The sequence below is a fragment of the Phyllobates terribilis genome, unplaced genomic scaffold (assembly GCF_046119375.1).
Source record: "Phyllobates terribilis strain yellow unplaced genomic scaffold, ASM4611937v1 Scaffold_13__5_contigs__length_258822181, whole genome shotgun sequence".
NCBI lineage: Eukaryota > Metazoa > Chordata > Amphibia > Anura > Dendrobatidae > Phyllobates > Phyllobates terribilis.
In genome coordinates this window covers 70,480,321-70,552,409 of record NW_027362773.1, presented here as the reverse complement: position 1 = coordinate 70,552,409, position 72,089 = coordinate 70,480,321, and positions in this window count along the sequence as shown.

Sequence of the window (72,089 nt, the reverse complement as noted above, 5' to 3'; positions counted from 1 at the left end):
TTCATGCATGAACCGGCATATGGACATGAAGCATAAGTTGCAGTGGGAAACTCAGTGTGCTAAAATGCGACCTAGCCGGCCGGGCCAACCACCGTCTGCCATATCTTGTGCATCCGCGGCCTCTTCATCCTCTGTGACTGGTGGGACAGCAGTCACACCTGTTTTGGGGCGCAGACCTGCCACCTCTTTACCCGCAACAGCCAGCGTGATTGGCAGGTCATCATTTTCTTTGGAGGTGGGAACACCAGCTGGTGTTGAGCGCCGTCCGACATCGATAGCACCACCTTTGGATCAAGGCAACCTAACATGTCCGCCTGCATCTTCCTCACAGACCGGCAGTTTGCCGGGGACACCCTTATCAACCCCGTCTAAGCACAATAGCCAGCCCTCGGTCCCTCAGATGTGGACAAGTAAAAGACCATTTCCTCCTAGCCATGAGAAAGCTAAGAGGTTGAATTTCACCATCTGCAAGCTCTTGGCTACAGAAATGCTGCCTTTCCGCCTGGTGGACACAGAGGATTTTCGAGACCTTATGTCCGTCGCAGTGCCCCAGTACCAGATGCCCAGTCGGCACTACTTCTCAAAGAAAGGTGTGCCTGCGCTCCACCAGCATGTCGCACACAACATCACCGCTTCTTTGAGAAACTCTGTATGTGACAGGGTGCATTTCACCACAGACACTTGGACGAGTAGGCATGGACAGGGGCGTTACATGTAGCTGACTGGGCACTGGGTAACTATGGTGACAGCAGGACAAGGGGCTGCTGTCCAAGTCTTGCCGTCCCCACGAGTTGTGCGTCAATCCTCTTTATGTCAAAGTTCCTCCACTGCTTCTGCCTCCTCAACCTCCTCTCGGTCTTCCACCTGCACCCAAAGCCTGTCTGGTCATGCCACAAGCTTTCTAACTGCGCAGAAGGGATCCTGCACACCTCCTTACTATGCTGGCAGTAGGGCTCAACGTCATCAGGCGGTTTTTACATTGAAATGTCTGGGAAATGTGAGTCACACAGCTGAGGAGTTGTGGTCAGCTCTGGAGAACCAATTTCATGAATGGTTGTCTCCACTGGACCTGAAACCAGGGAAGGCCGTGTGCGACAATGCTGCAAACCTGGGTGCGGCCCTTCGCCGGGGCAATGTCACACACGTGCCTTGTATGGCTCACGTGTTGAACCTGGTTGTCCAGCAATTTTTAGCCCACTATCCCAGACTAGATGGCCTTCTGCAGAGGGCACGGTCGCTGTGTGCTCACTTCCGCCGTTCGCATCCCGCAGCTCAGCGACTTACATCTCTACAGAAGTCGTTGGGCCTGCCACTTCACCGGCTAAAATGCGATGTGCCTACCCGGTGGAATTCAACTCTGCACATGTTGCAGCGACTGTGGCAGCACCGACAAGCCCTGGTGCAATACGTTCTGACGTATAGCCTGGGCCAACGAGGTTCAGAGGTGGGGCAAATCACGCTGGAGGAGTGGTCTCAGATCAGGGACCTATGCACCCTTCTGCACAGTTTTGAAATGGCGACGAAGATGTTTAGTGCTGACGATGCCATTATCAGCATGACTATTCCGGTGATTTACATGCTGGAGCACATGTTAAACAGAATTCGGAGTCAGGTGGTGGCACAAGAGGAGGTGGAGGAAGTAGAGGAGGAGGAGTTGTATGCGGAAGGGCTAACATCTGCAAGGTCCAGACGGTCGGCAGCACCAAGGCGGCAGGCATGTGAGGGTGGGGGAGATGGTTTTACCAGGGCGCATGGTAGCAGCCAAACTAGTGAGGAAGGTGCAGGAGCCCAGGAAGAAGTGGAGGACGAACTGATGGAAGACTCATCAGATGAGGGAGACCTTGATCACATTTCTGTTGTGCGAGGTTGGGGGGAGAGGACAGAGGATGGAAGCATGATTGTTACCTCGCCACCAACACAACAGGGACTTGGTGCTCCTGGATGCGCAACACACATGAGTGCCTTCTTGCTGCACTACCTGCAACATGACCCTCGAATTGTGAGAATTAGAAATAATCCTGACTACTGGGTTGCCACACTGTTAGATCCCCGGTACAAAAGTAAATTTGCAGAAATTATTCCTGCCATAGAAAGGGATGCACGCATGCAGGAGTATCAGCAGAGACTGTTGCAGAATCTTACATGTGCTTTTCCACAAAATACCAGTGGTGCACGTAGTGAATCTCACAGTTCCAACTTGCCAACCGTGGGACCGTCAAGTGTTCAGCACTCAAACCGTAACAGAACCACAGTATCTGCTGGTAACATCAATTTTGCGGAATCATTTCACCACTTTTTTAGCCCATCCCTTGCAAGGCCACAGGAGACAAGAAGTCTGACACATAGTCAACGCCTAGAGACGATGGTACAGGAGTATCTCCAAGTAAACATTGAAGCCACGACTGTGTCACTGGACCCTTGCTCTTTTTGGGCTTCCAATCTGGATAAATGGTCGGAGCTAGCCACTTACGCCTTGGAGATCTTGTCATGCCCCGCAGCCAGCGTTCTGTCTGAACGTGTGTTCAGCGCTGCTGGTGGTGTGCTGACAGATAAGCGCACGCGGCTCTCCACTGATAATGTAGACAGACTCACGTTCATAAAGATGAACAAATCATGGATCCGAAACGACTTTTCTACCCCTGTGTCATCCTGGGGAGAGTAAAAGCTTGATGATTGGTTAAAATCACCCTACCAACCGTTTTAAGCTTTCAAATTACTAATCATGTTTATCTGTATCTTGACTGGAAAATAATTTGGGCTTTGTAGCAGTGTGCAGCACTGATCCTATTAGGCCATCTATACTAAAGCTTCACCAGATTTAAAATTAAAAATAATTTTTAGCTGCATCTAGCCCGGAAAATAATTTTGGGGCTCCGAGATGCGCAAGACACATAAGTGCCTTCTTGCTGCACTACCTGCAGCATGACCCTCATATTGTCAGAATTCGAAGTAATCATGACTACTGGGTTGCCACACTCTTAGATCCCCCAAACTTTTCGATCAACCTTTTCATTTTAATAAAGACCAAAAAAATGGTCATTTTTGAAATTATAAGCATTAGCAGGTTGTTAGAAACTGAAATCAAACAGTTTTCAACTCAAAACTTTATTCTAGGTGATGTTACATTTTCACATAGGACCCCTTGTTCGAAAGGAGCTTCTGAACTCTCTCGTCCATTGAATTTGTCAGGTTTTGGATGGTTTCTGCTTCAATTGTTTTGCATGAGGACAGAATACCCTCCCAGAGCTGTTGCTTAGATGTGAACTGCCTCCCGCCATCATAGACACTCCTTTTAATGATGCTCCAAAGGTTCTGAATGGGGTAGAGGTCAGGGGAGCATGGGGGTCACACCATAAGTTTGTCCCCTTTTATGCCCATATCAGCCAGAGATGCAGATGTTTTATGTGCAGCATGAGATGGTGCATTATCATGCAGAAAAATGATCTTGCTGTGAAATACACGGTTCTTCTTCTTGAACCATGGCAGGAAGTGCTGTTTGAGAAAATCCACATACATTATGGAGTTCATCTTTAGCGCCTTCAGGGATCCTAAAGGGGCCGACAATCTCTCTCCCCATGATTCCAGCCCAAAACATTACTCCACCTCCTCCTTGTTGGCGCTGTAGCCGTGTTTGCATGGGGTGTCCATCAACCAGCCATCCTCCACTCCATCCATCTGGACCATCGAGCGCTGCACGGCACTCATCCGTGAACAAAACTGTTTTGAAATCAGTCTTCATGTAATGTTTGGCCCACTGGAGCCGTTTCTGCTTGTGTGAAGTGGATAGAGGAGGTCGACAGGATGGCGTATGCACAGCTGCAAACCTCTGAAGGACCCTGCATCTTGTTGTTCGGGGGACGTTGGAGGCACAAGCAGCTTCAAAAACTTGTCTGCTGCTATGACAAGGCTTTTTTGCCGCTGCTCTTTCAACCTGACGTAATTGCCTGTAGGAAAGAGTCCTCAATTTGCCCTTATCAGCACGCACACGTGTGTACTGTGAATCAGCTACATACTTCTTGATTGCCAAGACACTTCATCCTGATCATCGCACAATGTTGATTGTAGTCATGCCTTGACCTAAACACTCCACAATTTGTTGCTTCTCAGCAGCCGACACATCCTTTTTCTTTCCCATTTTGGCAGAAAATGTAGGCTGCTTAATAATGTGAGAGAGCCTTCTTAAGTAGTCTTGCCTTTCATTGGACACACCTGCCAAACTAATTAGCACAGGTGTCTGCAATTGCTTACAGTGATATAAAGAGCCCTGACACACATCACCATCAATGAGTTTAACTGACAAACAAACAAATTCTTCCCTTATCACTCCTAAACACTTTTTGCATAATAATTTGGAACGCAGTGTACATGTGCTTTTCCACAAAACACCAGCGGTTCACGTAGTGAATCTTACAGTTCTAACTTGCCAACCGTGGTCTGTATGGAGTTGCTCAATAAAGGGCCCAAAATTAAGATAACATAGATGGGAGAGGTCTCTATGAATAGGAATTCCTAAGTATTTGATACCCTGTGAGGGACAGGCAAAGGGAAAGTTGGACTGGATGGAATCCTATATGGATTTGGGGAGGGAGACATCGAGGGCCTCAGACTTCGCTGCGTTGATTTTAAAATTTGACCATGTAACAAAGTGATCTATTTCAGCCATAACAACAGGGATGGATATATGTGATTGAGTGATATATACTAGGACATCATCAGCAAATAGAGAGCACTTGTACTCGGTGCCTCCCACCTCAATCCACCTAATATTGGGGTTATGGCGAATTGATGAGAGCAGGTGCTCCGTCACTAGGATGTATAAGAGAGGGGACAGAGGACATCCCTGCCTTGTCCCATTGGTGATTGTGAAAGGTGATGAAAATGCTCTGACGCACCCCCTGGGCCTTGGGACACCCGGAGCCGGACCCTTTTTGGTGGATGCTGGTGGTTGTAGTCTTCGTGGCGGCGGTCAAACCAGTGGCGGAACTATTTATGTGGTTTTGATGTTTAAATGTCCGACTACGCCACCCGTGGATTCCGGTCAGAGTGAACCGCTGCTACAGGGCAGACCGCTGAGGCTGGTGTTGTGGGTGTTGTGGGTGCAGCAGAGCGTAGCATAACTCCCCACGGGAGGAGTATAGCCTCAGGGCAGTGTATGCGGAGGATGGGGGTGACGGTGCAGGGCAGCAGCAGTAACGACACGGAGTCAGTGATGCAGTCCAGGGCCTTTACTCACAGTTCTTATTATCCAGACCACGTCTGCAGGTAACGGCTGCCCACGTCGTACTGTGCTCACCAGGTGAGGGGCTCAGACAACTACCAGATAACTTTGGAGCACTTCACAGGACCCCCTTTGTGTGTCCTTTGTCTGGCCTTTCTTACCAACACTTCTGTCCGGCTGCCTCGGGCCTCCTCTTGGTAAACTTGGCGCCAGTTTCCCTGACCCTATGTGGTGCCTTCCTAGCGGGTGTAGCGAGGGGCTGCGCCACATAAAATGTCAGAGCCTCCGGTTTCTAGCTGAGGGTCGTTTCCTGCCTCCACTAGTTCGGGGACCGGTCTCCCCCTTTGGCCTGACCCCTCCACGCAGGTGGTTTCGGGCGTGCGGTGGCGACTCGCCCGTCCGCACCCCTGGGATCCCTTCATTCCTCGTTCCTGGAGCCTTCTCCGCTCCTCTTCCTTCCTTCTCCCTCTTCCAGGCCTGGGCCTCTGTTACTAGGCCCGCCTCCGGAGCAGAGCTCATGCAGAGCCCCTGCTCCCTGCCACTTCTGCTCAGACTTCTCTGCACTGAACTAAGATGGTGCCAACCTTTTATACTCCCTTCTCAATGCACCCAGGAACTGCTTCCTCCCTGCTCCTGCACTACAGGGTTCCCCTTCCTCAGTGTTCCCTCCCCCCACTCCAGCCAGGGACAGGGACTATCGTGCCCATCTCAGGGGCATATTGGTCGCCCTGCCCCACGGCAATGTGGTGTAATGCATGCAGGTGTCGGGTCCTGATCCACACTCCATCCTTACCTGAGAGTGAGATATCACACCTCTGGGTGAGGTGCAATACGTCTGTAGCAACCGAGCCCTCAGGGTGCTGCAGTTCCATTTATCTTCAGCCTAGGTGACGTATTGCGATACAGGGCCGTGATTTTGGCTATAAAAGGGTCCCCTAGACCCCTACCCCAAGCTTTTTAAGAGAATCATATATGGCGTGCCAGGAGACTCTATGGAATGCTTTCTCAGCATCCAACGAGAGTATCTAATTACAAATTTTTAACTGCATCTAGCCCAGGAAATACTTTGTGCCTAGTAGCAGTGTCTGCTAGTCAGCGGATTATCCCGGCTGTTAAGCAAGCTACACCACCTGTAGTTTAGACACTTAATTTTTTCAAAGGAAATGATTCGGAACCATGGGATACTTAGTGAAGAGCATCAGGAGGCACCCCAAGGCATAGGGGCTGGGACTGGCATTAGGATGCCTTGCGGTGGACAGCCGAGCTCGATCCTTATAAAAGCTTTTTAACTGCAGCAGCTTTAGTGGACGCTACTGGAGCTGGAATTACGCGGCTGCTGGCATGAGACTTGCCCTCCAATAGATCCTTGTAAATGGATTTAAAGTGTATTCATTCAAATTAGAGAGACAATTTAAATTAAAAAGCTTAGAGCTGCCTCCACCACAGGGGGGCTCGCTCGACCCACCAGCGGACAGGCACCAGTATTGGGAGAGGGGGGCTGGCCGTCAGGGTTCACCGCGGCTCTGGCACAAACCCGGCGACACGGAGGTGGCACGGGCAGGAGCGGACTGGCCGTGTCGGCTTCTCACTTTTTGGATTTTAGAAGGGCATGACATGCCTATATCTGTGTCTCCCCCTCCTTTTACTCCTCCACCTCTTTTATTTTCGCATGACTATATGTACTTGTCACTTTTCCATGTGTTAGTTATGTCTTCTGAGCAGTTTGTCAGCTTTTGGACACCTTTGAAGGTGTTTTCTATGTGTTTCTATGTGTTTTTGTTTGCCTGCCATTGTTTTTAACGGTGTTCGAAGGTGTTCGACGAACAGTTCGGCGAACACACGAGTGTTCGACGAACCGAACCGAACTCGAACACTACGGGGGTGGCTCAACTCTACTCAGCAGTTCACAATTCAACAACTCACAGCAATTCACACAGGTATTTTCTGCAGGATTCCCAAATACCTCTTCACTGAAAAACAAGTCACACACTTACTTCTGTTTGCACTTACGCTCCGGTCACACTCACCTCGTTCACACTCGCTAAGGAAAAAGATTTAAAGAGGGGTTTTTTTGCCTTTTTTTTTCTTTTTTTTTTCCCTTTTAGCAGCAATCCAACCTACAACTCAATGCACTTCCAAAGGTAGGTGATCAAATACTATTTCATGCAATAAAATGCAAGTTATGTAGCACCGGTGTCCCTGTGCGCTTCCCCCCTCCCCCGGCAGGGACACCAACTTACCGCAGCAGCTCCCGTCCCACACTCCCTCCTCCTTTCTCATTGGCTGCTGCCCGTGTTACGAGCACAGATCCAAGGACATTGTGCTTAGATCGCATTTTGTTCTTAAAGGGGTCACGCCTGCGTCATTCTAAAATGTCCTCAGCCAATGGCTGGGAAAAACACTTACTATTTAAGGCACCTCCACTTGCATGGAGATGCCTGTGCAACGTTGTTAGTCTGTTTCTTAACACGCTTGCTAGTTCTCAGGTTTCCACTGCTTGTATCTCAGTATACCTGTCCTGTATAGCCATGCCTGCTGTGCCTGCCTGTGTTACAGTTATATCTTCCAGATCATCTGCCTGTCTGTATAACAGCCGTTCCCACCAGCACTTTGCCTGCCTGTATACCAGCCGTGCCCACCAACACCTGCCTGCCTATATACCAGCCATTCCCGCCAGCACCTACCTGCCTGTATACTAGTTGTAACCGCCAGCACTCGCCTGCCTGTGTGTCAGTCATGTCAGTCACTATACCTGCCGTGTCTGCCTGTACTTGCCAAATCTACCCATTCCTGGCCGTTCCAGCCTACTGTCCCTTGGGGGTCAGCTGCTATGCATCCAAAGTCAGCCCTGGTGTAGCACCTGGTTCCGCCCCCCTCGGCTCACCTCGGATCACGGTATCATCAGCTGCCATGAATCCGAGGTCAGACTTGGTGTGGCACCTAGTTATGCCCCTCCAGGCTCTCCTCAGGTCATGGCATAGTGGTTCCACTGTCCAGTCTATTACAATTTAATTATTTAAAAAATCAAACAATGTGATTTTCTGGTTTATATTTTTAGATTCTGTCTCTCACAGTTGAAGTGTACCTACAATAAAAATTACTTCGTAGGTGGGAAAACTAGCAAAATTGGCAGTGTATCAAATACTTTTTTCCCCCACTGTATATCATGTGTAGGAATTAGAGGTGTACAGTTAGGTCCATATATATTAGGACAGAGACAACAGAGACAACATTTTTCTAATTTTGGTTCTAGACATTACCACAATGAATTTTAAACAAAACCATTCAGATGCAGTTGAAGTTCAGACTTTCAGCTTTCATTTGAGGGTATCCACATTAAAATTGGATGAAGGGTTTAGGAGTTTCAGCTCCTTAACATGTGCCACCCTGTTTTTAAAGGGACCAAAAGTAATTGGACAGATTAAATAATTGTAAATAAAATGTTCATTTCTAGTACTTGGTTGAAAACCCTTTGTTGGCAATGACTGCCTGAAGTCTTGAACTCATGGACATCACCAGACGCTGTGTTTCCTCCTTTTTGATGCTCTGCCAGGCCTTCACTGCAGTGGTTTTCAGTTGCTGTTTGTTTGTGGGCCTTTCTGTCTGAAGTTTAGTGACGCGCCCCTGGGCCTACTTGGTGTAGCGTTGCACACGCGGGGACTACCCGGAGCCGGGCCTGTTGGGGGTAGTAGTCTCGTGGCGGTGACCCGGTCCGTGCCCAGGGAGTCAAACTGTGTGGCTGAGTATTAGCAGTAGATGTTGGACGACTACGCCACCCGTTGAATGCAGCTATGGAGCTGCCGCTGCAGGGCAGACCGCTGAGGCCGGTGGAAGGATTGTGCAGCGTGGATGGTATAACCCCCAACGGGAGGGGTATGGCCTCAGGGCAGCCGACGTGGATGATGGGGGTAGCAGGAACCACTCAGAGACGATGCGGTGTAGTTCAGGGTCTTTACTGGTGATAAAGATAGACCCTCCCGGAGTACTGGCTAGCGATCGGGGCCTGGTCAGTCTTTGAGCAGATGGGATTTCCCCTGGCCAGGCGGAGTTGTAGGCCTCCCCAACTAATTGTACTCTTCTGGCTACCTTGCTAGAGGCGGGTAAAAGTAGCCCACGTCCCTGAGTGTACCGTGTGGTGCTCACCCGTATGGCCGGTGACTCGGGGCCTTCTAGTGGCTTCCGCTCCACGACGGCGGTGCTGGTCCCACGCGTGTGACCGTGCCTTCGGGTTTCTTGGCCAGAGGACCTGAAATCCCCTGCCGGTCGGTTTCTGCTGCTGGGTAAGGATTAGTCCCCACAGCCTCGGACTCCGGGTCCGGTGGTAACTCTTCAATCAGGGCAAGCTCTACAGCTGCCAGCCCCTGATTCTTTTTAGCACGACTTCCCCAGAGCTCCTGATCTCTCTTTCCTATAGCTGCTTCTCCTCTTCTTAACTAACTAACCCTGCCTCAGCCCCAGTTTTATATAGGGGAAGTTCTTCCCCTCCCAGGACTGGGCAGGAGGTGTGGCATGCATAGGATTCCTGACCAGGAGACCTCCCACCTGCTCACAGACGTAATATTGCTATTACTGTGGAAACCAGACCCCTGGGGTGCCACATTCCCCCCTAGTGAAATTTAGTACTCCGGGACTAAACATACTTTTGTAACATAACAAATTACAAACAGAAACAACGCAATAAAGAAAAACATTAGGATGGTCACGGCGTGTCCGCAACCGGGTGTAACTTTTGAGGAAAACAAAGGTGTCCATTTCACCAAACAGGGAGACGTAACCAGGTAGGGGTCTGTCCTGCCCCGAGTCCTTATCAGTCTTTTAGTCCGTCCTGGGTTACGCTCCAACTATATGCACAAAGGATTCCCGGTAAATCCACCAAAGACTCCTACAAATAACTAGAAACACATAATTATACACAAGCAACAATAAACAGGTAAACATTAATAAAATAGCTTGAACATTTAGATCCTCCACCGTATGGGCAACTGGCCTCTAGTGACCCTAGTGGACCTACGGAGCTGGCTGACTGGTCCTGAGCTACAGGGTATAGGAGCTGTCAAGGGTAAACTGGGCAGCCGTCTACGGACTCTTTGGCTCACTAGGGGTATGGCAGGCTCACTATAAGCAGAGGGTTGATTCTCCTGGTCTGCTTGTGTGGGGTCTTCTGCCTCCTGGACCGGCTGTTCTTCCAGCTCTACCTGTGTCTCCGTAGGCACTTGGGATGCTGGTTGGAGGAACGTGAGGACGGGTACCACAACAGCACCATTGACTTGAGTCCAAGACCGAGGGAAGTCTCCGAGCACAGTACTAACCATATCTTCCCTTTCCTCTACGGGTCGAGGGTCTTCTTGTTCCTCTTCAGGGTTCCGTAGCTGTTCGGGACACTTCTTCAGGTGATCCCAGGATACAATGGCTGTGGTTTCCCCTCCGTCTTTACTGATTGTACAGATCTTTGGGTTGTCGTGGCTGGAGGGCAGTACGGTGTACGGGTCCTTCTCCCACTGGTCGTCCAACTTGTGGAGCCGTCTTTTCCTCTTCAAGACCTGCTCTCCGGGCACCAGGGGAACAGCGGGAGCATACTGGTTGTAAGTTTTCTCTTGTCTTTCCCTAGCTTGACAGAGACTTCGCTCCACGCTCTCCTGTACTTTCCGGTACTGCTGCTGCCTCTCTGTGTCCCAGTCTGCTTCTGGTGAAGTGTCCTCGGGTGTCAGGACTCCCATCTCCAGATCAACAGGAAGCTTACCAGGTCTTGCCCTCATTAGGTAAGCCGGGGTACAGTTGGTGGAACCTACAGGGATGTGGTTGTATAGGTCCACCAGGTCGGGCAGCTTTTCAGGCCACAGACTACGTTCTTTCAGGGGCAATGTTTTCAGAAGATCTATCACCACCTGGTTCATTTTCTCACAAAGTCCATTAGTTTGCGGGTGATAGGGTGTTGTTCTTATCTTCCGGCAGCCATACAGGGTGCAGAACTCCTGGAAGACTTCCGCTTCAAAGGCAGGCCCCTGGTCCGTCAGCACCTGCTCCGGGTATCCGTGCGGACGGCAGAAGTGCTGCTGGAAGGCTCTAGCTGCTGTTTGAGCCATTAAGTCCTTGACGGGGACGACAACCAAGAACCGGGAGTAGTGATCCACGATGGTTAACGCGTAGACGTAGCCACTTCTGCTTGGGGTCAGTTTTACATGATCCAAGGCTACCAGTTCCAACGGCTGTCTGGTGATGATGGACTGCAGGGGAGTCTTCTGGCTGGCACGGTCCCTCCTTCTTAGGTTGCATGGGCCACAGTCTCTGCACCACCTCTCGATGGTTCCTCTCATGCCTACCCAATGGAACCGCCCGCGCAGCAGGAACTCCAGCTTCTTCCATCCGAAGTGCCCAGCTCCGTCGTGGTATGCCTCCATCACCATAGCTGCGTCTCTTCTTGGCACCACTACTTGCCAGATTAGTTCATGCGTCCGGGAGTTAACCATTCTGCGGCACAACTTCCCCTTGTAAAGGAACAGTCGACTCTTCTCAGCCCACAGTTGCTTGGCTTCCTCCGGAGCGTCTGGGTCAAGGCGTGCATCTGGCCGAGTCAGCATCTCTTTTACCAGTCGGACGGCAGGGTCACTGTCTTGCGTCTCCGCCCAGTTGTAATGAGGCAATGGGTTGAACGTAGCGGATTGCTTACTCCTTACACGGTGGGAATACTGGATAGTCCCATGACGGTGGAACGCGGGGAGTTCAACTTCTTCCAGTTCCTCTGAATCTTCCCCTACGTCCGGTAGGTTCGGCATCCTGGACAGGGCGTCCGCGTTGGTATTGGAGCGTCCTGCCCGGTATTTGATTGTAAACTCATAGTTGGACAAGCGGGCCATCCATCTCTGCTCTAGGGCACCGAGTCTTGCAGTGTCCAGGTGTGTCAACGGGTTGTTATCCGTGTACACGGTGAACCGGGAAGCAGCGAGGTAGTGCTTAAAGCGTTCGGTGACTGCCCACACCACTGCCAGGAACTCTAGCTTAAATGAGCTGTAATTCTCAGGGTTTCTTTCGGTGGGTCGCAGTTTTCGGCTGGCGTAAGCAATTACCCGTTCCTTCCCCTGCTGGATCTGGGACAGTACGGCTCCTAGCCCGATGTTACTGGCGTCGGTGTAGAGGATAAAGGGCTGGCTATAATCAGGGTACGCCAGGATTTCATCCCCCGTGAGGGCCATCTTCAGCTGGCGGAAGGACTCTTCTTCCAGCTTCTCCCATCTGAAGGGTGGCTTCTGGTTCTTGGCCTTCCTGGACTGGCCTATCAGGAGGTCCTGCATAGGAGCTGCCTTTTTGGTGAAACCGGGAATGAACCTTCGGTAGTAGCCTACCAACCCGAGGAACTGCCTCACTTCCTTTACGCTGGAGGGGCTTGGCCATTCCTTAATTGCGGTGATCTTATCAGGGTCGGGAGCCACTCCGTCAGCACTCACCACGTGTCCCAGGTACTGCACCTTTAGCTTCAGGAGGTGACACTTGGAGGGTTTCACCTTTAGGCCGTAACTTGCCAGAGCTTCGAACACTTCCGCCAGGTGTTTCAGGTGGTCCTCGTAGGTCTTGGAATAGACGATGACATCGTCCAGGTATAACAGGACCGTCTCAAAGTTTCGGTGTCCCAGACAGCATTCCATCAATCGCTGGAAGGTTCCTGGTGCGTTGCAGAGTCCGAACGGCATGCAGGTAAACTCGCTAAGTCCCATCGGGGTGGTGAATGCGGTCTTCTCCCGGTCCGCCTCTGCTACAGGAACCTGCCAGTACCCGCTAGTGAGATCCAAGGTGGAGAAGAAGTTAGCAGATTTTAAAGCAGCCAAAGACTCCTCTATTCTTGGTAAGGGGTACGCATCTTTGTGTGTGATACGGTTAATTTTCCGGTAATCTACACACATTCTCATGGTGTTGTCTTTCTTTTTGACCAAGACTAGTGGAGCTGCCCAGGGGCTACAGCTATCCCTGATTACCCCAGCCTCCTTCATGTCTCTAAGCATCCCCTTGGCGTGTTGGTAGTGTGCAGGGGGTACGGGTCGATACCTCTCTTTTATGGGAGGATGGTCTCCCGTGGGGATGTGGTGTTCTACCCCCTTGACTCGCCCGAAGTCTAACGGGTGTTTACTAAACACTCTCTCGTACTCTCGAACCACCCGGTAGACTCCCTGTTTCTGGTGGGAGGGAGTGGAGTCAGTACCCAAATGTAGTTGATGACACCAATCCTCCATTATTTTCGTAGAGCCGTTACCTTCCTCCGGGTGAGATGGAGGCAAGGGTTCCACAGACTGTATAGAATTTTGGTTGATAGTATATAATTTGGCTAGCGTAGCATACCGGGGCAGGTATACTTCCCTTTTCCCGATATTTATTATACGAACGGGCACCCTCCCATGGCGTACATCAACTACCCCCCGTGCTGTCAAAATGGTGGGCCTACTGTCTGAGTAGACTGGTTCTACCATGGCCTGGTAATCTCTACCTCTCAGACCAATAGCTGCCCGGCACCAAATCATCATTTCACTTTTTGGGGGCATGGCAATAGGGAAAGGGTCACACATTCTTACGCTACCAATCTCACCACCGGAGAGTTCCACCTGTTGCCGTCGCATCAGTGCCCGGATCTCTTTCTGGAGCACTCGCTGCTGGCCGGAGCTGGCGTTCTTGGCAACCTGCTGTAAAATGAAAATCACCTCTGCAAGACAATTTTCAATCACATTAGTTCCTAGAGTTATCTTTGGGTGACTCTCGCGCTTGTCAATGTCTACAATGATCAGTCCCTGTGCTGCCAGTTCGACTCTACCGATTTTAATGGTCATTTCTTTAAATCCGATCTGTGGCACGGGCTGACCATTACTGGCGATGATACTCAAGTCGTCGTCTGGATAGCGGGTTATATCCGAGTCATTCCAGTACTGCTTGAAGAGCACGTACGGGATGGTGGTGACCTGTGACCCGGTGTCCAGTAGGGCACTCATAGGGATGCCATCCAGTACCACAGGCAAGACTGGACGTCCTCCCACATATTTGTCGCGCCAGTTCGATGGGCCTGGTGATCTTTTTCCTGGGGGTTGGCCCTCTACCCCAGGTTGTGCCAGTTTAAAGGACAGTACCTTGCCATATGTCCGGGTTGATTGCAGCGGCGGCAGATGGGTTGTCCGTCCTCGTTGTATCGGTCGCTGGGTCTTCCTCTGGCCGGTGGGGTCCTCCTTGGTCGACGCCACGGGATGTCCTCCGGTCCGGATGCCAGCTGGATCTTCCCTGGAGCAGAAACCTGTAAAGACTGCACAGTTCGGGTTAGCGCAGCAACGCTTTTAGCTAGCTCTTGGACCTGATGGTGCAGGTCTGGAGCCGGGCCATTGTTCAAAGCCTGCGCGTCAGCTCCCACAGGCCCTGTCGACAAGGGCGCCGCCTCCTGGTGGTAAGCGGTAGTAGGGCGCCTGTGGGTCACCACGCCACCCGGTGTCGGTTCTCGGAGCACCCGGATGGCTCTGTCCTTGAACTGTGCAAAGTCCGGATGAGGATCCTGTAAGGCTATGGCCCGCAACTGGGTTCGTTGGACATTGCAATATAGTCCCTCTATAAATTGCTCGGTCAACAGCCTGTCCTCGTTTCCCACGCTGTCAGGGTCGGTCTGCTTAATGGCTCTCAGGGCCTCTTGTAGGTTTAGTGCATAGTCCCTTATACTCTCATGTGCTCGCTGCTTGCACCCATAGAATCTAAGCTTAATCTCGGCTGAGGTGCGGGTATCAAAGGTGTCCCTCAGCCGGGTTAGTATCCCTGCGACAGTCCTCCCCCCAGGTGGCCAGGACTTTACCTCCCTTTGGGCTGCCCCGGTTAGTTGGGCCACCAGGATGCTCACTTTTTGCTCTTCTGTGAGGGGGTACACCTGGAAGAGGCTATCCAGCTTTTCTTTAAAGTCATTCAGGGTATGTGACTCCCCTGAGTACTGGGGTAGCCAGGCTGCTCCCGGGATATAGGGCATGGTGAAACGCATGACTGTAGCAGCGGTGGCGCTGGCGGGGGTTGAGGCAGTGAAGCTCTCCTCCGTATCCGACATCTTTCTCCCCCCCTAGTGGACCGGGGCCTACCTTGCGATGATCCTCTTCCGTAGGCCGCGGCTCCGCAGTGGATCGTCAGGGTTGAGGACCTTCCGTCGCGCTCCTGTGACGTCGGCGTCTGCTGGGCTCCTTCCAGGACCTTACGCAACGTCCGGACGTGAGGCGGGGCTTCAGTTCTCGCGCGCTTTCGGAGTCCACGCCCCTCTTCTTCCCCCGCGGCGTCTTCAAGATGGCGTCCAACGGCGGGAAAACTCCACGGATGGCGGGAAGAAGGCAGAAGATGGCGCCGGATGGCGGGAAAACTTCGCGGATGGCGCGAAGAAGGTAGAAGATGGCGCCGGATGGCGGGAGGAAGGTAGAAGATGGTGCCGGATGGCGGGAATCTTCACCACTGGTAAGTTTGAACAGTCTTTTTCAGGCACGCAGTACCCGGTGGTTGCGGGCACGAAATCCTGCCGACTAAGCCAAAAGTTGACGCGCCCCTGGGCCTACTTGGTGTAGCGTTGCGCACGCGGGGACTACCCGGAGCCGGGCCTGTTGGGGGTAGTAGTCTCGTGGCGGTGACCCGGTCCGTGCCCAGGGAGTCAAACTGTGTGGCTGAGTATTAGCAGTAGATGTTGGACGACTACGCCACCCGTTGAATGCAGCTATGGAGCTGCCGCTGCAGGGCAGACCGCTGAGGCCGGTGGAAGGATTGTGCAGCGTGGATGGTATAACCCCCAACGGGAGGGGTATGGCCTCAGGGCAGCCGACGTGGATGATGGGGGTAGCAGGAACCACTCAGAGACGATGCGGTGTAGTTCAGGGTCTTTACTGGTGATAAAGATAGACCCTCCCGGAGTACTGGCTAGCGATCGGGGCCTGGTCAGTCTTTGAGCAGATGGGATTTCCCCTGGCCAGGCGGAGTTGTAGGCCTCCCCAACTAATTGTACTCTTCTGGCTACCTTGCTAGAGGCGGGTAAAAGTAGCCCACGTCCCTGAGTGTACCGTGTGGTGCTCACCCGTATGGCCGGTGACTCGGGGCCTTCTAGTGGCTTCCGCTCCACGACGGCGGTGCTGGTCCCACGCGTGTGACCGTGCCTTCGGGTTTCTTGGCCAGAGGACCTGAAATCCCCTGCCGGTCGGTTTCTGCTGCTGGGTAAGGATTAGTCCCCACAGCCTCGGACTCCGGGTCCAGTGGTAACTCTTCAATCAGGGCGAGCTCTACAGCTGCCAGCCCCTGATTCTTTTTAGCACGACTTCCCCAGAGCTCCTGATCTCTCTTTCCTATAGCTGCTTCTCCTCTTCTTAACTAACTAACCCTGCCTCAGCCCCAGTTTTATATAGGGGAAGTTCTTCCCCTCCCAGGACTGGGCAGGAGGTGTGGCATGCATAGGATTCCTGACCAGGAGACCTCCCACCTGCTCACAGACGTAATATTGCTATTACTGTGGAAACCAGACCCCTGGGGTGCCACATTAGTCTTTAACAAGTGAAATGCATGCTCAATTGAGTTGAGATCAGGCGACTGACTTGGCCATTCAAGAATATTCCACTTCTTTGCTTTAATAAACTCCTGGATTGCTTTGGCTTTATGTTTTGGGTCATTGTCCATCTGTAGTATGAAACGACGACCAATCAGTTTGGCTGCATTAGGCTGGATCTGAGCACACAGTATGGCTCTGAATACATCAGAATTCATTCGGCTGCTTCTGTCCTGTGTCACATCATCAATAAACACTAGTGACCCAGTGTCACTGGCAGCCATGCATGCCCAAGCCATCACACTGCCTCCGCCGTGTTTTACAGATGATGTGGTATGCTTTGGATCATGAGCTGTACCACGCCTTCGCCATACTTTTCTCTTTCCATCATTCTGATAGAGGTTGATCTTGGTTTCATCCGTCCAAAGAATGTTCTTCCAGAACTGTGCTGGCTTTTTTAGATGTTTTTTTAGCAAAGTCCAGTCTAGCCTTTTTATTCTTGATGCTTATGAGTGGCTTGCACCGTGCAGTGAACCCTCTGTATTTACTTTCATGCAGTCTTCTCTTTATGGCAGATTTGGATATTGATATGCCTACATCCTGGAGAGTGTTGTTCACTAGGTTGGCTGTTGTGAAGGGGTTTCTCTTCACCATGGAGATTATTCTGCGATCATCCACCACTGTTGTCTTCCGTGGGCACCCAGGTCTTTTTGCATTGATGAGTTCACCAGTGCTTTCTTCTCTTTCTCAGGATGTACCAAACTGTAGATTTTGCCACTCCTAATATTGTAGCAATTTCTCGGATGGGTTTTTTCTGTTTTTGCAGCTTAAGGATGGCTTGTTTCACATGCATGGAGAGCTCCTTTGACCCCATGTTTACTTCACAGCAAAACCTTCCAAATGGCAGCACCACAACTCAAATCAACTCCAGGCCTTTTATCTGCTTAATTGAGAATGACATCACGAAGGGATTACCCCACACCTGTCCATGAAATAGCCTTGGAGTCAATTGTCCAATTACTTTTGGTCCCTTTAAAAACAGGGTGGCACATGTTAAGGACCTGAAACTCCTAAACCCTTCATCCAATTTTAATGTGAATACCCTCAAATGAAAGCTGAAAGTCTGAACTTCAACTGCATCTGAATTGTTTTGTTTAAAATTCATTGTGGTAATGTCTAAAACCAAAATTAGAAAAATGTTGTCTCTGTCCAAATATATATGGACCTAACTGTATATACATACCTTCACTTTGAGTTCCCCAATAACCTGCCTAGTAGTGGAAGCAGCCGTGGCCTCATCCATCACTCATCAGTCAATTCCGTAATTGCCCTGACGATTGGAGGCAGCGGAGTTGCGTAACCTGACAATCTGGTGGCAGCAGTGGGATCTGCGTGATCTCCCCGGTGTTACCTGTGACACCTAAGTAGATGCTAAATTTAATGGAACTTTGCTATTAAACTTTATTGGCTAAACCTGTATAAATGTATACATAGTATAGCTCAAATGTATTGATATACTCATCGATCGCAGTTTTCCCGTCTTCCAGCACTGCTTCGGTCCTCTTCTCACTCACGTGACTTCTATTCCAATTTGCCAGATCACACTGGGGTCTATTTGTGACCCGGAAGTCAATTTTATATTGTAAGCCTATGGATCCTCATTCTGTCTGTGTCTGAGCCAAAAAGTTGGAATAGCAGTCATGTAAGTGATAAGTGGACTGAGTGAATATATTAATGCCCTCATACTACATTAGAAACACATTTACACAGGTTTAGCCAATAAAAATGTTCATGGGAGTAATTCTTTAATAGAGTTCTTTATCTATTTCCTTTTACCTTTCCTCTAATAATCTATAAGTGCCTGTACCTAAAAAATAGAGTCCCCACCTTAAAAGGAGACACGGGCCCAATATACAGTATATTTCCTTGGATGAACCTCCAATGTTTAATGTTGATCCAATAGTTGAACTCTGACCTGATGGCAAGGTCTAGGCATACACCGGCAGTATGTCCAGGGCAATTATGGCATTTGAAATAAAGGGTTGGTGTGTCCGAGAGTCTTTGCCCAGTAATAATTCCTTCTTTCTAGAAGAGGTGGAAATGAGGAGTCCATCTATGGGATCACAGAGTGTGGGGGCAGCTTGTTACAGACTGGCAGGAGATGGTGAAATTGAAGCCCCACAACAGCTGGGAAGCCATAGGGTAACTAAGCCTAAAGATTGTCTCTGTCATTTCAATAGTCCTGCTCAGTCTGCATAATGGTCTTTCATTTCTAGGACAATGTAGCATTTGTTTTAAGAGGTTGTACAGCTGAGATTCTTCTAGCATGTCATATACACGACTACACTATGAGTGGGAATCTATGGGCTCATGATGTACCTCTATGTGCCTTCTGATTTTATGTATAAACAGGGATTTTACTTTCATAAAATTCCTAGAAATTTGTGCGAACAGGCAAATGTGGCACATTTATCACGTGCCCTCATAAAGTCACCATATGGCTGTACACAGAGTACATATCAGTCTATAATACCAAATTGTCACCACACAACATACCCAGGCACAGGGACCTTGCATCTTACATTGCACTTGCACCAGTGGTGGACACTGACAGCTTGGGGCCCCTGTGCAAGAAATGTGTATGGGCCCCCCTCCTTTTATTGCGACAAAGCTACAGATATATATATAGCCACACATACACATATATATATATATATATATATATATATATACACCTTACATAGTCTATATACTAAGGGACTGTGCTATACATATTAAGGCTACATTTAGTGATGAGCGAGCACAAAAATGCTTGGGTACTCGTTGCTCGGGTAGAGCAAATTGGAATACTCGGGTGCTCGACCCGAGCAACGAGCCCAATGTAAGTCTATGGGAAACTCGAGCATTTTTCAGGAGGCTCCCCCGGCGGTCTGCAGAGGGCCTAAAAATTGCACAAATCGATGGGAACAGTGCTCAAATGACATTGGAACAGCATGGCGAAGACGCCTGGAAGCATTTCTGACTCCCATATCACTGCTGTCAACAATGTTGTCAGAGGTATTACACCACTTTTACAGACTCACAATAAAACATGTTAAGGAACATCCTTTCCAGGGTATTGACTTGTATATAAGGCAAAATAAATAACCAAAACCAAAAATACTCCTCCACACCTTGGGCTATGTTCACACTTAGCGTTTTTGATGCGTTTTTGCACTTTTGCATTGCTTTCAACCAAGACAAATGTTTTCATTGGGAAATCTCCTTTTAACATTTTACAACCTTATCTCGCCATGTGGTGTGTGACACATCATCAGACACATGCATACAGTGCTGAAAAGACATGGGAACAGCATGGGGAAGACCCCTGGAAGCATCTCTGACTCCTAGGTCACTGCCTAAAAGTGTGCCCATCATAAGTGATCCTTGGCGCATGCGAAGATGCCTCCCGCCATGCACCTGTCGTTGCAGACTTGCAACAATCACCATTCACGTCCTTGTCCCAGTGCAGCGTTCAGTTGTACCTACCCCATTCCTTGGAATGCAAGTGCAAGTATGCAGCCAGCCACCCACCCATAGGCTGCAATACTATACTGCCAAATTTTTGACAGCTGCTAGCACTTGAAATGTGGCCTATTAGGCTCGTGGAGGCGGAAGCTCTTCACAACCTCATGCCGGCGGCAGCCGGGTGTCCATACTTGGTCCCCCGCCGTCACTATTTCTCCCGGTATAGTCTCTGCCTTCTACAAGCACGGGTCCCACAACATTACCCGTTCCCTCCCCAGTGCACTTACTGGGAAGGACCACCTAACCACAAACACGTGGTCAAGTGAATGTGGCCAGGGGCGGTACAGAGCCAGTCCACAGCTTTTTTTGCTGAGAGTTGTATTTCACCACAGCCATATTCTTTAGCTTGGTGAAAGGACTTGTGAAACCATATCTACTCCAGCTATCATTTCTCCCAGGAAGTCCTCTAAAGCTGCTTTCACTTGAAATGTGGCCTTTTAGGCTCGTGGAGGCGGAAGCTTTTCACAACCTCATGCCTGCGGTGGCCGGGTGTCCATACTCGGTCCCCAGCCGCCACTATTTCTCCCGATATCGTCTCCGCCTTCCACAAGCACGGGTCCCACAACATTACCCGTGCCCTCCCCAGTGCACTTACTGGGAAAGACCGCCTGACCACAAACACGTGGTCAAGTAAATGTGGCCAGGGACAGTACAGAGCCAGTCCACAGCTTTTTTTTGCTGAGTTGTATTTCACCACAGCCATATTCTTTAGCTTGGTGAAAGGACTTGGGAAACCATATCTACTCCAGCTGTCATTTCTCCCAGGAAGTCCTCTAAAGCTGCTTTCATTTGAAATGTGGCCTTTTAGGCTCGTGGAGGCAGAAACCCTTCACAACCTCATGCCGGCGGCGGCCGAGTGTCCATACTCGGTCCCCAGCCACCACTATTTCTCCCGGTATCATCTCCGCCTTCCACAAGCACGGGTCCCACAACATTACCCGTGCCCTCCCCAGCACTCTTACTGGGAAGGACCACCTAACCACAAACATATGGACAGGTGAATGTGGCCAGGGACGGTACGGAGCCAGTCCACAGTTTTTTTTGCTGAGAGTTGTATTTCACCACAGCCATATTCTTTAACTCGGTGAAAGGACTGGCATAGAGGGAAACCGTATCTACTCTGGGTGTCATTTCTCCCAGGAAGTCCTCTAATGCAGAAGCAATGGCAGCCCGTCCAACATCAGCTCGCACTTGTCGGTGGTGATTTGACACACAAACATCTTTCTTTGCGCATTTAATTTCATGACTGCAGAGTTGGGCAATGGCCTGATCTGCAATGCGGTTTGAGAAATAACATGCATAAGCACGTCCGATCCACATTAAAAAAGCAGCCATAGAGTGTCAGGGAACCTTACCACACACTTTTCTTAGCCAGGGTTGGACTTGCCCACCAGAGAACCGGAGACTCCACTGGTGGGCCCTGGCTTCTCCTTCAGGAGAGTTCATAGTGCCAAGGTGAGGCCATGATGATGATAGAGGCCACCATCTGCTTAGTTTTCTGTTGCTTGGAATGCAAGCGCAAGTATGCAGCCAGCCACCCACCCACCCCCAGGCTGCAATACTAAACTGACAGATTTCTGGGCACCTGCTTGCACTTGAAATGGGGCCTTTTAGGCTCATGGAGGTGGAAGCTTTTCACAACCTCATGCCTCATGTCCATACTCAGTCCCCAGCTGCCACTATTTCTCCTGGTGTTGTCTCCACCTTCTACAAGCGCGGGTCCCTGAACATTACTGCTGGTACTTTTCTGTGGGAATCTGCTTTCCTCCTACCAGCCTGGAATATTTCCAGTAAACTATGGTACGCCGCCATGGTATTAGCACTGCCCCCAGTACCAGTAGCAAAGCAATCCCCAATTTCCTTCTCAGGAATTGTATTTGGTAGACTGAGTGGCTGCCCAAATACATTAGTTTCTCATAAAGGAACTGAAGATAGAGTGGCAGTAGGTGCAAGTTTCTCCAGCCTGTTTGATATCAGAGGGTGAATGGCAGCACATTGGATCAGTGGTTAGCACTGAAGCCTTGCAGCGCTGGTATCCTGGGTTCAAAACCCAGCAAGGACAACATCTGCAAGGATTTTGTATGTTCTCCCCGTGTTTGCGTGGGTTTCCAACTCAGTAAAAAAGCAGCCATAGAGTGTCCGGGAACCTTCCCACACACTTTTCTTAGCCAGGACTGCTTCTCGGCAGGGTTGGATGGTCCCGATTCTCTGGTGTGCCCTGACTTCTACATCAGGAGAGCTCATGATAGCACTAACTTTGCAGTTGCTATGGGGCCCTTGAGCGGGTGAGAAAGGTGAGCCCTCAGAATCAAATCCTCTGGTGGGCCCAATGTTTTTCAATCTGAAACAGCTTCTCAGTGGGAGTTGTATTTCACCACAGCCATATTCTTTAGCTGGGTGAAAGGACTGGCATAGAGGGAAACCGTATGTACTCCGGCTGTCATTTCTCCATCACCAGGTTCCACCCATTGTCACACGCGACCATGCCTGGCTGTATGTTCAGCGGTGAGAGCCACAGATCAGGCTGCTGTGTTACAGCTTTCAACAACTTTGCAGCACTGGGCAGTTTGTCACCTAAGCATTAAGCATGTTATCTACAGCACAGCCTGTTGTCGCTTGGCCAAGACAGTACTGCAGTGCTTTCAGCTTGTGACTGATGTGGTCATTTCGAAGATGGAGCAGGTGGTGCAGGAGCTGAACAATGTGATTACATTGAGGTTACATTGGCGACTCTGTTTTTATACTAAAGAAAGATCCTACTGTTTTTTTTTTACGTTATTTTTTAAGACAAATGCATTCACTGGGAAATATAGGCCGCCCTTACTATTCTTAAAAGGCCAGCAGTCGGCCCTCACTATTGTTAGAGAGCCATCAGCCAGCTATGTTTTGTTGTTCCCATTATTAACGATTGGGTCTCCTATACTGTTATTGCATATGCAGTGACTGAAAGGGCTGCCAAAAATTTGGACGCAACCCAATACCCCTTTGAAGAGACATAGAGGAGGGTCTCAGTAAAAAAAATGTTCCCATTATAAAGGAGCGGGTCTCCTATAGTGGTAATGCCCATGCTGTGACTGCAAGGGCTGCCAAAATTTGGGAAAAACCCCACTAAGAATTTAAAGACACATAGAACAGGGCCAGAGTAACGAGTACGACATGTTCCTATTAGAAAGGAGAGGGTCTGCTATACAGTTGTAGGGTATGCAGTGAGACCAACGGCTGACCAAATTTAGGAAAAATCCCACTAAGAATTTAAAGACACATAGAGCAGGGCCACAGTAACAAGTACGACATGTTCCCATTAGAAAGGAGAGGATCTGCTATACAGTTATAGGGTATGCAGTGAGTCCAACGGCTGACCAAATTTAGGAAAAACCTCACTAACAATTTAAAGACACATAGAGCAGGGCCACAGTAACGACAAATTCCCATTAGAAAGTAGAGGGTCTCCCATAGTGTTTGCCTATGCAGTGAATGCAAGGGCTGCCAAAAATTGGGAGGCACTCCAATGCCCCTTGGAAGAGACGTACAGAACCTCATGAAAAAATGTTCCCATTATTAGGAAGTGGGTCTCCCATAGTGTTGGTCTATGCAGTGAATGCAAGGGCTGCCAAAAATTGGGAGGCACTCCAATGCCCCTTGGAAGAGACTTAGAGGGCCTCATAAAAAAATGTTCTCATTAGAAAGGAGCGGGTCTCCTATACTTGTAATGCCCATGCACTAAGTATATGGGCTGACAAACATTTACCCCTGGGGGTATACATGAACATACTGTATAAAAAAATTTTTTTACGGGCATCATAAACACCCTTTAAAAAAAATCATGTGGGTGTTGCATCACGGACCTGGTGATATGGTGGTGGAGGATGAGGATTAGGAGAAGGGGGAGGACAAGAGCAAATAGCCAAAATCAGGAAGCGTATACCCATGTGTGAGTGTAAAAAAGGTGCATGGGAATATACCTCCCAAAAAAAGACACTGGATTTGAGTTTATGTTACACTGCTATTATTCGGTTGTGTTGAGAAGTCTGGCCCAATCCAGCCCTTGTTCATTTTTATAAGAGTCAGCCTGTCAGCATTTTCAGTTGACAGGCGGATGCGCTTATCAGTTATAATTCCACTAGCGGCACTAAAAAATCCGCTCTGATAAGACGCTGGCAGCAGGGCAGGCCAGGACCTCCAAGGCGTAGAGAGCCAGTTCATTCCACATATCCACCTTCCCAAACTTTGCACTCCTTGTGAGAGTACCCCGCGCCTCAGGGCTTGTGCGATGGGAGGGGCTGAGAAAATTCTCCCAGAACTTTGACAGTGTTCCCCTGCCTCTGCTGGGATGGAGTTGTGTCTCTCTCGCCTGTAGTCCTTGGTTGTCCAACGAACTATGACCTTTTCAGATGGGAATTTTTTTTAATAGTTCCGCAACAAGGGCCTTCTGGTACTGTCCCATTTTTGTAGACCTGTCCGCCTCAGGAATAAGAGATATAAAGTTCTACTTGTAGCGTGGGTGTAGAAGTGTCACCAACCAGTAATGACTGTCGCCCAAAATTTTGAGAACGCGAGGGTCATGGGAAAGGCAACGTAACATAAACTCAGCCATGCGTGCCCGACTACTAACAGGCAAGACTTCCGTGTCCTCACCAAGAGGACGAGTGAACATGCTCTCCTCCTCCTCTCTGTCCTCAGGCCATATACGCTGAACAGACGGTATGACAGTTGTGCAGGTAGTACCGTCTGTAGCGCATGAAACTAGCTCCTGTTCTTCCTTTTCCTCCTCTTCCTCATTGTCACCCAATCCACATTGGGATGAGATGAAGCTGGGCTGTGTGTAATCACCCTGTATGGTTCCTTGCTCCATCCCATCGTGCTCCGCCTGCAATGCATCCTCTTTGATTGTGAACAGAGAGCGCTTCAGAAGACACAGAAGCGGGATGGTGATGCTAATTATGGCATCATCGCCACTCACCATCTTGGTAGAGTCCTCAAAGTTTTGGAGGATGGTACATATGTCTGACATCCATGTCCACTCCTGAGGTCTTATGTGTGGAGTCTAAACTGAATACCGACGGCCTTGTTGATGCTGGAACTCAAATGCCCTCTTCTGCTAACAAATCCTTCCCAACATCTGCAGTGTAGAGTTCCAACGCATGGGGACATCACACACCAGTCTGTGAGCCGGAAGCTGCAAACACTGCTGAAACACGGCAAGGGCGGTGGAAGGTAGGATTTGAGAAATCGCTGAATCACGAGGTAAAGCTCCTGGGCAAGGCATGGTACGTGTGTGAGCTCGCCTCGCCTCAGAGCCGCCACCAGGTTCCGGCCGTTGTCACACACACGACCATGCCTGGCTGTAGGTTCAGCGGTGTGAGCCACAGATCTGCCTGCTCTTTCAGAGCTGTCCACAACTCTTCAGCATTGTGCGGTTTGTCACCTAAGCATATTAGCTTCAACACAACCTGTTGCCGCTATGCCGAGACAGTGCTGCAGTGCTTCCAGCTTGTGACTGATGTGGTCATTTCGGAGATGGAGGCTGAAGAGGAGGAGGAGGCTGAGGTGCAGGAGTAGTAGACTGCTGGGGCAACCCTGATTGACATAGAGCCTGCGATCCTTGGCGTCAGGAGGACGTGTTCCGTCCCAAGGTCCGACTGGGTCCCGGCTTCCACTATGTTAACCCAGTGTGCCGTTAGTGAGATATACCGTCCCTGCCCACAAGCAGTTGTCCTCGTGTCCGTGGTTAGGTGGACTTTCCCGGTAACTGCGCTGTTGAGGGCACGGCTAATGTTTTGGGACACTTGCTTGTGTAATGCGGGGACGGCACACCGGGAGAAATAGTGGCGGCTGGGGACCGAGTACCGAGGGACGGCCGCCGCCATTAGGTTGCGGAATGCTTCCGTCTCCACGAGCCTAAAAAGCAATATTTCGAGTGCAAGCAGTTGTGAAATGTGGGAATTTAGTAGTGTGGCCTGTGGGCGTTGGCTGCGTATTTGTGCTTGCGTTCCAAGGACTGGGGTAGAAACAACTGAAATCTGCGCTGGGACAAGGATGTGGTTCCTAATGCTGCTACTTGAGAGTGTGCAATGACAGGTGCAGGGCAGGAGGCATCTTCGCATGCACTATGGACAGGGGATTGGCTTGCATGCACAACAGCGGAAGAAGCAGTGGTGCCACCCACAGACACTGTTCCTGGGCCCTTAGGTTCGGCACACAAAGTCGGGTGCTTTGTTGCCATGTGCCTGATCATGTGCCTGATCATGCTGCTGGTGGTCAGGCTCCTAGTTTTGCCACCCCTGCTGATGCTGGCCTGGCAGGTGATGCAAATGGCCTTTTTGGGGTTATCGGCAGAGTCTTTAAAAAACAACCAGACTCGGGAAGACCTAACAGTTGTACTGGCAACTTCCTTCGTGTTGGTGTTACGAGGAACAGTTGCCTGCCTTCTTTCTGTGGCCATCACACTCCTTCTTCCTGCCTGTTGGGGTGCTCTGCCTCCCTCCCCATGTGCTGCTCTCCTCCTTGCTCTGCATATCCTCCTGCCAGGTTGGGTCAGTTACTATATCATCCACCACCTCATCTTCCACTTCTGCACTCTGGTCCTCCTCCTGACTTTCTGGCAATTGTGTCTCATCATTGTCCACCTCTTGTGACACTTTCCCACCGTCGCCTCGAGCAGTGAGATGCTCGGGCGAGCACCGAGCAGTAGCGAGCATGCTCGCTCATCAGTAGCTACATTCTTGTATCCGTGTGCAGTGTCGGTGTGCTGCCCGATTTTACAGATGCATTGAGCATGTCCTATTCTGATCCTCAAAATCAGATCAGAACAGGACATTCTCTGACCCTCACAGATCTCATTCTCAGATCCGTGATATTCACGGATATGTGAATGAATCTATAAAACTCTACAAGTCCTTGTGCTGTCTAATAAAAACATCTGGCAACACATGGACATTTCACACAATTGTTAATATGCAACCTAAGGGATTTTATAAATAACATTATTACTCCAAGTCATACAGTGCAGATATAGAATAATATTTACATCTAGGCATTTACTGCTGACGTCTCATCTGATCAGAGTCGGTTTTTGCTGCTTCTTCTTCATCTGGTCAAACCTTCATGTCAACATCTCCCAGCCACAATTCATCTTGTCACGATGATCTCCAGCCTAGAAAGTAACAAGGTCACATATATTGTATATGACTTGCCCCCTGGGCCATGGGGCACCCAGAACCGGGCTTCAGTGCGATGATGGGGGTAGTAGTGGCAACCCCATTCGTTTATTAAAACACAGGGAGTCATTTTGGATCCACGAGCTACAATCATTATCCCCCAAAGGACTCAATAAGGAATATGACATCAGCTCTTTCACTTAATGTATCCCTAATTGTGACATTCTTCTTCATTGACACATATGAATTTATGTTAACTTGCACGGATATCCCATCATGGTATTTTGTAGGGACCATTATCCTTTATTATTGGGACTATTAATCTGGATAACATGACCATAATTGTCTATATGTGATACTCTTTTAAATATATTTGAACCCTCTGATGTTCTAAGATATGTGATACCTTGCTGATTACACCTATTTGTTTCTAAAATGTATTTTTGATTTCTTCTAGATCCAATCCTAAGTGATGTTCCTCCCTCCTGATCCCTTACCCTCCTGGACTCCTATCCTGCTTCCCTAACGTTTCTCCACCCTGTCATTCTGGCTCCAGCGCTCCCCACACGCAGTGGAACGCATACAATACATTGTCGAACGCACTCACACGTCACTTCCGGTCACGTGACCGGGTTTTCTCCTTTCAGGACCTTCAGAGCGTCATATGACGCTACTTCCTCTTTCTAGGTCCTGTTCCACATTCTATATGCGCGCTAAAACCCCACTGGCACCAATGATTAAGTTGATGAGCGACCTTTAACCCCCTCCACTGCATATTTAAGAGGTAGTAGGTCTTTAGCCCTCCACCATACCTCTTGACAAACGGTGGACACCGTGTCCGGCTAGCAGACATCTACAGGTAACTCTTTTCAGTGATGGTTTTTCCTTTTACCATTAGAGTCCATTTCTATGACACTTTTACCTATATTTTATTCCCACAGCAAACAGAACTCTATAGGCCACTGCTTAAATAAAATACTCTAAGATTCACCATTGTCCCCTACTCAATCCTGATCCTCTTCCCTTCCCCCTTTTTTTTTTTTTTCCCCCTGTTGTACTCCATAGATGCATTCCCCATGACATATTATGTGGTAATTGACCATATATATTTTGGTTATATTATGTATAATCTGCTATATGTTACTCACTACCGTTTTTTCACTTTTTGTAGTACACCGATGAAGGTCTAATGTGACCGAAACGTCTGTTGTTTATTTTCTGCACTACTTTATTAAAAATTATAAAAGAATCCAAGAGTCTTCTGAGTGCCAGGTTACTTTTCTCTAAGGTGAGTGTGAAGGCATACCGTTCTCTCTCTGCCCTTGCTGACTATCCCCCTTTTCGTGGTGTAATAGCCCACGTCCCTGAGCTGGCCGTGTACTTCGCCTGTATGGCTTGCGACTCGGGCCTTAGGCACCTGTTGCTTCTCCGTGCTGTACTGGTCCCTCTGTGTGGGGAGCCTCCAGGCTTCTTAGGCCAAGGGACCTGAATTCCCTTGCGGGTTGGTTCTCTGCTGCCGGGCTTGCAACCCTGACAGCCTCGGACCCCAAAATGTCCGGTAGTGTAGTTCTCTCAGCCAGGACTGGCTCTCGTCGCCTCTGTCCCTGGCTCGCAGCTTCTCCACTGCCTCACAGACTCCTCAGCTGCAGCTGAACTGTCCCTGCTTCTCTGGGACCAGTCTCAGTCCTGAGCTAGGTCGTCCAGTACTCTCTAACCCTGCCCCCAGTGCCGGCTTTTATAGGGGCAGCCAGCTCCCCCTACTGGCCTGGGACAGGAGGTGCTGTATGCTAATTGTCCCTGACCAGGGAACCTCCCTCCTGCTCTCAGACACAGCCTTTAATATTTGTGGCATCCAGGCCTGGGGTGACACATTCCCCCCTAGTAAAATTTAGTACTCCGGGACTAAACAGGAAACACAAATACAGGGTATAAATGCATGAACATAAACACAACAGGGAAGGAAATAACGAACAACATCACATATTGAGTTCTTTAGGTCACAGTGTGGTCTGTGACCGGGTGTCCATATCACCAACAAAAGGAGAGGGTCACAGTATGATCCGTGACCGGGTGTCCATTTCACCAACACAACGGGAGCCTTAACCAGGTGGGGGTCTGTCCTTGCCCCGAGTCCTTGACAGTCTTTATTCATTCCTTTGGTTAGGCTCCGAACATATTTACAAGGAAGTCCCGGTTACTCAAAGTCCATAACCTGTTAGTCCATATATCTAGAAAAACTGGGAAAACAGTATTAATAACCAGGGTACAAACATAAAACATTAAATATATACACTGTGCATTTAGATCTTCCAGCGAGCTGGCATTTGACCCCTAGTGTTCCGGGTTGACGTCCGTAACCCACAGTCTGGTGGTGGTCTAACCTGACTTTCCCCACTAGCATTTAGGGTACAACTACTAGCTGGGTTTACAGGCAGGGCAGGCAGCTGTCTGCGGGTCCTTTGGCTTACCGCAGGCATGGCAGGCTCACTGTCAGCAGAGGGTTGACTCTCCTGGGCTGCTGGCAAGGGTTCTCCTGCCTCTGGGGCTGCTTGTTCTTCTTGTTCTTCCTGCTCTCCTGTAGGCTCCTGCTGGGTAGGCTGAAGGAAGTGTAGGACGGGTACCACTATGGCATCGTTTATTCGAGTCCAGGTCCGGGGGAACTCTCTGAGAACTGTGCAGATCATTCCTTCCTTGTCCTCTGCGGGTTCAAGGTCATCTTGATCTTCACTTGGACACTGCAGTTGCTCGGGGCACCGTTTTAGGTGGTCCCTGGAAACAGTGCTAGTGGTTTCTCCTCCATCCTCGGTAATTACACATACCTTCGGGTTGTTGTGGTCGGACTGCAGTACTGTGTACGGGTCTGTCTCCCACTGGTCATCCAGCTTGTGAAGCCTTCTCTTCCGCTTCAGGACCTGCTCTCCAGGTTCCAGGGGACCAGCAGGGGCGTGTTGGTTGAAGAGCCTCTCCTGCTTTTCTCTCGCTTGAGCCAGACTCCTCTCCACACTCTCCTGTACCTTCTAGTACTGTAGCCGCCGTTCCGTATCCCAGTCCGCATCTGGGGAGGTGTCCTCGGGTGTCAGGACTCCCATCTCCAGGTCTATAGGCAGCTTACCTGGTCTTGCTCGCATCAGGTAAGCCGGGGTGCAATTTGTAGCATTCACCGTGATATGGTTGTACAAGTCAATCAGGTCTGGCAGCTTCTCCGGCCACAGGCTGCGTTCTTCCAGGGGCAACGTCTTGAGGAGATCAATGACGATATTGTTCATTTTCTCACACAGCCCGTTGGTTTGCGGGTGGTAAGGCGTTGTCCGAATCTTCCTACAGCCGTAGAGGTTGCAGAACTCCTGGAAGACTTCCGCCTCAAACGCTGGACCTTGATCTGTCAAGACCTGTTCCGGATACCCGTGTGGATGGCAGAAGTGTTGCTGGAAGGCTCTGGCCGCTGTTTGGGCTGTCAGGTCTTTAACAGGAACCACCACCAGGAACCGGGAGTAATGGTCCACAATCGTGAGGGCATAGATGTAGCCGGAACGGCTTGGAGCTAACTTCACATGGTCCAGAGCTACCAACTCAAGAGGCTGCCTGGTGACGATGGGCCTCAAGGGTGCCTTCTGGCTGGTATGGTCCTTCCTTCTGAGGTGACATGGGCCGCAGTCCCTGCTCCACTTCTCGATGGCCCCTCTCATACCGATCCAGTAGAACCGCTCTCTCAGTAGGAACTCCAGTTTCTTCCACCCGAAGTGTCCCGCTCTGTCATGGTAGGCCTCCAGGACCATTGCTGCATCCCGTCTCGGGACCACTACCTGCCAGGTCAGCTCGTGCGTTCGGTGGTTGACAAGACTTCTGCACAGCTTACCTTCATAGAGGAATAGCCTGCTTTTCTCCTTCCATAACTGCTTGGCTTCCTCTGGAGCGTCCGGGCCAGGGCTAGCGTCTGCCTGGGTTAACAGGTCTTTCACCAGGCGAACTGCAGGGTCACTATCTTACGTTTCAGCCCAGCCGTGGTGGGGTAAGGGGTTGAACATGACGGTGGTTAGGTCTTTGTCTCTTACCCGGTGAGAATACTGAGTGGCCCCATACCGGTGGAACGCAGGGAGCTCTACTTCCTCCAGCTCTTCCGAGTCTTCTTCTCCTTCAGGTAGGTGGGGCATTCTTGATAAGGCGTCTGCGTTGGCGTTGGTTCTGCCTGCCCGGTATTTGATGGTGAAGTCATAATTGGATAGCCAGGCCATCCACCGCTATTCTAGGGCACCTAGTCTTGCATTGTCCAGGTGTGTCAGCGGGTTGTTGTCCGTGTACACAGTGAACTTTGCGGAGGCCAGGTAATGCTTAAACCGTTCTGTGACGGCCCACACCACTGCCAAGAATTCTAGCTTGAAGGAGCTGTAATTCTACGGGTTTCTTTCAGTGGGCCTCAGCTTCCGGCTGGCGTACGCGATCACCCTTTCTCTGCCCTGTTGGTTTTGTGACAGTACGGCTCCCAGCCCCACATTACTGGCGTCTGTGTGGAGGATAAAAGGCTGGCCATAATCGGGGTAGGCCAGGATCTCATCCCCCGTGAGGGCCATCCTCAACTGGCGGAAGGACTCCTCTTCCGGCTTGTCCCACTTGAAGGGTGGCTTTTGGCTTCTGGTCTTAGACTGACCTATTAGGAGGTCCTGCATTGGAGCTGCCATCTTTGTGAACCCGGGGATGAACCTTCGGTAGTAGCCTACCAACCCGAGGAATTGCCTCACTTCTTTGATGTTAGAGGGGCTTGGCCAGTTCTTGATGGCTGTAACCTTGTCGGGGTCGGGGGGCTACTCCCTCTGCACTCACCACATGTCCTAGGTACTGGACCTTCGGTTTCAACAGGTGACACTTTGAGGGTTTCACCTTCAGGCCATAGCCTGCCAGGGCTTCGAACACCTCGGCCAGGTGCTTTAGATGGTCCTCGTAAGTCTTCGAATAGACAATCACGTCGTCCAGGTAAAGTAGGACCGTCTCGAAGTTTCGGTGCCCTAGACAGCATTCCATCAGCCTCTGGAAGGTCCCGGGTGCATTGCAGAGCCCGAATGGCATACAGTTGAATTCGCTCAATCCCATCGGGGTGGTGAAGGCGGTCTTCTCCTTGTCAGCTTCTGCCACAGGAACCTGCCAGTACCCGCTAGTAAGATCCAAAGTAGAGAAGAAGTTAGCTGATTTTAGTGCGGCTAAAGACTCCTCTATCCTAGGTAACGGGTACGCGTCTTTATGGGTGATACGATTGATTTGTCTATAGTCCACGCACATTCTCATGGTACCGTCTTTCTTTTTTACCAGAACCAAGGGGGCTGCCCAGGGGCTACAGCTGTCTCTAATGACCCCGGCTTCTTTCATTTCTCTCAGCATGCCCTTTGAGTTCTGATAATGTGCAGGGGGTACAGGTCTGTGTCTCTCTTTTATCGGTGGGTGGCTCCCCGTGGGGATGTGGTGTTCTACTCCCTTTACTCGGCCAAAGTCTAGCGGGTGCTTACTAAAAATTCTCTCGTACTCCTGAACCACCCGGTAGACTCCTTGTTTTTGGTGCAGGGGAGTGGAGTCAGCACCCACATGGAGTTTCTGGCACCAGTCCTCCTTGTGTTTCTGGGAGCCATTATCCTCCACCGGGGGAGATGGAGGCAAGGGTTCCACGACCCTGAGAGCATTGTGTTCGACAGCAAACAATTTGGCTAGTGTAGTGTACCGGGGCAAGTGTACTTCCCTTTCCCCAATGTTTAAGATGCGGACGGGCACCCTCCCATGGCGGACATCAACCACCCCCCGGGCTGTCAAAATGGTGGGCCTGCTGTCTGAGTACACGGGTTCTACCATGGCTTGGTAGTCTCTCCCTCTTAACCCGATTGCAGTCTGACACCAGATCATCATTTCGCTTTTGGGAGGCATGGCAATGGGGAACGGGTCGCTCATCCTCACGCTACCGATCTCACCACCAGACAGTTCTACCTGTTGCCGTCTTATCAGGGCTCTTATCTCCTTCTGGAGGACCCTCTGTTGGCTGGAGCTCGCATGCATCGCCACCTGCTGCAAAATCACAATTACTTCTGAAAGACAGTTTTCAATCACATTAGTACCCAAGGTTATTTTAGGGTGACTTTCACGACGGTCAATGTTCACAATGATCACTCCCTGTGCCGGCAGTTCAACCATACCAATCTTGATAGTCATCTCTCTGAACCCCACCTGCGGCACGGGTTGGCCATTGCTGGCGATGATGCTTAAGTCATCGTCTGGATAACGCGTTATATCAGCGTCACTCCAGTACTGCTTGAAAAGTACGTAGGGGATAGTAGTCACTTGAGACCCGGTGTCCAGCAGTGTACTCATGCGGATACCGTCCAGCACTACGGGTAAGACCGGGCGCCCCCCTAGGTACTTATTGCGCCAATTAGACGGGCCTGATGACCTTATGCCTGGGGGTTGGCCCTCTGCCCCAGGTCGGACCCATTTAAAGTACAGTACCTGGCTACGTGTCCTGGCTGGCTGCAACGGCGGCAAATCGGCTGTCCATCCTCGGTGTAACGGTCGGCGGGCCTCCCTCTGAATGACGGGATCCTCCTCTGTCGACGCCATGGGACATCCTGCGGACTGGAAGCCAGCTTGATTGGTCTTGACGGTTCCATCTGCAACGACTGTACGGTCCTGGTCAATGCAGCCACAATCTTGGTTAGTTCTTGAACCTGATGGTGCAGGTTGGCAGGCTGGGATGGATTCAGGGCCTGCGCATCAGCCCCCACAAGGTCTGCGGGGTAGGGCGCCGCCCCCTGGTGGTAAGTGATGGGAGGGCGCCGGGAAGCTACAGCGCCAGCTGGTGCGGGTTTTCGGAGCACCCGGATGGCCCTATCCTTGAACTGCGCAAAAGTCAGATCGGGGTTCTGTAGGGCCATGAGGCGCAGCTGGGTTCTGTGGGCGCTGGACAGCAGACCTTCTATGAACTGGTCAGTCAACAGTTTATCGGTGTCCTGCACGCTGCCAGGGTCAGCTTGCTTGATTGCTCCCAGAGCTTCTTGCAAGTTTAAGGCATAGTCTCTGATACTATTTTGGGCTCGCTGCTTACAGCCATAGAACCGCATTTTGATTTCTGCTGAGGTACGGGTATCAAAGGTACTCCGCAGCCGGGTCAGAACGTCCTTTACAATCCTTTTCTCCTCATCTGACCATGATTTCACTTCCCGCTGGGCTGCACCGGTTAGCTGCCCCGTCAGAATGCTCACTTTCTGTTCTTCTGTCAGGGGATAAACTTTAAATAAACTGTGCAGTCTTTCCTTAAAGTCAGTTAATGTATGGGATTCCCCTGAGTATTGGGGCAGCCAGGCTGCTCCGGGGATGTAGGGCATGGAGAACGGCATCACCGCTGCTGCAGCCACGCTGGTGGTAGAAGGTCCCTCCGCGTCCGTCATCTTCCTCCCCCCTAGTTAACCGTGGCCTACCTTCCATTGATCCTCTTCCGTAGGCCGCGGCTCCGCTGGTGCTGCTCCGGGCGAGGACCTTGCATCGCGTCCTGGTGACGTCAGCGTCGCTCTCTCTCCTTCCAGGACCTTGCGCAGCGTCGGTGCGTAGGGCGGGGCTTCAGGTCTCGCACGGTTTGGACGTCCACGCCCCTCTTCTTCCCACGCGGCGTCCCGAAGATGGCGCCCGATGGTGGGAAAACGGCTGAGGATGGCGGGAAACGGCTCCGGATGGCGGGAAACCTCTTTTTAAGGTACGTATACAGTCTTTTCAGGCGCTCAATACCCGTTTGTGGCGGGTTGGTCACAATCCTGCCGACTACACCAAAGCTGACTCGCCCCCTGGGCCGTGGGGCACCCGGAACCGGGTTTCAGTGCGATGATGGGGGTAGTAGTGGCAACCCGATCCCGTGGCTCAGGGTGGTCAGACCAAATGCTGTGGCAGTCTATTTGTAGAGCTATGAATGTCCGACTACGCCACCCGTGGATTGCGGTCAGGGACGACCGCCGCTGCAAGGCAGACCGCTGAGGCTGGTGTTAGTGTGCAGCACAGGGATAGGATAACTCCCCACGGGAAGAGTATAGCCTCAGGGCAATGTAGGAGGATGCTGGGGGTGATAGTGCAGGCCGCAATAATAAGAGTTCTGAATCCGCTTCAAACAGTCCAGGGTCTTTATTGTTGGTATTACTAATGACCCAACAGGAGTACTGGGTAGGAATGGGCCTGGGTGTCTGAGAGCATTCGGGCGAGCCCCACTGGTCAGGGTGAGTGTGAAGGCCTACCGTTCTCTCTCTGCCCTTGCTGACTATCCCCCTTTTCGTGGTGTAATAGCCCACGTCCCTGAGCTGGCCGTGTACTTCGCCTGTATGGCTTGCGACTCGGGTCTTAGGTACCTGTTGCTTCTCCGTGCTGTACTGGTCCCTCTGTGTGGCGGAGCCTCCAGGCTTCTTAGGCCAAGGGACCTGAAATCCCTTGCGGGTTTGTTCTCTGCTGCCGGGCTTGCAACCCTGACAGCCTCGGACCCCAATGTCCGGTAGTGTAGTTCTCTCAGCCAGGACCGGCTCTTGTCGCCTCTGTCCCTGGCTCGCAGCTTCTCTACTGTCTCACAGACTCCTCAGCTGCAGCTGAACTGTCCCTGCTTCTCTGGGACCAGTCTCAGTCCTGAGCTAGGTCGTCCAGTTCTCTCTAACCCTGTCCCCAGTACCAGCTTTTATAGAGGCAGCCAGCTCCTCCTACTGGCATGGGACAGGAGGTGCTGTATGCTAATTGTCCCTGACCAGGGAACCTCCCTCCTGCTCTCAGACACAGCCTTTAATATTTGTGGCATCCAGGCCTGGGGTGACACATATACATACAGTACAGACCAAAAGTTTGGACACACCTTCTCATTTAAAGATTTTTCTGTATTTTCATGACTTTGAAAATTGTATATTCACACTGAAGGCATCAAAACTATGAATTAACACATGTGGAATTATATACTTAACAAAAAGTGTGAAACAACTGAAAATATGTCTTATATTCTAGGTTCTTCAAAGTAGCCACCTTTTGCTTTGATGACTGCTTTGCACACTCTTGGCATTCTCTTGATGAGCTTCAAGAGGTAGTCACCGGAAATGGTTTTCACTTCACAGGTGTGCCCTGTCAGGTTTAGTAAGTGGGATTTCTTGCCTTATAAATGGGGTTGGGACCATCAGTTGTGTTGTGCAGAAGTCAGGTGGATACACAGCTGATAGTCCTACCGAATAGACTGTTAGAATTTGTATTATGGCAAGAAAAAAGCAGCTAAGTAAAGAAAAACGAGTGGCCACCATTACTTTAAGAAATGAAGGTCAGTCAGACTGAAAAATAGGGCAAACGTTGAAAGTGTCCCCAAGTGCAGTTGCAAAAACCATCAAGTGCTACAAAGAAACTGGCTCACATGAGGACCGCCTCAGGAAAGGAAGACCAAGAGTCACCTCTGCTTCTGAGGATAAGTTTATCCGAGTCACCAGCCTCAGAAATCACAGGTTAACAACAGCTCAGATTAGAGACCAGGTCAATGCCACACAGAGTTCTAGCAGCAGACACATCTCTACAACAACTGTTAAGAGGAGACATTGTGCAGCTGGCCTTCATGGTAAAATAGCTGCTAGGAAACCACTGCTAAGGACAGGCAACAAACAGAAGAGACAAGTTTGGTCTATCATTTCTCCATCATTTCTCTCTTCCCACCCCCCCATTATTCTCTCCCCCCATCACCCTCATCATTTCTCTCCCCATCACTGCTCTCCCCCAATCACCCTCATAATTTCTCTCCCCATCATTGTTTTCTCCCCATCATCCTCATCATTACTCTCCCCCCATCGCCCTCATCATTGCTCTGCTCCCATCACAGCCATCATTGCTCTCCCCCATCACCCTCATCATTGCTCTCCACCCATCACCCACATCGTTGCTCTCCCCTCATCACCCTCATCATTGCTCTCCCCCATCAGCCCCATCATTTCTCTCCCCCCATCACCCCATCATTGCTCTCCCACCATCACCCTTATCATTGCTCTCCCCCATCATCCTCATTATTAGTCTCCCCCATTACTGCTCTCCCCCATAATCCTCATCATTGCTCTAACCTCATCACCCTCTTCATTGCTCTCCCCCATCACCCTCATCATTACTCTCCCCCCATTACCCTCATCATTGCTCTCCCCCATCACCCCCATCATTGCTCTCCCCTCATCATCCTCATCATTACTGTCCCCCATCATCCTCATCATTGCTCTCCCCCATCACTTCTCTCCCCCTCACCCTCATCATTGCTCTCCCCATTATTGCTCTCCCTCCATCACCACCAGCATTGCTCTCCCCATCATCCTCATCATTGCTCTCCCCCCATCATTGCTCTCCCCCATCACCACCATCATTGCTCTCCCCCATCATCCTCATCATTGCTCTCCCCCATCACCCTCATCAATGCTGTCCCCCATCACACCCATCATTGCTGTCCCCCATCACACTCACCATTGCTGTCCCCATCATCCTCATCATTGCTCTCCCCCATCATCCTCATCATTGCTCTCCCCCATCATCCTCATCATTGCTCTCCCCCATCATCCTCATCATTGCTCTCCCTCATCATCCTCATAATTGCTCTCCCCATCACACTCATCATTGCTCTCCCCATCACACCCATCATTGCTCTCCCCATCACACCCATCATTGCTCTCCCCCATCATCCTCATCATTGCTTTCCCCATCATCCTCATCATTGCTCTCCCTCATCATCCTCATCATTTCTCTCCCCAACACACCCATCAATGCTGTTCCCCATCACACCCATCATTGCTCTCCCCTCATCATCCTCATCACTGCTCTCCCCATCACACCCATCATTGCTCTCCACTATCACACTTATCATTGCTCTCCCCTCATCATCCTCATCATTACTGTCCCCCATCATCCTCATCATTGCTCTCCCCCCATCACCCTCATTATTGCTCTCTCCGATCACACCCATTATTGCTCTCTCCCCATCACACCCATCATTGCTCTCTCCCCATCACACCCATCATTGCTCTCCCCATCACACCCATCATTGCTCTTCCCCCATCACACCCATCATTGCTCTCTCCCCATCACACCCATCATTGCTCTCCCCATCACACCCATCATTGCTCTCTCCCCATCACACTCATCATTGCTCTCCCCATCACATGCATCATTGCTCTCCCCCATCACACCCATCATTGCTCTCCCCAATCAGACCCATCATTGCTTTCCCCATCACATTGATCATTGCTCTCCCCAATCACACCCATCATTGCTCTCCCCTCATCACTCCCATCATTGCTCTGCCCATCACTTCTCTCCCTCATCACCCTCATCATTTCTCTCTCCATCACCCCCATAATTGCTCTCCCCTTTCATACTCATCATTGCTCTCACCCCATCACCCCCATCATTGCTCTCCCTCATCATCCTCATCATTGCTCTCCCCCATCACACCCATCATTGCTTTCCCCATCACCCTCATCATTTCTATCCCCCATCACTGATCTCCCCATCACACTCATCATTGCTTTCCCTACATCACGCTCATCATTTCTGTCCCCCATCACCCCCATCATTTCTCTCCCCCATCACCCCCATCATTGCTCTCCCCATCACACTCATCATTGCTCTCCCCATCACACCCATCATTGCTCTCCCCCATCACACCCAACATTGCTCTCCCCAATCAGACCTATCATTGCTTTTCCCATCACACCCATCATTGCTCTCCCCCATCACACCCATCATTGTTCTCCCCCATCACACCCATCATTGCCCTCCCCTCATCACTCCCATCATTGCTCTCCCCATCACTTCTCTCCCTCATCACCCTTATCATTTTTCTCCCCCATCACCCCCATAATTACTCTCCCCCATCACACTCATCATTGCTCTCCCCCATCACCCTCATAATTTCTCTCCTCCATCATTGCTCTCCCCCATCACACTCATCATTGCTCTCCCCCATCACACCCATCATTGGTCTCCCCCCATCATCCCCATCATTGCTCTCCTCCCATCATCCTCATCATTGCTCTCCCCCCATCATCCTCAGAGCATTCTCAGATGTCCCCCATCACACCCATCATTGCTCTCCCCCCATCACACCCATCATTGCTCTCCCCCCATCACACCCATCATTGCTCTCCCCCCATCACACCCATCATTGCTCTCCCCCCATCACACCCATCATTACTGTCCCCCATCACACCCATCATTACTGTCCCCCATCACATCCATCATTGCTCTCCCCCATCACACCCATCATTGCTCTCCCCCCATCACAACCATCATTACTTTCCCTCATCATTGCTCTCCCCCATCACACCCAGCATTGCTCTCCCCTCATCATTACTGTCCCCCATCATCCTCATCATTGCTCCCCCCCATCATCCTCATCATTGCTGTCCCCCTATCACCCCCATCATTGGTCTCCCTCCATCACCTTCATCATTGCTCTCCCCCATCATCAGCATCATTGCTGTCCCCCCATCACCCTTATCATTGCCCCAGTGTACTGGATAAAATTTTAAAAAAAAACTTACCTCTCAACCCGCTCAACAGCAGCATTGTCCTCACCAGCAACTTTCTCCCTGACACAGGCACGCTACTTGCTGACGTCATCAAGCAGCACGCGTCTTTGTCACACGGAAAGCCGCGTGTGATGAGGGCAATCTGGCCATGGGCCCTCATCAACCTCCTGAGGATAGGTCATCAATATTAAAGTAGTGGACAAACTTTTTAATAAAATAATGCTTATACGTACACCTCCTGATCTAAACCTTGTGGGTGTGAATGATGTAGCAGAAATTTCTTAAAACATTTTAATGCTTTATTACCACAATTAATAGCAATTATTATTATTATGGACCTAATGTCCCCTATATTATTACGCAGCTGTTTCTCCCTGAATTCTTCAATAACCTGTGTATCTAAATAAAGCCCTCATTTTAACAATCCTCATAAACTGTTTCCCCAGAACAATTTTAACCACAGAATAATCAATTTTACAGACATTTTATTTTTTACTGAACAGCCCAAAAATCCCTTTGCACAGCACTCCAAATTATTTGTGCATTGCCTACATAAAGCAAACATAGAAAGAGATTAGAAAAATAGATTAAGTGTTTCTTAAGAGGCAGTCTGCCTGGGATGGCCATCTAAAGATTTAAAGTAACATAATCCCTGCACCAACTGCCAGGCCCAGCTGGAACGCTCAGACAAGGCTGGAATTCAGCACAAAACCCAACAGGTGCAAACTGGTCATAGGGTACAACTGCAGATCCCATATTACAGGACAGACTAGTCCACACCACCCGATACATATCACTGGTGTCATTGCAAAGAAACAAAACACATCTGAAGTCCAAATTTGCCATAGATAACCATTCATATGACTTTATATGGTTTTTTCTCTGATATAAATATATAAATATATTACCTATATAGTACTAATTCGGAGTATAACCTGTATAATAACTAAAACTTGTATTCACAATTCTGCAGGCTTTGGAGCTGAAATCTGTCAATATGTCATGACCTTTCTGTGCAGAGTTTCCACTGTGATTTTCCTTTTGGGAAGTGTTGTCCTTATAGAAGGCTCAGTAGTGCAATCTGTTGTAAGAAGTACTGTATTACTGCATTATAGGAGCTTAACCAAACTAATAATGGTCTGAAAAGCTTATCTACTGTTTCCAGTATAAGTCCACGGCCCCACTATCACTATTTGGTCAGTATTCGGATTCGGTCAGTATTTTTTCTCAGGAGTGGGAGCCAAAACCAGGAGTGGGTGATAAATGCAGAATTGGTGACTTGTTTCTGACGCGCCCCCTGGGCCGTGTGTGCACGTGTGTGGGATACCTGGAGCGGGGCTCTGGGGGTTGTAGTCTCCGTGGCGGCGACCCGGTCCCGTGGCTCAGGGTGGTCAAACCAGTGGCAGTCCTTATAAGGTTTTTGTGGTTTTTGTCCGACTACGCCACCCGTGGATTGCGGTCAGGGTGTACCGCCGCTGCGAGGCAGTCCGCTGAGGCTGGTGTGGTGTGCGCAGCTAAAGATGGGATAACTCCCCACGGGAAGAGTATGGCCTCAGGGCAGGGAATGTGGATGATGGGAGTGATGGTGCACGGGCGTCCCAGTACTAGTAGTTCTGTATGCGGTGAGAAAGCAGGAACGACTCAGAGTCTTTGCAGTGCAGTTCAGGGTCTTTACTGATGATATTAAGGCAGACCTTCCCGGGAGTACTGGCTAGCATAAGGGGCCTGGTCAGTCTGCGAGCAAGCAGGAGTTCCCCTGGCCAGGTGGAGTTGTAGGCCTCCCCGTCTATCTGCACTCTTCCTGGCTACCTTGCTGTAAGCGAGTGGAAGTAGCCCACGTCCCTGAGTATACCGTGTGGTGCTCACCAGTATGGCTGGTGACTTGGGGCCTTCTGATAGCCTCCGCTCCTCGATGGCGGTGCTGCTCCCTTCCTTGTGACTGAGCCTCCGGGTTTCTATGGCCAGAGGACCTGGAATCCCCTGCCGGCTGGTTTCTGCTGCTGGACTTAGAGGTTCCCACAGCCTCAGACTCCGGTGTCCGGTACTTCGATTCTTCTGCCAGAGTGAACTCTGCTTAGCTCCAGCCCCTGGCACTCAGCTCCTGCTCCTACAGAGCTCCTGCTGTTTCTTGTCCTGTGTCTGGAACTTCACTCCAGGCTCTGTCTGTCTAACCCCGCCCCAGACCAAGTTTATATAGGGCAGGTTCCTCCCCTATCTGGTCTGGGACAGGAAGTGTTGCATGCTTAAGGGCATCTGACCAGGAAATCTCCCACTTGCTCCCAGACGTAATATTTCTATTACTGTGGCAACCAGACCCCTGGGGTACCACATTTCTATTATACCTTTTCTCTGATTGTTCCTCACCTGGTTTTGGCTCCCACTCCTGAGAAAAAATACTGACCAAATACTGATAGTGGGGCCGTGTCCTAATTGTGAATGCAGCTCTGGGGTAGATCACAGACTGTAATCCAAGATCAATAGACAGTTCATAAAAAAGCAAACATGGGAGATAAATCAGTGACCACGGGAGCACACATCTACGGGTATGCTGACACTAGCGTATAAAAAAATCAGTGCCATTATCATCCAGGAGAGTGGGATGATTTTTCCTCTCCTGTCACCCTTGTGCTGTCTGTATACAATCCGTTTTTTTACTCAGCAGCTATTAATCATGTACAAGACCATTTACAGTTTCCTATGCTACAGAATTGTAATGTATCCGTAAAAATCAGATGCTTTACTAATAGTCTATATAGCATGCAATTTTTTTCTCGCACTGTACCGATTTTGGAGTAAAATTGCAGCACGCTGTGATTTTTTTCTCATGTTGAATACAGCTGAGAAAAAATAAGCAGATCTACACTGCCTCATTTAATAACATTGGTCCGAGTGTAGTCCAATTTTTCATTGGATTGCACTTGTCCGATTTATATGCTAGTGTGATCGAGCCCTTATACTAGAGACCATTACTGCCTCCCTCTAGCCTGCAATGGTTTATAACAATGAACAATAAATTTATTTTGCATGTGGCAGCCAGGTCATAGAAATTATCAAAGAAGAGAGAGAGAAGTGTGTTTCTGTATCATTGCGCGGGGCGGTAGTCATGGGCGAGGTACACCCCGGCATATTACAAGAAAGTGGGGTCATGGCTGGGTTTACAGACTTTAACTCTTGGGGCGCTACGCCCTTGCAGGCCGCATGTTACCGATGACTTGGGTTGGACAGGACCAGATGTTGAACAGTTCAATAAGAGAGACCACCAGTCAAAAATAAACTTTTTACTGAACGATAACTTGGTGGGAATTATATACAGTAGATAGTGGGTACACAAGTTTATAAACGTTTACTTCACAATACGGAGCATTTTCCATACCTAGTTTGAATTTCTTTCTTGTTACTCGCTTGTTCTCTATCTCCACTTTTTCATGTTCCTTCACCACAACCCAGTTCAGTATTACAGTCCAGTTAGCAAGAGTCCTGTTATCAAACCGCAGTTCCACATCTTCTTTCCCCTCAAGGTACCTATGTTGCTAGTATGGCTGGTACTTAAAGGGGTGTTCCCATCTCCAAGATCCTGTCCCAATATGTAGTAGGTGAAATAATAATAATATTAGCAAATACCTACAATTAGAAATGTAGAATCGTTTTTCTGATTCGCTATGTCTCCTACCCCATGTGCAGGCATTGCACGACCTTAGGTATCCGTGGTTACGTCCACTGATATAGTGACAGCTAGTTAGCTAGTTGCCAGTGGTCATAACCATAACCATGGATACCTAAGGTCCTGCAGTGCCTGCACATGAGGAAAGAGAGATAGGGAATCAGAAAAACTATACTACACTTCTAATTTGAGATATTTGCTAATATTTCTATTATTACACCTACTATGTATTGAGATAGGATCTTGGAAATGGGAATACCCCTTTAACTTCTCTGTCACTGATGCTCTGGAACTCTAGCCCAGGGCACTCTCTTCGTCTCACGTACAGTACTCTGTCCCGTCTTGGCCCGTTACCTCTCTAAGTTATAAACTCTGGGCCCTACAGCTAGGTGTCCTCTCCCAGGACCTGTCTAACCACTCCGTCCTCCTGTTGGTTTTCCTTCTCTCTTTACTCCGATTCATGCTAACCACCATCTCGGTCTCTCCTCACTTCAGGGACACACGCATCTTGCAGCACTGCTTACTGTCCAGACCTTAGGTCTACTTCAGACGCACACTGGGCCATATCTGACATCTTGACAGTAAACTGTCTGTGTCCCTTAGACCCTCCCACTGTTATGATAGTGTAGCAACTCACTTAGGAAAATAGGTAACACACTAAAAACGGGAACTGACCCTGCCAGTTCCTGCACAGATTAGAGATCCTGACCCTGCAGTTCCTAGTGGTTCCTGCATGAGCAGAGATAGCGCTAATTACAGAATAGATGATGACAATTTAGACCTATGCTGCCTAAAAGGCTGTCGAGTGCTTCACATTCCTCCTAAAGAATCGGAAGGCAGAGCAGAGTGCAAATTACCTACAGAAGGGAAAGTTTGCAGAAATAGAAAAAGATCTCAGAGAGAATAAAACAAACCATGAAATACAAAATAAAGAATGAAGTACGTACTGTTAGAGAATATGCTGCCTACTTCCTAAAAACAAATGGAAGATAGGTGCAGGGTAAAGAACATAAACAGCAGAGAGATAAATCCTAGATGGTCTTTCACTGACTGTCTTAAAGTACAGCAGTATGGCTGGACATCCAACATCCAAATGAGACTATCACCAGCAGGAAATACCAGCAGGGGGGAGGTATATAAAAACGCACCTAAAAGGTAATAGGGCAAACAAATGAGTAAATGAAAACTGCTGTAGCTTGGTGGACAGAGAAGCCAAACACTAAGCACAGGCTCAAAGGTTCAAATCCAGACGCATAACACCCCTCTGGGCTAGTCCCAACCATTAACTCTAACTCTCCCTATTGTGGGGCAAAATAGAATAACAACACTATTAACACATTTTACAATTCACATTACAGAATGCAACAATTCACATGTTCTTCAAGGGGAAACGTGGACAGTATGTCCATCTCCTTACTCTTCTACTGTCTGAGGAAATAACAAGGTTATCAATGTCATCATGTTCGTGAAACAGTGAATGGAAGGTAGCAGGTGGCACAGCAATGATATTGCTAAGAGGGGGCTGGTGTGGCCTGTGTTCTAGTTGTTAGATTATAGGGGGGTACCTATATGCCATGCTGCCTTGCCCAGGCTTCTTAGTTACTGGCCTTAATCAGCAAACTGAATCTTTGTCCAGAGTGAAGGCCTATTTATTTAAAAAGATGGCTGAACTTTAGAATACAAGCCCTTTTTTCTTTTGTGTCACCAATTTATAGATTGCAAGCATACAAACAGGGCACTCACTCATCTTGTCTGATATTGTTCCCTTTAACAACCGCCAATACGCATTAAAAAGGCAGCTGTTATGGGGCCTTATTCTCTCATTGCTATTATAACATGGTGAACGGGAATAAGCCTATAGCGCCCCTCAGAGTTGGAAAATCTCTAGGGTAGCTGAAACCCTGGAGAACATGATCAGGGCTGGATTTTCCAGTCCGCGATCATGAAAAAACACCTGTGCCCACTATTAAAATCATTTCTCTCTCTCCTGACATGATATACATGTCAGAGGAGAGAAAAATGATGTCCCCCGAGCCCCCACGGTACTGCCACCATCCCCCGGTCCCTCCTGCTCCGTCCCCTGGCCCTCCACATCATCTCCCTGTAAAAAAATGATGGACGCATGCGCCCGCCGAGATCTACCGGCCAGTAGCCGGCAACAATAGGGAATTTTTCCTATTGGTTCCTCTTGATCAATGTGCTAGACCCTACCTATCACAGTGATCAAAAGTAAAAAATGTGAAAATCAAATTCCCCTTTGTCATCCCCTTAGTTAGATAAAAATAAAATATCTTTTTTCCATTCTTTGCCGTTAGGGTTGGGGTTAGAGTTGTGTTAGGGTTGGGGTTAGGGTTGTGGTAAGGTTGGGGTTGTGTTAGGGTTAGTGTTGTGTTAGGGTTGAAGTTAAGGTTATGTTATGGTTACAGTAAATCAAATTCCCCTTTGTCATCCCCTTAGTTAGATAAAAATGATAAAATATCTTTTTTCCATTCTTTGCCGTTAGGGTTGGGGTTAGGGTTGTGTTAGGGTTAGGGTTGGGGTTGGGGCTAGGGTTTGGTTAGGGCCAGGGTTGGGATTGTGGTTAGAGTTGGAGCTAGAATTGTTTTTTTTAAAAAAAATAAATAAATAAATGATGACGATATGACGACTGGTGCTGAGTGCAAGTGCTCACTACTCGAGTTTGCATCAGGTGCTTGGGTATGCACAGAGTATCGCGGATCCTCGAGTGACATGCTCAAGTCCCCACCCCACATGTTTCGTGTCTGTTAGACAGCCAAAAAAATATGCGGGGAAGCCTGTCATACACAAGCAATCCCCGCATGTTTTTTTTCGGTGTCCAACAGTCATGAAACATGCCAGGCGGGGACTCAAGCATGTCACTCAAGCTCCCTGGATCCTCGGTACATACCGGAGTCCCCGATGTAAACTCAAGTAGCGAGTACTTGCGCTTCACACTAATGACGACTAGTGTTGAGCGATACCTTCCGATATCGAGAAATATCGGATCGGATTGGATCGGACCGATACCCAAAAAATATCGGATATCGCCGATTCCGATACTGGAAACCAATGCAAGTCAATGGGACACAAATATCGGAATGAAAATAAACCCTTTCTTTCCTTGTAGGTTAATTCTACATGAAGGAAAACAACTAAGAATAATGTAGAATGTATTGGGGGAGGTGGGGGAGACAATAAAGGCATAGAGGTTTAGCCCAATCAAATGGAATAGCAGGAATTAATATTTTTTTAAGATGTTCTGAGTTACGGAAATATTGACTATGTTAAGTTTTTTTAAATTTTGTCAGATATTTATGTTTCACTACTTCCATGCTCTTCACCTTCTTTTTTACTTCTCCCACACTTTCGCCTTCATCATCCTCAGCATCAGCATCTTTTTCATCAACTTCTTCTTCACCTTCTTCGTCTTCTTCTTCTTCACCTTCTTCGTATTATTCTTTTTTTTACATTCTTCATATTCTTCTTATTCAACTATTATTCTTCTTCATATTCTACTTCTTCATCTTCTTCATATTCTTCTTCTTCATCATATTCTTATTTGTGACAGGCATTCCTGTAGTTGTTATCTATAAAAGTTTGAACATTACACCTTTCGTTCTGCCCGTCACAAAAGATTTACAAAAGGATTTGTCCGCGTTCAGTTTGGCCTGCAGCAGGTCTTTTCCAGGGACACCACAAGGAGGAACGGACTCACCCCCATATACTGCTTAGTCTTCTTCTGCGTATAATTTAGATAATATATTTTGCTCTGATTTTTAGTCTTATGCTTAATGTTCTTCCGCTTTTTGTTCTGCAGCTTCTTGTTCTTCTGTTTCTTGGTTTTCTGTCTCTTGCTCTTCTGTATCTTGGTGGTTGTCTTCTTGTTCTTTGTCCTCTTGGTCATCTTCTTCAGGGTCATCTTCTTGGTCTTCTTCGGGGTGGTCTTCAGGGTCATCGTCTTCGGGGGTCCTCGTCTTCTTCGGGGTGGTCTTCAGGGTCGTCGTCTTCAGGGTCGTCGTCTTCGGGGTCCTCGTCTTCTTCGGGGTGGTCTTCAGGGTTCTCGTCTTTGGGGTCGTCGTCTTCGGGGTCCTCGTATTCTTCGGGGTGGTCTTCAGGGTCCTCGTCTTCAGGGTCGTTGTCTTCGGGGTCCTCATCTTCTTCAGGGTTGTCTTCAGGGTCCTTGTCTTCAGGGTCGTCGTCAAGGAGATCCAGAGTGATTACCAAGAACCATTTCAAAAAGCTTGAACATGGAAATGTAGCAGAAGGTACAAGAAGGCTGAGGAACTGCCGAGAACCAGCTGACGTTACTGGAATCCGGATGGGTAGCATAAGGTACAAGAGCCAATGGAACTACCGAGGACCAGCTGACGGTACTGGAACTCGGTTACTAAGCAGGAGGTACCTGTGCCAGAAAGCACTTTTTACACAAGAAAATCGCATGACAGAAAACATGATTAGTGATAACAAAAATTCTCCATTAAATGTCACTTGCTTAACCCAGCAGGAAGTACAGCTGCGTCTAAAAACCACTAAAGTTGACAAATCCCCGGGCCCGGATGGGATACACCCGCGAGTACTGCAGGAATTAAGTAACGTCATAGATAGACCATTATTTTTAATCTTTAAAGATTCCATAATAACAGGGTCTGTACCACAGGACTGGCGTATAGCAAATGTGGTGCCAATATTCAAAAAGGGGACAAAAACTGAACTTGGAAATTATAGGCTGGTAAGCTTAACCTCTACTGTGGGTAAAATCCTGGAGGGTTTCCTAAGAGATGCTAAAATAGAGTATCTGAAGAAGAATAACCTCATGACCCAATATCAACATGGGTTTACGAGGTACCGTTCCTGTCAAACTAATCTGATCAGTTTTTATGAGGAGGCAAGTTCTGGACTGGACCAAGGAAATGCAGTGGATGTTGTGTATATGGACTTTTCAAAAGCTTTTGATACGGTTCCACACAAAAGGTTGATACATAAAATGAGAACAATGGGGATAGGGGAAAATATATGTATGTGGGTTAAGAATTGGCTCAGTGATAGGAAACAAAGGGTGGTTATTAATTGAAAACACTCAGACTGGGTCTCAGTTAACAGTGGGGTACCACAGGGGTCAGTATTGGGCCCCCTTCTTTTTAACATATTTATTAATGACCTTGTAGGGGGCATGCAGAGTAATATTTCAATATTTGCAGATGACACTAAACTCTGCAGGGTAATCAATACAGAGGAGGACAATTTTATATTACAGGAGGATCTATGTAAACTAGAAGCTTGGGCTGATAAATGGCAAATGAGCTTTAATGGGGATAAATGTAAGGTAATGCACTTGGGCAGAGGAAATAAAATGTATAATTATATGCTTAATTGTAAAACACTGGGCAAAACTGTCACTGAAAAAGACCTGGGTGTAATGGTGGACGACAAGCTCACGTTTAGTGGCCAGTGTCAGGCAGCTGCTGCAAAGGCAAATAAAATAATGGGATGCATTAAAAGAGGCATAGATGATCATGAGGAGAACATAACTTTACCTCTATACAAGTCATTAGTGCGACCACACTTAGAATACTGTGTACAGTTCTGGTCTCCGTCGTATAAGAAAGACATAGCTGAACTAGAGCGGGTGCAGAGAAGAGCGACCAAGGTTATTAGAGGACTGGGGAGTCTGCAATACCAAGACAGGTTATTACACTTGGGGTTATTTACTGTGGAAAAACGAAGGCTTAGGGGGGATCTTATTACTATGTACAAGTATATGAGGGGACAGTACAAAGACCTTTCTACTAATCTTTTTACTCTGAGGCCTGAGACGGGGACAAGGGGGCATCTTCTACGTCTGGAGGAAAGAAGGTTTAATCATAATCACAGACGGGGATTCTTTACTGTAAGAGCAGTGAGACTATGGAACTCTCTGCCGCATGATGTTGTAATGAGTGATTCACTGTTAAAATTTAAGAAGGGCATGGATGCCTTTCTTGAAAAGTATAATATTACAGGTTCTAAATACCAGATTCCTTGATAGAGCGTTGATCCAGGGAACTAGTCTGATTGTCGTATGGAGTCGGGAAGGAATTTTTTTCCCCAATGTGGAGCTTAGTGTTTGCCACATGGGTTTTTTTTGCCTTCCTCTGGATCAACATGTTAGGCTACGGGTTGAACTAGATGGACTTAGTCTTCCTTCAACCTTAAAAACTATGTTATTATGTTACTATGTTACCAGGGACCAGCAGACGTTGGTGGAACTTGGATACCGAGAAGGAGGCACCTAAGCCAAAAGCACTGCCGAGAACCAGCTGACGGTACTGGAACTCGGATGGGTAGCAGAAGGTACCCATGAAAAAAAAGTTGCAAGGCTGCGAGCCGGCCGCAGTTACCGAAACCCACAGTCCTACAGGGGGTGCTTGTCCTATTGGCACTATGGAACCAGCCTTCATTGCCAGATCCCGCAGCCCACATAGGAGTCACCTAAACTGCAGGCACCATAGAGTCGGCTAACCCGACCGCAACACGACAGGTCAACGTATTGGAGGCAAAGTGAAGTTGAAACTACCCGGAAACAGCTGGCGTGCTGGAACCAGGCTGGGCAGGAGGGAGTACCCGTGCCAAAGACACTGCCGAGAACCAGCTGACGGTACTGGAACCCGGATGGGTAGCAGAAGGTACAAGAGCCAATGGAACTACCGAGGACCAGCTGACGGTACTGGAACCCGGTTACTAAGCAGGGGGTACCTGTGCCAGAAAGCACTACCAAGGACCAGCAGACGTTGGTGGAACTTGGATACCGAGAAGGAGGCACCTAAGCCAAAGGCACTGCCGAGAACCAGCTGACAGTACTGGAACCCGGATGGGTAGCAGAAGGTACAAGAGCCAATGGAACTACCGAGGACCAGCAGACGGTACTGGAACTCGGTTACTAAGCAGGAGGTACCTGTGCCAGAAAGCACTACCAAGGACCAGCAGACGTTGGTGGAACTTGGATACCGAGAAGGAGGCACCTAAGCCAAAGGCACTGCCGAGAACCAGCTGACGGTACTGGAACCCGGATGGGTAGCAGAAGGTACAAGAGCCAATGGAACTACCGAGGACCAGCTGACGGTACTGGAAACCGGTTACTAAGCAGGAGGTACCTGTGCCAGAAAGCACTACCAAGGACCAGCAGATGTTGGTGGAACTTGGATACCGAGAAGGAGGCACCTAAGCCAAAGGCACTGCCGAGAACCAGCTGACGGTACTGGAACCCGGATGGGTAGCAGAAGGTACAAGAGCCAATGGAACTACCGAGGACCAGCTGACGGTACTGGAACTCGGTTACTAAGCAGGAAGTACCTGTGCCAGAAAGCACTACCAAGGACCAGCAGACGTTGGTGGAACTTGGATACCGAGAAGGAAGCACCTAAGCCAAAGGCACTGCCGAGAACCAGCTGACGGTACTGAAACCCGGATGGGTAGCAGAAGGTACAAGAGCCAATGGAACTACCGAGGACCAGCTGACGGTACTGGAATCGGTTACTAAGCAGGAAGTACCTGTGCCAGAAAGCACTACCAAGGACCAGCAGACGTTGGTGGAACTTGGATACCGAGAAGGAGGCACCTAAGCCAAAGGCACTGCCGAGAACCAGCTGACGGTACTGGAACTCGGATGGGTAGCAGAAGGTACCCATGAAAAAAAAAAGTTGCAAGGCCGTGAGCCGGCCGCAGTTACCGAAACCCACAGTCCTACAGGGGGTGCTTGTCCTATTGGCACTATGGAACCAGCCTTCATTGCCAGATCCTGCAGCCCATATAGAAGTCACCTAAACTGCAGGCACCATAGAGTCGGCTAACCCGACCGCAACACGACATGACAACGTATTGGAGGCAAAGTGACGTTGACACTACCCGGAAACAGCTGGCGTGCTGGACCCAGGCTGGGCAGGAGGGAGTACCCGTGCCAAAGACACTGCCGGTAAACAGCTGATGGTACTGGAACCCGGATGGGTAGCAGAAGGTACCCATGAAAAAAAAAGTTGCAAGGCCGCGAGCCGGCCGCAGTTACCGAAACCCACAGTCCTACAGGGGGTGCTTGTCCTATTGGCACTATGGAGCCAGCCTTCATTGCCAGATCCCGCAACCCACATAGGAGTCACCTAAACTGCAGGCACCATAGAGTCGGCTAACCCGACCACAAAACGTCAGGACAACGCATTGGAGGCAAAGTGACGTTGACACTACCCGGAAACAGCTGGCGTGCTGGAACCAGGCTGGGCAGGAGGGAGTACCCATGCCAAAGACACTGCTGGGAAACAGCTGGCGGTGCTGGAACCCAGGGTAAATACTAAAAACAGAGTGGAGCCAGAGGCCTAATTGGAGCAAGTTTAAAATCAGTAGTAGACTAGTAGTGTGAATGTGGACAGAGCAGTAGAAATTGCCGGACACACAGCAGGGGATCAGCTGACGTTACTGAACCCCAATAACACGACAGCAAGTGTTGACTGTGCAGACGGCACTTCTGAGCGGCAACTGGCAGTGTTGGAGCTCAGGGATAATACTGAAAACAGAGGAGCCAGAGGCCTAATTGGAGCAACTTTAAAATCTGTAGTAGTGTGAATGTGGACAGAGCAGGAGAAATTGCCGTACACACAACAGGGGAACAGCTGACGTGACTGAACCCCAATAACACTGGAGCAAGCGTTGACTGTGCAGACGGCACTTATGAGCAGCAACTATCGGTGTTGGAGCCCAGGGTAAATACTAAAAACAGAGGAGCCAGAGGTGTAATTGGAGTAAGTTTTAAATCGGTAGTACAGTGAATGTGGACAGAGCAGGAGAATTTGCCGGACACACAGCTGGGGATCAGCTGACGTTACTGAACCCCAATAACACGGCAGCAAGTGTTGACTGTGCAGACGGCACTTCTGAGCGGCAACTAGCGGTGTTGGAGCCCAGGGTAAATACTGAAAACAGAGGAGCCAGAGGTGTAATTGGAGCAAGTTTAAAATCTGTAGTAGTGAGAATGTGGACAGAGCAGGAGAATTTGCTGGACACACAGCAGGGGAACAGCTGACGTTACTGAACCCCAATAAAACAGCAGCAAGCGTTGACTGTGCAGACGGCACTTATGAGCAGCAGCTGGCGGTGTTGGAGCTCAGGGATTACAGTTCAGGTGGTAGAAACATGAACACAACAGGAGACAAGGATACTGTTGCCAACCAATTATTTATTCTGGAAGAGGACTGGCAAATTCATGCGAGATCCAGGCCTTGTTCATTTTCAGAAAAGTAATCCGGTCAACGTTATCGGAGGATAGGAGCATGCGACGGTCTGTTAGTACACCACCTGCGGCACTAAAGACACGTTCCGATAATACACTAGCAGCAGGGCAAGCCAGCACCTTCAATGCATACTAGCTAAGCTCTGGCCATGTATCCAGCTTAGAGACCCAAAACTTGAAGGGGAAGAGCCATCTGGGAGTACACTGAGAGGGCAAGACATGTAGTCTGTCACCATCTGACGGAAACGTTGCCTCCTGCTGACTGGAGCCGTCTGTGATGGTGTAGACATTTGTGGAGGCGGGGACTCAAAACTTTGCCACATTTGGGCCATACTGGTCTTGCCTTGTGCTGAGGAGCTGCTTCTGCTCCCTCTTTGTGCAGAGCTTCCTCCACTGCCTTGACGCACTGAGCTGCTTTGTAAAGCACTAGCAGCACTGCTCTCGGTTGGAATGGAGAACATGATGGAATGCACCAGTGCATCTTGGTACTCCCGCATTTTACGCTCCCGGTTCAACGGTGTTATGAGGCTTTGTAAGTTGTCCCGGTAGCGAGGATCTAGGAGGGTGGACACCCAATAATCAGCCGTGTTGAGAATGTGGGCGATGCGGCGGTCGTTTCTCAGGCACTGCAGCATGAAATCAACCATGTGCTGCAGACTGCCAACTGGCCAAGAAATGCTGTCCCCTGCTTGAGGCGTGATCTCTGCCTGCTCTGCATCACCCCACCCTCGCTCTAGATACTGACTACTAGAGCATTGTGTACCTCCCTCCTCTGGACAGATGTCTTCCTCCTCCATTGACTCCTCCTCATCCTCCTCACAAAGTGTCCCCTGCCTAGGCCTTTGTGAGGAACCACGTTGCGCAGACTGTACAGAAGCAGATGGCATTTGTGACTCCTCATCCTCCACCTCTTTCAAAACCTTCTCCCTTAGTGCTTGCAGTGTTTTTTCAAGCAGGCAGATAAGGGGGATAGTCATGCTGACTAGTGCATCATCGGCACTCGCCATCCGCGTGGAATAATCGAAGGCACGCAAAACGTGGCAAATGTCCTTCATAGAGGCCCACTCAGTGGTGGTGAAGTGTGAACGGCGCGCACTGCGACTTGTTTGCGCCTGCTGCAGCTGGTACTCTATTACTGCTGCCTGCTGCTCACACAACCTCTCCAACATATGTAACGTTGAATTCCACCTGGTAGGTAGGTCACATATGATGCGATGTTCCGGAAGATGTAATCGGCGCTGCAGAGCTGCAATGTGCGATCTTGCGTTGCTGGAACGCCGCAAGTAAGCGCACTCTATGCGGACCTTGTGCAGCAGTGCATCAAGATCCGGATAGTCCCTCAAAAAACTCTGCACGACCAAGTTGAGCACATGTGCCAGACATGGGATGTGAGTGAGGTTGCCTAGGCCCAGAGCTGCCACCAGATTTTGGCCATTGTCACACACTACCATACCTGGCTGGAGATTCGCTGGCACAAACCACACGTCGCTCTGCTGCTTGATGGCATTCCAGAGCTCCTGCGCTGTGAGGCTTCGATTCCCCAAAGAAATTAATTTTAATACAGCCTGTTGACGTTTGGCCACGGCTGTGCTCATATCGGTCATCATAACAGGTAACCCGTTCACGGGTCGATGTGGAGGTAGACCATGACGGCTCCTGCAGCGCTGATTCAGAGGAACTGGAGTATGAGGAGGAGTCAATGTGTACAGACTGGATTCCTGCAATCCTTGGAGTTGGCAGAACACGTACAGCGGCACTCTCAAGATCTGTACCCGGCTCCACAAAATTTACCCAATGGGCAGTGAGGGAAAGGTATCGTCCCTGTCCATGCTTACTGGTCCACGCATCGGTGGTCAGGTGGACCTTGCTACTGACGGCGTTTTGTAGCACATGTTTAATTTTTCCCTCCACATTCTGTTGCAGGGCAGGGACGGCTTGCCTGCTGAAATAAAAGCGGCTGGGCACGTTGTATTGTGGGACTGCCAATGCCATAAAGTTACGGAAGGTGTCAGTCTCCACCAGCCTGGATGATAGCATTTCAAGGACCAGTAGTTTTGCATTGCCAGCATTCAGAGCCTGTGCTTGGGGGTGGTTTGCAGAGTATGGGCGCCTTTTCTCCCATGCCTGTGCTAACGATGGCTGTAGACTGGCCTGGGAGTGTGAGGATGACAGGGAACGTGGTGCTGTGGGTGGAATTACACTGTGTCTCTGTACAACAGTGCCAGAGGTTCTTCCATGGCGATCCTGTGAGGAAGCCGAACCAGCTGTGTGTGAGCTGGAGGAAGAGGCTACAACACGAGCTGAAGAGGTGTTAAGTGGTGCTGTAGGTTGGCCTAGGTCTTCAGTGTGTTTTTGTAACTCCACCACGTGCTTGGTCCGCACATGTTTCCACATATTTGTGGTATTGAGGTTGCTGACACTTTTCCCTCTTTTCACCTTCTGATTACACAGCTTGCATTTGACAAAGCAAATGTCATCTGCAACTGTGTCAAAAAAGGACCAGGCACTGCAAGTCTTGGGAGCCCCCGCTTTGGATTTTGGAAGAGCCATGCTCCTAATGGGTGCCGAAGTGGAGGCTACAGGCAACCAAGTCTGCCCCCTCCCTCTCCCTCCTTTTTGGGCCGTTCGGGGAATCTCTTCCTCAGAGCTGCTCCCACCACCTTCCTGTCCCTCACGCCATGATGGGTCAAGGACCTCATCATCTACACCACCCTCTTCAAACAACTGCTTCTCCTGGGTAGTCTCGACAGCACAGTACGCACCAGAAAGTAGCACCTGAGTCTCATCATCAGATGTGTACTGAGGTGTGCTGCTGACCATAGGCACTGGCCCACCCGCCTCTTCAGATTCAGAGAGACAAAACGGTTGTGCATCGCTGCATACTACCTCTTCTTCAAATTCTCGAATTCTGCTTGGCTGGCCCCCTCTTTCCAAGCCAAGAGATTCAGAGAACAGAAGTAGAGACGGTTCCTGTCCAGGACTCTCTGACTGCCTGGGAAATTTGGCAGGTGGTGAAGAGACAGATGGGTGCTCTTCAGTGCTCAGGACCTGAGAGGATCTGGAACTAATTGAAGTCGATGCGTTAGCTGCCATCCATTCGACAACGGCTTCAATTTGGTCCTCCCGCAGCAGTGGGGTACGGCTAGCTCCTACAAAGCTGCACATAAAGGACTGTTCCCTGGTAAAACTGGGGGATGCTGAGTCACTGGTGCCCGCAGCAGGCACAGAATCCCCACTTCCTCTCCCTGCAGGCACAGAATCCTCACATCCTCTCCCCACAGAAACTCCACGCCCACGCCCACACCCACGACCACATGCCTTACTCCCTGCCTTCTTCATCTTGGTAGACTGATAAAGATAGGCAGAAAAGTACTAAGGGCTTAGTGTGCTTATTCCTGAACAGCTGCTAACAGGTATAAGAAACACTAATTTTATAAAGAGTGGACTAGACTTTAATATGAGCTAATGTGGCCTACACAACTGTAAAGTGGAGAGTTTGGTGAACTTTATTTAGGTTTTTTTTGTCACAAAAAGACACTGGATGTGCCCAAAGATGTAATACCGATAGTATCACAAACTTTTTGTAGCTATTACAATGCAGGAAGGTAACCTACAATGCAATAGATGAGGCTACAAGAAATAGGCTAATACTAATCTGGCTGGGGCTGCAGGGCACAATGCTACAGAAAGGCTCCTCTATCTACTCCTATATAGTGTGTTTGGAACCAATGTAGCTGAATACGGATGGAACCACCACACTAATAGGAGAAATCAGGAAAAATGATCAATTAGCAAGAAAGGACAATGTATGAGGCAGTGACGCACGCTGCGCGCACTACAACCAGACTTGGCTGAAGCACACACTACAGCATGAGCTGCACTCACACACAGAGACCTTGCAGACAGTGGTGAACAGTGCAGAGAAATGTGCACTAGCGCTGCAAGGCACAGCGATTTATAAAGTAGCTTGGGTAAAGTAGAATAGAGCAAATAGGTAGCTAAAACTGTCCCTCAGAACAACTGCGTCCTATCCCTAACTGAATTCACAGCAAAGTGAGCTCAAAATGGCAGCGGTGGCTTTTATAGTGCGTCATGACATCATTTCAGCAGCAAATCACAGCCATGCCATTAGTTAACATGCCTACATGCCTAACAGGATGTGCCCACACTTCTTAGGATCCTCATTGGCTGAATAAAATGAAACTGGCTCATTGCATTATGGGAACTTCCGATTCCGGTATCCGATATTCTAAAAGTATCGGAATTCCGATACTGCGAATATTGTCCGATACCCGATATTTCAGTATTGGAATGCTCAACACTAATGACGACGTATTCAATATGACGACCTAATGTTATCAAATTTTGTGGCTTTAAGTATCTTAAGGGGTGCAATGTTTAGAATGTTGTCACTTTTGGGTATTTTCTATCATATAGGCCCCTCAAAGTCACTTCAAATGTGATGTGGTCCCTAAAAAAATGGTTTTGTAAGTTTTGTTGGAAAAATTAGAAATCGCTGGTTAAATTTTAACCCTTCAAACTTCCTAACAAAAAAATGATGTTTCAAAAATGGTGCTGATGTAAAGTAGACAAGTGGGAAATGTTATTTATTAACTATTTTGTGTGACATATCTCTCTGATTTAAGGGCATAAAAATGAAACGTTTGAAAATTGCGAAACTTTACACATTTTCGCCAAATTTCTGTTTTTTTCACAAATAAACGCAAGTGATATTGAAGAAATTTTACTACTATCATAAAGTACAATATGTCATGATGAAAACAATCTCAGAAACAGTGGGATCCATTGAAGCGTTCCACAGTTATTACCTCATAAAGTGACAGTGGTCAGAATTGTAAAATTTGGCTTGATTATTAAGGTCAAAATTGGCTCTGACACTAAGGGGTTCAATTGTAAAGTGGGGAAGAATATTATAGCACTATGGACATTAAGATTATTGTTACTATTTATTATTAATTATTATTATTATTATGACAGGCCTAACTACAACTCTAGACACATGAGATCATGTATGCTACAGGTATACTTGTAGATGTCATTATGTTATAATCCTGAATGCCTCTGCATGTAAGACCTTGTTTGGTAGTTTGTAATATTTGCTAATAGGGAACTGAATATTTCAGTTCCCTGTCAATAACATGACATTACAAGTGGTCAGTTACAGTTTTCTCACCACTTTCATCGGGTCCCATTATGTCATTAGTGGCGTGTTGAAGAAGTATTGGTTCATTTTGAGGAATGATCTAATTTTGACTATGAATTTACCCAAAACTCCCAATATTGTTTTTACAAGGAATAGAAGTTTAAAAAACCACATTGCCCTTAGTCGTATCCTTGAGACCAAGAGGCCTTCTAAGATACCTGGCCGGTTCCTATTATTTTCGGAATTAAGGTGGGTCTATAGGTGTGGGATCCCAACTGTTTATGTTGCGCTATGCTGAAACTTGGCTGCAAAAACTTTCAATCCAGAGTAATTGGGGAGATTTTTCCAATTAGGCCGCGGCCTCACTATCAGTATTTGGTCAGTATTCGGTCAGTATTTTTTCTCAGGAGTGGGAGCCAAAACCAGCAGTGGGTGATAAATGCAGAATTGGTGACTTGTTTCTATTATACCTTTTCTCTGTTTGTTCCTCACCTGGTTTTGGCTCCCACTCCTGAGAAAAAATACTGACCGAATACTGACCAAATACTGATAGTGGGGCCGTGGCCTAAATCAATTTCTGAATTGCAGCTAATTGTGTTATTCATTTACTGGAGTGTGGGTGCGGTTTTCAATATGTGGGATGCACCATTCAACCCATCCATAACAGAATGAATAAACTTAAGGCCCCGTCACACTTAGCGACGCTGCAGCGATCCCGACAACGATACGACCTGTCAGGGATCGTTGCTGCATCGCTATGTGGTCGCTGGTGAGCTGTCAAACAGGCAGGCTCACCAACGATCAGGGGAGCAGCGACATCGTGGAAAGAATCTTTCCACGATATCCTGCTCCTGGTTACCAGCCTGCTGAAGCAGGAGCAGACTGGTAACCATGATAAACAGCGGGTTACTAGGGGCACACGTGCCCCTAGTAACCCGCTGTTTATCATGGTTACCACTCTGCTATGGTGAGCGGGAGGTTACAGCTCACTTTAGCAGGTTCGTAACCATGATAAACAGCGGGTTACTAAGTGCGTGTGCGCCCCTAGTAACACGCTATTTCTCATGGTTACCAGCCTGATCGCTGCTCCCGCTGGTCACACACAGCGATGTGTGCTGACCAGCGGGAGAGCAACGACCAAAAAATGGTCCAGCACACTTTGCAGCGATCAGCGACCTCACAGCAGGGGCCTGATCGCTGCAAAGTGTCACACATAGCGACATCGCTGGTGAGGTCGCTGTTGCATCAAGAAAGCCATGACTCAGCCGCTATCTCGCTAGCGATCTCGCTATGTGAGATGGGGGCTTTAGACATAACATCACAAATGGGATAACTGACCATAGTTTGTCAAGACATTTTTTAATATACCACTAAAAAAAAATCCCGCTAGTTTATATCTGACCATATTAAAGCAAGGACCGGATACTGTTCCTGGCCGTCTTCAAAGATTAAACAATAGGGAATCCTTTTGGATTTTTAAACTAGTATAGCCACCTTGTACCTGGAAGGACTTAATATTGGTATTGAGTATACACGTTGATCTTATACATATTATTATTTTATTAGTTGTGTATAATAATTTTATGTTCATTATTCTTTCTATAATAATTATTTTTCCTGCTTTGATGCATTGTGTGCGTACATTGTCTTATGGAATGATTTTTATTTTATTTTTATGAAATGCTTTTTTTATTAGCTTTTCACACCTATGCATACAATTGGTATGCCTTTACTGACCCCTAGGCTATGTGCCCACGATGCAGAAATGCTCCGGATTTCCTGAGCGTTTCTGCATCTCCCTGGCAGAAAAAACACATGCGGATTGTACATGCAGATTGTACATGTGGATTGTACATAAGGATTGTACATGCGTTTTCCTGCCAGGGACATGCGGAAGTGAAGCGTTCTTCACATGCATTTCCCCATGGGGGTTGTCAAGCGCTTTCCAAGCGTTTAGCATCACTTGGAAAGTGAAACGGCATGGATTTATATAATGTGACCGTAAAGAATGGTAAAAAAATAAAAGAATAAATATATATGACTCACCCCCTGGGCCGTGGGGTACTCGAAACCGGGTCTTCTGGTGTACGGTGCTGATGGGGGTAGTAGTGGCAACCCGGTCCCGTGGCTCAGGGTGGTCAGACCAATGTTGTGGCAGTCTATTTATAGATTTGTGAATGTCCTACGCCACCTGTGGATTGCAGTCAGGGATAACCGCCGCTGCTAGGCAGACCGCTGAGGCTGGTGTTGGTGTGCAGCTCAAAGGTAGGATAACTCCCCACGGGAGGAGTGTGGGAGTGTGGCCTCAGGGCAGTGTAGGTGGATGCTGGGGGTGATAGTCCGGCCGCAATAGTAAAAGTTCAGAGTCCGTTTCAAAACATTTCTGGGTCTTTATTGTAGATGTTATTAATGACCCAACAGTAATACCGGTTAGGAATGGGCCTGGGTGTCTGAGAGCATTCGGGGGAGCCCCACTGGTCAGGGTGATTGTGTAGGCCTACCGTTCTCTCTATGCTCTTTCTGACTATCCCCCTCTTCGTGGTGTAATAGCCCACGTCCCTGAGCTTGCCGTGTACTTTTCGCCTTTATGGCTTGCGACTCGGGCCTTGGGTACCTTTTGCTTTCTCCTCGCTGTACTGGTCCCTCTGTGTGGCGGAGCCTCCAGGCTTCTTAGGCCAAGGGACCTGAAATCCCTCTCAGGTTGGTTCTCTGCTGCTGGGCTTATAACTCTGACAGCCTCGGACCCCAATGTCCGGTTAGGTTGATTCTCTGCCAGGACCGGCTCTCGTCACCTCTGTCCCTGGCTTGCAGTCTCTCCTCTGCCTCACGGACTCCTCAGCTGCTGACCTGTCCCTTCCTCTAAGGAACCCTTCTGGTCACTTCAGAAGTGGGTTCTGGTCTCTCTAACCCTGTCCCAGTTCCAGCTTTTATAGGGCAGCCAGCTCCCCCTACTGGCCTGGGACATGAGGTGCTGCATGCTAATTGTTCCTAACCAGGGAACCTCCCTCCTGCTCTCAGACGCAGATTAATCACATTTGTGGCATCCAGGCCTGGGATGCCACATTCCCCCCTAGTAAAAGTTAGTACTCCGGGACTAAACCTTTTTGGCAAAAACAACCGAGTAACATATGCACGACCATAAACACAACATTAATAAATGGCAACAAACAAAACACAATCAAGTTCTTTAGGTCACAGTGTGGTCTGTGACCGGGTGTCCATGTCACTTAAACAGGTAAGGCTCAAACCGGGTGGGGATCTGTCCTAACCCCCAAGTCCTTGACAGTCTTTGCTTGGACAGTCTTTCTTCCGCGGTTGAGCTTCAAAAGGAGGCACCTTGTGCAATTATTTACAAGCAGTCCCGGTTACTCAAAGTTCATAACCTGTTAGTCCATTTGTCACTAGGAGAAACTAGAAAAACATAATTACTGGTCATGCAATTAACTTCTGTAAACTTTTTCAACATTAGGCATCATTTACAGGAAAATATATACAGGTCACTCTATTGGCACATCCTATATTTTCCAGCGCAAGGGTATCTGTCCCCTAGTGCTCCTGGTTGACCTACCTAACCCACTGTCTGGTGGTGGTCTAACCTGGCTCTCTTTACTCTTATTGGGGGTACAGATACTTGCAGGGCCTACAGGTAGGTCGGGCAGCCGTCTGCGCATCCTTTGGCTTACCGCAGGCATGGCAGGCTCACTATCAGCAGAGGACTTACTCTCCAGGGCTGCTGGTATGGACTCTTCTGCCTCCGGGGCTGCTTGTTCTTCCGACTCTTCCAGTAGGTTCTTGCTGCTTTGGTTGAAGGAAGGTAAGGACGGATACCACTATGGCGTTGTTAATTTGAGTCCAGGACCGGGGGAACTCTCCGAGGACCGTGCTGACCATTTCTTCCTTGTCCACTGCGGGTTAAAGGCTATCCTGGTCTTCACCAGCACTCTGTAGCTGCTCGGGGCACCTTTTCAGGTGGTCTCTGGAAACTGTGGTGGTGGTTTCTCCTCCATCCTTGCTGATTACACACTCCTTCGAATTGTCATGGTTGGAAGGCAGCACCGTGTACGGGTCCTTCTCCCACTGGTCGTCCAGCTTGTGAAGCCACCTCTTCCTCTTTAGGACCTGTTCTCCAGGTGCCAGGGGACCAGCAGGTGCGTGTTGGTTGAAGAGCCTCTCCTGCTTCTCTCTCGCCTGGGATAAGCTCCTCTCCACACTCTCCTGTACCTTCTTGTACTGCTGCCTCCTTTCCATGTCCCAGTCTGCTTCTGGGGAGGTGTCCTCGGGTGTCAGGACTCCCATCTCCAAGTCCATCGGCAGCTTACCAGGTCTTGCTCGCATTAGGTAAGCCAGGGTGCAGTTGGTAGATCCCACCGGGATATGATTATGCAAGTCTATTAGATCTGGCAGCTTCTCAGGCCACAGTCAGCGTTCCTCCAGGGGCAACGTTTTGAGCAGGTCTATGACGACCTGGTTCATTTTCTCACACATCCCGTTGGTCTGGGGGTGGTAAGGCGTCGTCCGTATCTTCTTACAGCCGTAGAGGTTGCAGAACTCTTGGAAGACTTCAGCCTCGAACGCTGGACCTTGGTCTGTCAATACCTGCTCCGGGTACCCGTGTGAATGGCAGAAGTGTTGCTGGAAGGCGCGGGCTGCCGTTTGCGCTGTCAAGTCTTTAACAGGAACCACCACTAGGAACCGGGAGTAATGGTCCACAATCGTGAGGGCATAGATGTAGCCGGACTGGCTTGGAGCCAACTTCATGTGGTCTAGTGCTACCAGCTGGAGCGGCTGCCTGGTAATAATCGGCCTCAAAGGAGTCTTCTGGCTGGTACGATCCTTCCTTCTAAGGTTACAGGGGCCGCATTCTCTGCACCATCTCTCTATGGCCCCTCTCATAGCTATCCAGAAGAACCGCTCACGTAACAGGAACTCCAGTTTCTTCCACCCGAAGTGTCCTGCTCTGTCGTGGTAGGCCTCCAGGACCATGGCTGCATCTCGCCTTGGGACTACTACCTGCCAGGTTAACTCATGTGTCCGGTGGTTGACAAGCCTTCTGCACAGCTTCCCCTCGTAGAGGAATAGCCTGCTCTTCTCCTTCCACAGCTGCTTAGCTTCCTCAGGGGCATCCGGATCGGGGTAGGCATCTGCCTGAGTCAGCATTTCCTTCACCAAGCGAACTGCAGGGTCACTATCCTGCGTTTCAGCCCAGCCGTGGTGAGGTAAGGAATTGAACATAACGGTGGTCGAGTCTTTGTCTCTTACACGGTGGGAGTACTGAGTGGCCCCATACCGGTGGAATGCAGGGAGCTCTATTTCCTCCAGCTCTTCTGGATCTTCTCCCTCATCGGGTAAGTGGGACATCCTCGATAGGGCATCTGCATTGGCATTGGCTCGGCCTGCCCGGTACTTGATTGTGAAGTCATAGTTTGATAGCCGGGCCATCCATCGCTGCTCTAAGGCACCAAGTCTTGCGGTGTCCAGGTGCGTCAAAGGATTATTGTCCGTGTATACTGTGAACTTAGCAGAGGCCAGGTAATGTTTAAAACGTTCCGTTACGGCCCACACCACGGCCAAGAACTCCAGTTTGAAGGAGCTGTAATTCTCCGGGTTTCTCTCGGTGGGCCTCAATTTCCGGCTGGCGTACGCAATCACCCTTTCTCTGCCCTGTTGGTTCTGTGACAGTAAGGCTCCCAGCCCCACATTACTGGCGTCTGTGTGGAGGATAAAAGGCTGGCCATAATCGGGGTAGGCCAGGATTTCATCCCCCGTGAGGGCCATCTTCAGCTGGCGGAAGGACTCCTCTTCCAGCTCGTCCCACTTGAAGGGTGGCTTTTGGCTTTTGGTCTTAGATTGTCCTATCAGGAGGTCCTGCATTAGGGCTGCCATCTTGGTGAACCTGGGGATGAACCTGCGGTAGTAGCCCACCAACCCGAGGAACTACCTCACTTGTTTTATGTTAGAGGGGCTTGGCCAGTTCTTTATTGCTGTGATCTTGTCAGGGTCAGGGGCTACTACTTCTGCACTCACCACGTGTCCCAGGTACTGTACCTTCGGCTTTAACAGATGGCACTTGGATGGTTTCACTTTCATGCCAAAGCCTGCCAGGGCCTCGAACACCTCTGCCAGGTGTTTTAGATGTTCCTTGTAAGTCTTTGAATAGACAATAACATCGTCCAAGTAGAGTAGGACCGTTTCAAAATTTGTGTCCTAGGCAGCATTCCATCAACCTCTGGAAGGTCCCTGGTGCATTGCAGAGCCCGAACGGCATACAGTTGAATTCACTGAGTCCCATCGGGGTGGTGAAGGTGGTCTTCTCCTTGTCAGCCTCTGCCACAGGAACCTGCCAGTACCCGCTAGTAAGATCCAAAGTAGAGAAGAAGTTAGCTGATTTTAGTGCGGCTAAAGACTCCTCTATCCTAGGCAAAGGGTACGTTTCTTTATGGGTAATACGATTAACCTTTCTATAATCCACGCACATTCTCATGGTACCGTCTTTCTTTTTTACCAGAACTAAGGGAGCTGCCCAGGGGCTACAGCTGTCTCTAATGACCCCAGCTTCTTTCATTTCTCTCAGCATGCCCTTTGCGTTCTGATAGTGTGCGGGGGGTACAGGTCTGTATCTCTCTTTTATTGGTGGGGATGTGGTGTTCTACCCCTTTTACTCTGCCGAAGTCTAGCGGGTGCTTACTAAAGATTCTCTCGTACTCCTGAACAACCCGGTAGACTCCTTGTTTTTGGTGCAAGGGAGTGGAGTCAGCACCCACATGGAGTTTCTGGCACCAATCCTCCTTGTGTTTCTGGGAGCCATTATCCTCCACCGGGGGAGATGGAGGCAAGGGTTCCACGACCCTGAGAGCATTGTGTTCGACAGCAAACAATTTGGCTAGTGTAGTGTACCGGGGCAAGTGTACTTCCCTTTCCCCAATGTTTAAGATGCGGACGGGCACCCTCCCATGGCGGACATCAACCACCCCCCGGGCTGTCAAAATGGTGGGCCTGCTGTCTGAGTACACGGGTTCTACCATGGCTTGGTAGTCTCTTCCTCTTAACCCGATTGCAGTCCGACACCAGATCATCATTTCACTTTTGGGAGGCATGGCAATGGGGAACGGGTCGCTCATCCTCACGCTACCGATCTCACCACCAGACAGTTCTACCTGTTGCGGTCTCATCAGGGCTCTTATCTCTTTCTGGAGGACCCTCTGTTGGTTGGACCTAGCATTCATCGCCACCTGCTGTAAAATTACAATTATCTCTGAAAGACAATTTTCAATCACGTTAGTACCCAAAGTTATTTTAGGGTGACTTTCACGATGGTCAATGTCCACAATAATCATCCCCTGTGCCGGCAGTTCAACTTTACCAATCTTAATGGTCACCTCTTTGAACCCCACCTGCGGCACGGGTTGACCATTGCTGGCGATGATGCTCAAGTCATTGTCTGGATAACGGGTTATATCAGTGTCACTCCAATACTGCTTGAAAAGTACATAGGGGATGGTAGTCACTTGGGACCCGGTGTCCAGCAGTGCACTCATGGGGATACCGTCCAGCACTACGGGTAAAACCGGGCGTCCCCCCACGTACTTATCACGCCAATTAGACGGGCCTGGTGACCTTATGCCTGGGGGTTGGCCCTCTGCCCCAGGTCGGACCCGTTTAAAGTACAGTACCTGGCTATGTGTCCTGGCTGGTTGCAACGGCGGCAAATCGGCTGTCCATCCTCAGCTTAGCGGTCTGTGGGCCTCCCTCTGAACGACGGGATCCTCCTCTGTCGATGCCACGGGACATCCTCCGGACTGGAAGCCAGCTTGATTGGTCCTGACGGGTTCATCTGTAACGACTGTACGGTCCTGGTCAATGCAGCAACACACTTTGTTAGTTCTTGGACCTGATGGTGCAGGTTTGCAGGCGGGGATGGGTTTAGGGCCTGCGCATCAGCCCCCACAAGGTCTGCAGGGTAGGGCGCTGCCTCCTGGTGGTAAGTGATGGCAGGGCGCCGGGAAGCTACAGCACCATCTGGTGCGGGTTCTCGGAGCACCCGGATGGCCCAATCTTTAAACTGTGCAAAAGTCAAATCGGGGTTCTGTAGGGCCATGAGGCGCAGCTGGGTTCTGTGGGCGCTGGACAGCAGACCTTCTATGAACTGTTCAGTCAATAGTTTATCTATATCCTGCACGCTGCCAGGGTCAGCTTGTTTGATTGCTCTCAGGGCTTCTTGCAAGTTTAAGGCATAGTCTCTGATACTATCTTGGGCCCGCTGCTTACATCCATAGAACCGCATTTTGATTTCTACTGAGGTACCAAAGCTGTCCCGTAGACGGGTCAGAAACCCCTTTACAGTCCTTTTGTCCTCAGCTGTCCAAGACTTTACCTCCCGCTGGGCCGCACCAGTTAACTGCCCTATCAGTATGCTTACTTTCTGTTCTTCTGTCAGGGGATAAACTTTGAATAAGCTATAGTCTTTCTTTAAAGTCGCTCAAGGTATGGGACTCGCCGGCATACTGTGGCAGCCAGGCCGCTCCGGGGATATAGGGCATGGAAAACGGCATCACAGCTGCAGCGGCTACGCTGGTGGTAGCGGGTCCCTCTGCTTCCGACATCTTCCTCCCCCCCTAGTTAACCGTGGCCTACCTTCCAACGATCCTCTTCTGTAGGCCGCGGCTCCGCTCGCGATGCTCTGGGTGAGGACCTTGCGTCGCGGGGTGATGACGTCGGCGTCCGCTGGATCTCCTTCCAGGACCTTGCGCAACGTCTGGACGTAGGGCGGGGCTTCAGGTCTCGCGCGGTTTTGGTGTCCACGCCCCTCTTCTTCCCGCGCGGCGTCCCGAAGATGGCACCTTTTGGCGGGAAACGGCCCCGAATGGCGGGAAACTTCACTCAGGTAAATATAAAGTGTTTTCAGGCACGCAATACCCATTTGTGGCGGGTTGGTCACAATCCTGCCGACTGCGCCAAAGCTGACTCACCCCCTGGGCCGTGGGGTACTCGAAACCGGGTCTTCTGGTGTACAGTGCTGATGAGGGTAGTAGTGGCAACCCGGTCCCGTGGCTCAGGGTGGTCAGACCAATGTTGTGGCAGTCTATTTAAATTTTGGGAATGTCCGACTACACCACCCGTGGATTGCGGTCAGGGATAACCGCCGCTACTAGGCAGACCGCTGAGGCTGGTGTTGGTGTGCAGCTCAAGGGTAGGATAACTCCCCACGGGAGGAGTGTGGCCTCAGGGCAGTGTAGGTGGATGCTGGGGGTGATAGTGCCGGCCGCAATAGTAAAAGTTCAGAGTCCGCTTCAAAACATTTCTGGGTCTTTATTGTAGATGTTATTAATGACCCAACAGTAGTACTGGTTAGGAATGGGCCTGGGTGTCTGAGAGCATTCGGGGGAGCCCCACTGGTCAGGGTGACTGTGTAGGCCTGCCGTTCTCTCTATGCTCTTTCTGACTATCCCCCTCTTCGTGTTGTAATAGCCCACATCCCTGAGCTTGCCGTGTACTTTTCGCCTTTATGGCTTGCGACTCGAGCCTTGGGTACCTTTTGCTTTCTCCTCGCTGTACTGGTCCCTCTGTGTGGCGGAGCCTCCAGGCTTCTTAGGCCAAGGGACCTGAAATCCCTCGCGGGTAGGTTCTTTGCTGCTGGGAATGATAACCCGGACAGCCTCGGACCCCAATGTCCGGTTAGGTTGATTCTCTGCCAGGACCGGCTCTCGTCGCCTCTGTCCCTGGCTTGCAGTCTCTCCTCTGCCTCACGGACTCCTCAACTGCTGCTGACCTGTCCCTTCCTCTAAGAAACCCTTCTGGTCACTTCAGAAGTGGGTTCTGGTCTCTCTAACCCTGCCCCAGTTCCAACACCATGAGGTGCTGCATGCTAATTGTCCCTAACCAGGGAACCTCCCTCCTGCTCTCAGACGCAGATTAATCACATTTGTGGCAACCAGGCCTGGGGTGCCACATATACTTACCTTCTGATGACCCCCGGAGTCTTGCTTCACTCTGTCCTGGCTTGCCGGCAGCTCGCGGTACACTGAAGGACCTGCCGTCACATGACTATGACGTCAGCGCAGGTCCTTAAGTCCACCGCGATCTGCCGGTAAGCAGAGACAAGCGCACCAGGGGCCATCAGAAGGTAAGTATAATGTATATTTTTTATTTTATTCTTTTTTTTGCAGGTTCTATGGTACCTGGGTCCGGAGGAGAGTCTCCTGTCCTCCACACCCGGGTACCATCCGCACATTGAAACGCATGGATTCTGCATGTACAGATGCAGTGATGCGGATTCCATGCGTTCCAATGCAAGTCAATGGCAGCGAAAACGCAGAGCTTCCGCAAAATAATTGGTAGTGCTGCGTTTTTTTCCTCAATGATAACCCGCAGCGAAAATTTCACAGTGTGGCACCCCAGGGGTCTGGTTTTCCACAGTAATGTAATGTTATGTCTGAGAGCAGGTGGGAGGTCCTTTGGTCAGGGATCCTGTGCATGCCACACCTCCTGCCCAGTCTTGGGAGGGGAAGAACTTCCCCTGTATAAACCCGGGGCTGAGGCAGGGTGAGTCAGACAAGGAGAGTGGAGACAAGAAGCAGCATAGAAAACAGCAGAGTTACAAGGAGTCAGGGGCTGGCAGCTGTAGAGTTCGCCCTGACTAAGAAGATTCTTTACCGGACCCGGAGTCCGAGGCTGTGGGGACTAACTCCTACCCAGCAGCAGAATCCGACAGGCAGGGGATTTCAGGTCCTCTGGCCCAGAAGCCCGAAGGCACGGTCACACGCGTGGGACCAGCACCGCCATCGTGGAGCGGAAGCCATTAGAAGGCCCCGAGTCACCGGCCATACGGGTGAGCACCACACGGTACACTCAGGGACGTGGGCTACTTACATCAGCTTCTAGCAAGGTAGCCAGAAGAGTACAGTCAGTTTGGGAAGCCTACAACTACGCCTGGCCAGGGGAGATCCCATCTGCTCAAAGACTGACCAGGCCCCGTTTGCTAGCAAGTACTCCGGGAGGGTCTATCGTTGTTACCAGTAAAGACCCTGAACTACACCGTACCGTCTCTGAGTGGTTCCTGCTACCCCCATCATCCACGTCGGCTGCCCTGAGGCCATACCCCTCCCGTTGGGGGTTATACTATCACGCTGCACAATCCTACCACCGGCCTCAGCGGTCTGCCCTGCAGCAGCAGCTCCCTGGCTGCACTCAACGGGTGGCGTAGTCATCAACTAATTACTACTAATAGACAGCCGTCTAGTTTGACTCCCTGGGCACGGACCGGGTCACCGCCACGAGACTACAACCCTCCACTGATCCGGCTCCGGGTAGGCTCCCGCGTGCGCAACGCAGCGCGACACAGGCCCAGGGGCGCGTCAACTTTGGCGTAGTCGGCAGGATTTCGTGCCCGCAACCACCGGGTACTGCGTGCCTGAAAAGCAAAGACTGTTCAAACTTACCAGTGGTGAAGGTTTCCCGCCATCCGCGAAGTTTTCCCGCCATCCGGCGCCATTTTCGACCTTCTTCCCGCCATCCGTGGAGTTTTCCCGCCATTGGACGCCATCTTGAGGACGCCGCGCGGGAAGAAGAGGGGCGTGGACTCCGAAAGCGCGCGAGAACTGAAGCCCCGCCTCACGTCCGGACGTTGCGTAAGGTCCTGGAAGGAGCCCAGCAGACGCCGACGTCACAGGAGCGCGACGGAAGGTCCTCAACCCTGACGATCCACTGCGGAGCCGCGGCCTACGGAAGAGGATCATCGCAAGGTAGGCCACGGTCCACTAGGGGGGAGGAAGATGTCGGATACGGAGGAGAGCTTCACTGCCTCAACCCCCGCCAGCGCTACCGCTGCTGCAGTTATGCCCTTCACCATGCCCTATATCCCGGGAGCAGCTTGGCTACCCCAGTACTCAGGGGAGTCACATACCCTGCATGACTTTAGAGAAAAGCTGGATAGCCTCTTCCAGGTGTACCCCCTCACAGAAGAGCAAAAAGTGAGCATCCTGGTGGCCCAACTAACCGGGGCAGCCAAAAGGGAAGTAAAATCCTGGCCACCTGGGAGGAAGACTGTCGCAGGGATACTAACCCGGCTGAAGGACACCTTTGATACCCGCACCTCAGCCGAGATTAAGCTTAGATTCTACGGGTGCAAGCAGCGAGCGCATGAGAGTATAAGGGACTATGCACTAAACCTACAAGAGGCCCTGAGGGCCATAAAGCAGACCGACCCTGATGGGGTGGGAAACGAGGACAGGCTATTGACTGAACAATTTATAGAGGGTTTATATTGCAATGCCCACCGAACCCAGTTGCGGGCAATGGCCTTACAGGATCCCCATCTGGACTTTGCACAGTTCAAGGATAGAGCTATCCGGGTGCTCCGAGAACCAGCACCGGGTGGCGTTGTTACCCACAGGCGCCCAGCTATCACTTACCACCAGGAGGCGGCGCCCTTGTCGGCAGGGCCTGTGGGAGCTGATGCGCAGGCTTTGGACAATGACCCGGCTCCAGACCTACACCATCAGGTCCAAGAGCTAGCTAAGAGCGTTGCTGCGCTAACCCGAACTGTGCAGTCTTTACAGGTTTCCACCCCAGGGAAGATCCAGCTGGCATCCGGACCGGAGGACATCCCGTGGCGTCGACCAAGGAGGACCCCACCGGCCAGAGGAAGACCCAGTGACCGATACAGCGAGGACGGACGACCCATCTGCCGCCGCTGCAATCAACCCGGACATATGGAAAGGTACTGTTCTTTAAACGGGCACAACCTGGGGTAGAGGGCCAACCCCCAGGAAAAAGATCACCAGGCCCATCGAACTGGCGCGACAGATATGTGGGAGGACGTCCAGTCTTGCCTGTGGTACTGGATGGCATTCCCATGAGTGCCCTACTGGATACCGGGTCACAGGTCACCACCATCCCGTACGTGCTCTTCAAGCAGTACTGGAATGACTCGGATATTACCCACTACCCTGACGACGACTTGAGTATCATCGCCAGCAATGGCCAGCCCGTGCCACAGATCGGATTTAAAGAGGTGGCCCTCAAAATCGGTAGAGTCGAACTGGCCGCACAGGGACTGATCATTGTAGATATTGATAAACATGAGAGTCACCCAAAAATAACTCTAGGAACTAACGTAATTGAAAATTGTCTTGCAGAGGTGATTTTCCTTTTACAGCAGGTTGCCAAGAACGCCAGCTCCGGCGAGCAGCGGGTGCTCCAGAAAGAGATCCGGGCACTGATGCAACGGCAACAAGTGGAACTCTCCGGCGGTGAGATTGGTAGCGTAAGAATGTGTGACCCTTGTCCTATTGCCATGCCCCCAAAAAGTGAAATGATGATTTGGTGCCGGGCAGCTATTGGTCTGAGAGGTAGAGATTACCAGGCAATGGTAGAACCAGTTTACTCAGACAGTAGGCCCACCATTTTGACAGCACGGGGGGTGGTCAATGTACGCCATGGGAGGGTGCCCATTCGCATAATAAATATCGGGGAGAGGGAAGTGTACCTGCCCCGGTATGCCACGCTAGCCAAATTATATACCACTAATCAAAATTCTATACAATCTGTGGAACCCTTGCCTCCATCTCACCCGGAGGAAGGTAACGACTCTAAGAAAGACATGGAGGACTGGTGTCAGCAACTACATTTGGGTACTGATTCCACTCCCTCACATCAGAAACAAGGAGTCTATCGGGTGGTTCAAGAGTATGAGAGAGTGTTTAGTAAACACCCGTTAGACTTCGGGCGAGTCAAGGGGGTAGAACATCGCATCCCCACGGGAGATCATCCTCCCATAAAAGAGAGGTATCGACCCGTACCCCCTGCACATTACCAACACGCCAAGGGGATGCTTAGAGACATGAAGGAGGCTGGGGTAATCCGGGATAGTTGTAGCCCCTGGGCAGCCCCATTAGTTTTAGTCAAAAAGAAAGACAACACCATGAGGATGTGTGTAGATTACCAGAAAATCAACCGTATCACACACAAGGATGCGTACCCCTTACCAAGGATAGAGGAGTCATTGGCTGCTTTAAGATCTGCTAACT